The sequence below is a fragment of the Lacerta agilis genome, chromosome 4 (assembly GCF_009819535.1).
Source record: "Lacerta agilis isolate rLacAgi1 chromosome 4, rLacAgi1.pri, whole genome shotgun sequence".
Lineage (NCBI taxonomy): Eukaryota > Metazoa > Chordata > Lepidosauria > Squamata > Lacertidae > Lacerta > Lacerta agilis.
Window position 1 is genome coordinate 68,648,016 of NC_046315.1, and position 60,948 is coordinate 68,708,963.

At 43.0% G+C, this 60,948-nt stretch overlaps 1 protein-coding gene across 1 annotated transcript; it reads left to right on the plus strand.

Moving 5' to 3' along the window:
* Nucleotides 1-34,246: 34,246 nt before the first annotated feature.
* On the plus strand, nt 34,247-57,079 carry LOC117045385 (arylsulfatase H-like). The gene is given in 13 exon segments (XM_033146386.1): nt 34,247-34,296; nt 35,549-35,613; nt 45,365-45,399; nt 45,401-45,435; nt 46,170-46,319; nt 48,135-48,256; nt 48,903-49,025; nt 49,755-50,178; nt 51,708-51,844; nt 51,932-52,066; nt 53,099-53,261; nt 53,999-54,120; nt 56,721-57,079. Coding segments are annotated over 13 exon segments (1,920 nt in total).
* The last annotated feature ends 3,869 nt before the right edge of the window (nt 57,080-60,948 follow it).

Here is a 60,948-nt window from a genome sequence, read left to right on the forward strand (position 1 = left end):
AAACTTAGGGATGTTCTCTCTTTTCTGCTGAACTCACTGAGGCTTAACTTTGGCTCTCCGCAGAAGTCATAAAGCATTTGGACATCTGAAAGTACTTTATGTAATATTCATTTAACAATCCTCCTGACTGCTTAATTTTCCTCACGATTGCTTACAGTGAATACAAAGAGGTGGCTAAGCCTCATTATGCATTTGGCTTGGCTCATTAGGTCGGTCCAAAGTTTGCTTTCTCTGGCTCAATTTCCCAAGTCCTGTTTTGCATTAGGCAAAGAATTCCATACTTTGCATCCATCCACTGGTTTGTTTAAGAATTCATTTCAATTGCTTTTCCTTTGTCTGTGGTCATTCTCATGAAGAAAATGGAAATGCCATTCCTTGTCATATCAAGCAAACCAATATCTTACAGTGGCAAGTTGATATTGTCTATTGAAGGCCCTCCCCTTGGGGTGCTTAAATGCTCTGACATGGGGTCCATCAACAGCTGGTTGTGCCAGGTTAAATTCTGTAAACGTGACACAAGAGAAGTGATTGCATGGCATCCTTCTCCCATCTGGGAGGATAGCAGGCATACCCGCCAACAAACTTACCTCTGGATCTGAGACATCAAAATGCTGGGGGTGGAAGCGACAGGAAGAAGGAGTGGCGACGGCAGTGCCACATCTCTCCTCTACAGGTCTATGGTGCACTAGGGAGCTGTGGAGGCTGCTTCCTTGGTGCCAGCCCAGCACCTTCAGGTCTCAGCTCCACTCCCAGGTCAGGCCTGATCTGGAGGTGGAAGCAGTGGAGAGGAGGAGGAGGAGCTGTGGTGGTGGCATCACTACACTTCTCCACTGTTGGGCTCCAGAACACGAGAGAAGTGAGGACAACTCCTACGGGGACATCATCCACACAGGGCCAGCCATGTTGGCAGCTCCTGCAATGGTTGCACCAGAGTTACTGGTTCTGGCACATAACTGGGGGCTGGGTTTCAGTGGTGGCAGCCTCCCCTCTTCTGCCTGCTCTCCAGCAGCCACTATAAGCTGCCAAAGGGAGAAGGCCAGCAGCAGTGGCTATTGGAGAGGCTCATTTGGTTCATCCTCCTCCCTAAGCTTGGTGGTAGTGATTGGAGGCAGAGAGAAGCAGCACATTCCGGGATTGAAATGGAAGCTGGGAATGGTTCTGTGGATCCAGGATGTCCCGCTAAAATCGGGGCAGTTGGAGGGCATGAGCAGGTTCAGGAAGGCTATCATGTGGCAAGTTGTGTGCAGGTAATCACATGTGTACAGCACACAGCAAACAGGCTGCAAGTCTGTATCCGATTACCTGGGATCAAGTTCCATTGAACTTCGTGAAACTTACTTTAGAGTAGACATGCACAGGAATGCACTATTAGCAACAAAATGAACGAAATGAATAGGGAAGAAATGTTTTCCTATTCTAGCCGAGAACAGTGTCCTCTAGATTTCTGATATCCGTAGAATGCCTGGCACCTCAATAGTCAACATTTTTGAGAAAACTGTCTGTAGCACTACGACAGCAGTATAATGTAATAGAACAGGAAGTCACACTGTTACAGCTGTTGGCATTTCAGCCCCATCCTGTAACACCCATTTGCAGGGCTGCAAATTTTTGGACTGGGATAATTTACTTTTGTTTCATTTGGACTGGATGTAGGATGATGTCTGATGCAGTTCCAGAAATCCCTGGTTCGTGCTCTATAACTTAAATACCATGCACAAACTGCTTCTGCTTGTTCCCTTCCCGAATGTTTTCATTTTGCATAATTTTAGGAATGCAGTGAAAAATAATAGTCAATATTAATGCTGCCATTGTTATTTCCAATGATTATTAATTTTAAGACTTGCACTTTATAGCAATATTAAAGTGATTATTAAAAAATCATATTATTCAGTCTTATATTTCTGCAGTATATCATTTATATAAGTGATATTGTTGACAGCACGTGTTCTGAATCTTTGTTCATATGGATGTTGGTGCTGGCTGCAACGTTTTGCATAATAACATATTTTCATTCAATCATCTGTTGAGATGCTATTGCTTCCTCTACTCATTTGTGCTGGTTTCTAATTTGACATAAACCATGACCTTGCTAGGTTACCTTAAACAACAGAAATAAGTATTCTTCAGAGAGTGAACATGACTGTTCCCATGTGGACTTGAAGGGGTTGAAGTGATGACAACTCTCGTTCTTTCTTTTGATAAAAAAAAAAGAAAAATGTGAAGGACCTCAGCCATATTATATTTGTTTTCAGGGCTTGATTATGACATGCAGAGTGCCTCAAAGATGTCATATTCAACTTGCCCCAAGGCATTTACCAAAAATGGTGTATTCTTATGTACTTGAATTATTTTTCGTAGCTGACTTGGCTTGTGTATAAATCTGGCACTGCTCATCTTATGTTTTTAGGTAAGATCTCCATTTCCTGAAAAGTCTTAAAAATCTGGCTGTTGACTAAAGATTAATACAAATTTCAGGAAGCCTTTTTGCCCTACATACCCTCCCCCCCCCAACCCCCACCCCACCCCAAAACACCTTACCGAGCATTAGCTGTGATCAAGTCTCATTCAAGGTCACAGCGACCTTGTTATCAAAGCAACATTCTCATCCCCATAATGTAAAACATATAGACTGCATTCTGGGCTTAATCTGTCATGGGTTTTTTTTTTAAACTGAAGTTTGAGAGCTATTGGAAGCCATGAATAAATTGTGAACATTACCTCAGATATGGCTCATGGTCCTGGAGTGAAAGGCTCATTTTTTCGGAGAATGAAAACTTGTGAAAGGCAAAGTGAAGGGGTCTTCCAACCACCTGTTTGCAGCACATTCATCAAGTTATAATATACACTGTTTTGAGGTGGGGGGAAGCTGACCATATGAAGCATAAGTCAATATCCCGACTAGACTTTGTCTCATTTGGGTAGGACAAAGAGAATACGCTCAACTCTTGGCAAGTAGCAACTGCCTTTACAACCTACATATATAAATATTGCCTAGCCATGCATGGGCCTAAAGTTAACTGGATCCACGAAACAGTTTACATATTTTCCTTGGCATTAAATATCTTGTTCCACACTTCCATGTATAATCAAATGCAGTATTCACATTTAGAAAAACACATGCTCACTCCTGTCCAGATCCAATCTTTTAAGTTTTATATAAATAAAGCCTGGTGTTTAGTTTGAAATCGAAATCAGAATTCCTGTTAATATTAATCCAAAGTGTGTTCTTGGAGCAACAGAATGGAAAACTGCTGGAATAAAATCTTCATAATTCAGAATTGGGGATCTTTGGCTGTGATCTGCATCAAAATGGCTTTGGGGTGTGTTTACATATTAAGATCTGGATGTGCCTTTTTCTAAACAATCATTTGCTATTCTGAATATCACCAGTAATGAAATAATGTTCAAATGACAACCATACATAACTTTTCTTTTGGCACACACAGATGTGGTTATAGGCAAGTGTTAGTTCTGCAAATATACCTTTTGAGGGCACCATGAGTATCTGATATGAAAAACGGAATAGAGCAACTGATTTAGGAATGCAGCCATTGACAATTTTTTTAAAAAAAATGTGTTTGGGACTCTAGTGCCTGCAGTTCAAAATTATTTAAACATTTATTAGCTATTATTCTCAAGTAAAATATACAGTCTGTCATTTTGTGGGGGGAAATCATACATAAGGGTTTTGTTGTCATTGGTGCAGGCCATTCAGCTGCTCTCAAGACTAGCAATAGAAAAGTCAGGATAAGATTACAGTCTTGGTTTTCAGAGTAGGTGGGTGGGTAGACTCCGTATACAAACCTTGGTTCCCGAACAGCTTAGTTGCTGAAAAAATTGGCCCACAAACACCACAAACCCAGAAGTAAGTGTTCTTGTCAGTGCCAGATTTACATATAAGCTAAACAAGCTATAGCTTAGGGACGCACTCTCTTGGGCGGCCCAAAAAAATTTAAAGGAAGGAGAAAAAACTGGATGTACATTTCCAAAATATAAGATAAAAAACAAATAAAATAAAACCTACACACAGCAACAGTGGCTTGTGTTGTGTAGGCTCCTATTTGTTATGTGCAAATGGCTTTAGATACAGTGGTGCCTCGCAAGATGAAATTAATTCGTTCCGCGAGTCGTTTCGTATTGCGAAAATTTCGTCTAGCGAAGCACGGTTTCCCATAGGAATGCATTGAAATTTAATTCCCATAGGAATGCATTGAAATTTTCGTCTTGTGAAGCACGACCATAGAAAAATTTGTCTTGCGAGTCACCTAAAAAATCGCAAAACCCTTTCGTCTAGCGAGTTTTTTGTTGCGCGAGGCATTCGTCTTGCGAGGTACCACTGTACCTATTAGGTCCATAATAGGTATAGGTATAATTAGGTCCTATTAGGGTTGCGGGTGGTGTTGTGGTCTAAACCACTGAGCCTTGGGCTTGCTGATCAGAAGGTCAGCGGTTTGAATCCCCACGACGGGGTGAGCTCCCATTGCTCGGTCCCAGCTCCTGCCCATCTAGCAGTTTGAAAGCACGTCAAAGTGCAAGTAGATAAATAGGTACCACTCCAGCGGGAAGGTAAACAGCATTTTCGTGCACTGCTCTGGTTTTGCCTGAAGCAGCTTAGTCATGCTGGCCACATGACCCGGAAAAACTATCTGTGTACAAACGCTGACTCCCTTGGCCAGCAAAGCAAGATGAGTGTTGCAACCCCAGAGTCATTTGCAACTGGATTTAACTGTCAGGGGTCCTTTACCTTTACCTTTAGGACCATAAATTACCATATAGCCTATATTCAACACAAAAAACAGCGACAATTTGTTGTTGGCAAAGGAGAGCTGGACATCTAAAGGGCCCCATTACCTTCAGTAGCTTAGGGCCTCATCAAACCTAAATCCAGCCCTGGTTCCGGTTTTTGAACATTTTTTGGAAGCCGAACATCCGACACAGCTTCCACTAGAGTGCAGGAAGCTCATGCAGCCAATCAGAAGCTGCACCTTGGTTTTCGAATGGTTTCAGGAGTTGAACGGACTCCCGGAACAGATTAAAATTCGAGAACCAAGGTACGACTGTAGTTACCCCAGTTTCATGGTATAATTTTGAGAGATAGAAACATATTGCAGCTTTTGAGTAATATGATTATACCATGGTAGCATAAGGAAATAACATAATGTCCTATCTGGGCAGAGCAACTACACAAAAATGATGGTTGTGCTTTTTGCTGAGAAGTAGTATAATGACCCCCAAATGAAGAATAAACTCACCGTTAAATACCTGCTGCTGGGTTTTGGAATCATTTTAGCATTCAAATGTTGGTGCCAGTATGTCCTAAAGTATTTGACTTCTTCTTTTTTTAAACCGTAGCAAGTGAGCAAACAAAAAGGAAAATTCTGACAATGGGAGTTGGATGAAAACAGCAGCTTCTTTGTCAATCTTAAATGAGGTATTTCTAGGCTGGATCTGCATGGCGTTGCAACAGCCAAGTTTAGAAACCAGTAGGTCAAAACATAGGCATAAAGGAAAATGAAAAGTAGGATAAACCTAAAACCCTCCAACTCCAAATACCATTTGAAACCCAGGTTTAATTCACACAGACCTACCTTTTTAAAACAAAACAAAAAACAAAAAAACCAATTTCCTATGCATTGCAGATATAACTTGTTAAGCCTAACTGGCATCTCAACAAAATGTGAACAGATGGTCCTAGTTTTAGGAGTGCCTGGAGGCTCAAAGTTGATACAAGAGTATTTCTTTCACCATAGAAGAGGCAGCAAATGAGGGTCTATTACCAGTCTCCTTTTTGCTCCTGTGACTTTACTTTGGGAGGTTTTTTTTTTTTAGAACCTCACGTATTAAGCACATTGAGATGTGGAAGCCAAGCAAAGTCATATCTTTGTATAAAAGAAACCCTTCTACCAGCACATTGTGGGACTTTCATTGCATGGACAGGCGGAGTCCCCCCCCAACCCCAGGCAACCCCCCCCCCAAGCGGAATAATGACTCAAGACAACTTGCTATGAGATTAAAATTGGCCACAACTTTATTAAGATTCAGATGTAGGGAGACCTTGGCTCAGGCACTGGGCATTTATCCTTCCCAGTCCCCAGCAGGGGATCTGGGGAACTTCAGGGTTATCCAGAATGTGTGGGGATTGGGGTGGCTCTGGAGAACATATGTTCAAGCAGAGAGCCCGCCCTCGTTTCACTGCCATTGGAGGGGAGAGCAATGACAACCTCTCGGTGTATGGCCAATGCCGCCCCCCAAGACCCTTTTAACGGGGAACCCTGGTATCACCGCTGCAAAGGGGGCGTGGGTCACTGCTTCATGCCCCCCTCCCCATTTAGGAAGATAGACTAAAGGATTCCGCCCAAGGCCTGTAACCGCCAAAGTTGTGACGTATTGCTACGGGAAAGGCGAAACCTGCCAATGCAGGGAAATTCCTTTCCAGCCCTTCAACAGTGACCCTGACGTAGCAGCGCCTGTGTACCTGTGCAAAAGAGGTTAACCTGCAAAAGAAGAATTAACTGGGGGAGGGGAGGTTGGGAGAAGCTCTGGAGCTGACTGCTGCTTCCCAGGTAAGCTTCACCTTCTGTTGTGTGGGCTGGGCGGTCCCTCCCTTACCTGGCCAATCCCTGGCAACGCCTCCCCAGACAGGATTGGGTGGTTGACTGAGGTAGGCGGAGTCCCCAGGTATCTAGCCTGGGGAGGATGAAGCCATCCCGAACTACCAGGAGCCACACTGGGATCCAGGGGGCTGCGCATGACAATGCAAAAGTCACCCCCCATTTAATGTGGGGAGCGGTCATTGGTTGAAAAGTGTCTCTGGAATTGAAATAGTGCAGAAAATCCACATACACACAGTTTTGTATTTAACACAGTCCAAGATTATTGTACTTTTGGACAATGTATTATTTTGCTGAATAATCATTTTGAATTCCTCCCCCCAATATTTAGTTCCTTTGGTAGATTTGTGTTCAAACCTGCCACTGAGTTATGGCCCTTCAACAGAAAAACTAAGACTACATTATGTTATATTGTCACATAAAATGAGTTATATAAATCACACATGTTTGTTTAGAGGGTATTTTAACAATCAACATTCAGCTTAATTACTGAATTCAGTGGTTACAGCTTAGTATAGTAATCACAGAAGTTGAGGGCAAAAAATACACAGCCTCTTCAGAGAATAGTATTCTCCAAAAATGACAAACCCTGGTATACTGGATCTTCAAAAGATTTTTTTCAAAGAGCTGCTTCCAACAATATGACTTTCTTACGCAGGGCTGTTCCCACAAACCATTCATGTGAAGGAAAAAATTCAGAATGTTCCAAGGATATAGATGTCAAATCAAAAAGAAATACATTGTGAACCTAGGGGTGGCTTGGCATAACCCCTGTCTGACTTGAGAAGAAGCAGGTGTGTATTTTTCCCCCTACATGTAAATTGTACTAATGGGAATATTTTGCAATAGCACTCAACTGAATGAAAATCATGTGTGATGTAAACTTAAGGAAGCAAGACTTTTAAATCACAAATGGGCATGATCCAAAATCCAGGGAAGTCAACCGAAAAACTACACTTTGACTTGCTCTGCTCTGGGCTTTGGATCAAACCCAAAAGTGAATTATTGTAAATTTCAATTGTGCTTTGCATATGAAGGCTATTGTCAAACCAGCTTTTGTCGAGCTATGAAAAGAAATCCCACAAAGGCCATTGGGAGAGTTGTGTGGGATTTGTGGCTTCCACATCTGAAGCTGGAGACTGAGATTGCTGTAACAGATGAACGAAATCTCCAGAGCAGAGCCAAAATGGAAATTTCAATAAACTGCTCTTGGAGAATATAAGTTAATGGAATCCTTGTAAAACTGAATCAACTGAAGGGCATGTGCACTGTGTATTCAACAGCAGATATAGCTTTAATTTTAATTTTGTGCCTTGACTCTATTTCTCGCCTATATTGCTGCTGCTGCTGCTGCTGTTCAAAGCTTGCATAAATGTAACACCACGGGTTGTGCTGACAATAACATGGGTATTTACAAATAGCAGAAACTGGATAAAACATGGCATAATTGTTATGCTCACATACCTTCAGCCCAAATCTGATCAAATACGCACAACAATTATACAGTTATAAAGTATTTTCATTCATCTTTTTCACATAAAAATTCTGTGCTGCCATGTGATATTACCTCCATGACACAACCAGCTTTGCCTGGCAAGTTCTGCATTATTTTTCTGCATTTTTTTTTACCACTTATTTATTTAAAAAAAATATATTTATTTACCACTATTCCTTTAAAAAATCACAGCAGTTTACAACAATCATACCTAAAACCATATCCTAAAAACCATATTAAAATAATTAAGACCAGAGATCAACTACCACAGAAGGATATAAAGCCAAGATATTTTTGACCAGTTGGCAACTCATATCATGACATTTCTGTTCTCATGACCCTTTCTTCTCCAGCTCCTTCATTCAAAGCCACCCAAAGATCTTATCAAACTTCCCCTATCTTTAATATCCCTTACATCGGGAACTGCCCCTCAGAAATACAGTACCTTTATGGTGCCAAAACTCTTACTTTCTTCAAAACCCATCATTTTCTTGAAGTCTTTACCAGCAAAACCTCTTAAATCCTACTGGGGATGGATAGATAAGCTTATTTTCATTCTATTTCAATCATAAAACCACCCCATTCCATTCTCAGGGGGTGCTTTTTGAAACATGGGAATCAGTATTTTAAATACACACATTCTTGCATATGCTTTCCGTAAAATACACATTGCGTGGCAATGTCCCTCCCTCCCCGTGGGAAATAATGACATATGAGACGTAATATAGGTTTAATAGGCAGAAAGGCCACAACTTTATTGGTTACGGATGTTGAGCAGTATTGGCTTAGGCATTGGACCCTAACTGACTATATCAGACCCCAACCCGTGTGTTGGAAGTCTGGGAAGGGTTAACCACCAGGAAGGAGCCCAGTGATGCATATCTACTGGAACTCCCCCTGTGATCACCATTGGGGCGTGCCTTGGGCCCTAACCTCCCTAGGCTTCGGACAGGGCCACGCCCCCATAATCCTTTAACGGAATATCCTTCGAATGAGTGGCAGGTGATGGTGCTACCTCCCCTTCTCAGCTCTATTGATGTTTTCCAATGCCTAACCACCAAACCAAAGTTGTGACGAGTTGCTATGAGGTAGGCAAAAGAACCGCCTTGGCTAGTCCATGTGGAAAAAATCCTACCAGGCCCCTCGGCCAACCGAGACGACCAACCGAAGTCCATAGCAAGGTCAAGAGCTAACCTAAAGGGCGGGTGGGCGGGAGAATCTATACAGCTGGGGGCCAGAGCGAAAGAGAGAGGATTCCCGCCGTTTCCTGCTTAAAGGGAAGCAGGACACGCCCCCTGGCCAACCAGGTTGGTCGGCCTTTGGGCGATGCGGCGGGGATCCTTCCAATCGCATAGGGGCTGAGCTCTCAGCCTCTGTGCATGTGATCGGGTCGTGAATGCCCGCAATGCCACCTCCTGCGCATGCACGGAGGTGGTCTTTTGTATGCATTTCCCCTATGAAATATTCATTTTTATGTGTACAGGTGGGTAGCCGTGTTGGTCTGCCATAGTCGAAACAAAATAGGAAACAAAATAGGAAATTCTTTCCAGTAGCACCTTAGAGACCAACTGAGTTTGTTCTTGGTATGAGCTTTTCGTGGTATCTGAAGAAGTGTGCATGCACACGAAAGCTCATACCAAGAACAAACTCAGTTGGTCTCTAAGGTGCTACTGGAAAGAATTTCCTATTTTGTTTCATTTTTATGTGCTTCATGTGCAGAGACTGCACCACAAAATTCAGAGAAGGTCACAATCAATTGGTAACCATGTTCTGATTTACATATAAATCCAGGAACTACAAATTCACAACAGTTCACTTTAAAATGTTAAGTGAACAAAACTCCCCTCTGACCCTAGTCCTTACACCAGGGCTGGGAATCCTGTAGTCCTCTGGAGTACAGTCCCCACTACCTTTGACCATTGTTCATACTGGTTGGGGTTGATGAAACCTGAATTCCATCAACATGTGGAGGACCACAGGTTCCCCAACCCTGCCCTGCTTCCTACAGTAACTAACTCTAAGCACAGGAAAATGAAATACGTGTGTATGCTTCCCCTTCTTACTCCTACCTCTAGCCCCATCCTCCTTCTGTGCCACTCCACTGTGCCAAATTTTAGATTGTTATCCTCTTAAGGTAAGAACCTGTCCTCTAAGCCTGCTTAGAAGCCTTGGAGGACCTGTTAAAAGTCTGTAGTGGCTGTTCGTTGCCTGCCTGCCTCACCTAGTATCTGGGGTAAACACCACATAGGTGAGACCACCACAGTCTTCCAGAAGGGACAGGAATGTTTCATCTGTTCCTCTCAGCCTTAAAGCACTTGGAATAGAAGTGTGGGGCTGGTTGGGAGGTGGCTGCCCTAGTAATACATACTCTGACTATAAACCATTTGTTCCAGAATCACAGAGCCAGGAGGTCTGCATATGTTGGAATTTTTATAAGGGATGTGTTCTTATGGTGGGATATTTCTAGACGCACATGGCAATTTAACAGATAAAGCATAAATTGGGATACATGTGTCATTTTAAATAAACTAAGTACTGTGGTAGGGATAAATCTACCAAGTGTTGGTTTCTTTGTAAATTCTGTTGAGTTTCTTTAAACACCTGAACAGAAATAGACTTCCTTGCTGATGAATGAGGCTATTGTATATGTTAATCCCCTGTAGTTTTCTTAAAATAATCTAAATGTCTATTAGCCTTGGCTGTAAAATGACGTGTGAATCCAATAGTAACCTCATGCAGATAATTCTTTTTCCATGAGAAAATGATTCACTGTGGCTTTTAACTGCTTGTGCTGTATGTAGTTCCACAAACATGTAGAAGTACTTATTCCAAAAAAACATGCCCATGCTTAAATGGTTTGCTCTGGGTTAAGTTATGCAAAAGAGGCACATTGTTTTGTCACCACTAAAAAAGAATTAGGCACTGCAGGCTTTGAATAACCCTGTCACATTTCTTGCTATATCATTTGCCCGATGTTTACATACCCGCATTTCAAAGTTACCCTTCAAAATAGAGCTCCATCTTTAAATACTTTATGGCTTGCATTTCATTTCTCAGCGAATATTTAGAATACACACACACACACACACACGGCCTCAAGATGCTCTTCCTCAGAGCCTGCAAACTCCAAGAATGGTCTTGATGGAGCAGAACAGACTCCATCTAATCTGTTTGCAGCAAGTGCATCTAAGACGCTCACCAGAACCCAACAAAGCTGATGCCTTTCTCTGGCATTTGTCCCTATAGTTGGATATTCAAAGCTATAATTCAGCAATGGAGAACCTCTGGTCTACAGGCCTACTGAGGCCCAGCATATCGTGCACATTAAATCCTTCAGCAAGCATCCTGTTTTTCTATTTGCATTTCTGGCTAAGGCTGCAGAGACTGGGCAGAACCTTTCCTTTTGCATGTAGCCAGTCTCATTTGCAGCATAGTTTCCCACCTAGAGAAGCTGGACATTCTGCCCATGGCTGTATACTGGCAAAACATTTCCCTTTCCCTTTGGGTGCGAGCTTTTTGGAGCTCTGTGAGTTACTGCTGTGCAGCAGAAAGTTGTCCAATTTAGTTTCATTTGACACACGAAATGCCCGTGTGTGTTCCAGTTTGGTTATTCTGAAGTTGGAGTCTATCCTTGACATTAATTTGTGTAAACACGTCTGTCAGGGGGCAAAAGTATTGGGCTGGTTTTGTTTTTTCCAGAAGAGGTTTGTTCTAGAAGAGCAAACATTGGAGGGAATTGCCTTTACACCTGCCTATCAACTGGGTGTGCTTACGTAACTATGGCCTACCCATTGCATTTGATTGGGCTAGATACATGATGGCAGAGCAGGCACATTTCAGAACACACAATTACACGCACACACACACACCGCCCATCTGGCTGGGTTTCCCCAACCACTCTGAGTGGCTCCCAAGAGAATATTAATAATAAAGAAGCGATGAAACATCAAACATTAAAAAACTTCCCTAAACAGGGCAACCTTCAGGTGTCTTCTAAAAGTCAGATACTTTTTTATTTCCATGACTTCTGATGGGAGGGCATTCCACAAGGCGGGCACCACTACCAAGAAGGCCCACTGCCTGGTTCCCTGTAACTTCATTTCTTGCAGTGAGGGAACTGCCAGAAAGCCCTCAGAGCTGGACCTCAGTGTCTGGGCTGAATGATGGGGGTGGAGATGCTGCTTCAGGTATACTGGGCCAAGGCCATTTAGGGCTTTAAAGGTCAGCACCAACACTTTGAACTGGGCTCAGAAATGTGCATTAAGGGACTCTGAAGACCTATAATCAGAAAACTGGTTAGGCAGCATGGACAATATCCAACTACCTTAACTTTTCCCCTCACATCTCTCTGCACACACCCTCCCCAAATCTCTCTGCACACACCCTCCCCAAATCTGTTCCAGAGGGTTAAGGGAAACCCCAGAACAGATTTAGGCAGGTGCAGGAAAGGAGATTGGAGAAACCCACATGTTCAAGCCGGACTTAAGCTTAAAAAAAAAATAAAAAAAAAATGCTTTTTGAGATGTTCAGTTCCAATAGTCAAGATCTTATTTCAGCAGTCAGGTTTCTAATCCCAGTATACTACATCACAGATACAACTCTACTGTCTAGAATTTGATCTTAATTCTGCTGGATCCAGTTTTAACAATGTTTCATTAACAATGTGTGTAACGCTTTTTGAAGCAAAGTGGGGATGGATATGCCATTGAATTTTCTGCCCTTCTGCTATTTCACAATTACCTTGCTCCAAAACACTGACTGTAATCCATCATGTTTGTTGATTTTAAATCAAGCTACACCTGGTAAAATTTCCCCTTCTCTAAAACACATGAAGGTAGTGAAGCTGTGCCTGAGTCTATAGCCTGCACGCAACTAGTTATATTGTCATTCCATACCAGAGGTCACTCAAAGGCTAAAATGATCTCTTGGAACCAACGTCTCAACACACTCCTAAATCCCATCCCACACACATTCCTTTCATTAGTATGGCAGAGATCCTAAGTGCATGTGTTTGTGCCATTGCATTTACTAGTATTTACTTCCAAGAAGATGGGGTTAGGTTTATGGTTTAAACTTTAGACTATAAAGTTCTACTATAAGTGTATTCTTTACATGCTTACTGAGGACTTTACGTTATTCCAGCAGGCTTTTTAACGGAACTCTGATTTTATAGTTTTAACTCATTTCTAGCCTTTCTAAAAACTCATTTTTAGTCTTATTGTATTGGGTCTCCTGCATATTGCTTAGAGACGACTGTGATTAAGCCCTATACAAAGTGTTAAAATAAAGTGAAGCCTGCAAGCAGAGAAAAGTTCCCCTTCCATGCCCCCTCCCTTCTAAAACTGTGCTTTGACCTATGTCAAATCTACCCTAGCTAATGGTTAAATGAAATGCTCAGCTACTGCATTCTTGCCAGCAATTCCTATCTTACAGAAGCCTTCCTGAGATAGTAGAGCTTTATGCCTCCTAGCCATACCTCTTTACTCATTCGACTTTTGTTGAATTTCATAACTATTTTTATAGATCTCCCCAGCTCGCCCCCCTCGAATATATATCTGTGGGAACTCTTTATTTGTTATGCTAAAGCAAAATCAGCTTTCCTCTGAACCGAACACCCATCTAGCCGGAAAGCTGGGATGTTGTTGAGACAGTCATAAATGTGCTGGAGCTTATTTTTGCAAGACTTCTGCATGTTTAAAATTCCCTTCCTGGGCGACTAGGATAACAATTAACACAGTCAAGAAGGGACACTAAATCATTTGCCTCGATATAATCTGCCAGAGAGCTTCTGGTTTCTGACACAAAGGATTCTATTTTTCATTGTATTCCTTGTAACGCGAATAATAACTTGTAACAGCAAGAAGCTATTTCACTGTAGTCCCTGCGTTATCCAGGGGCTTTCACTGAAATAGTGGATTATGTTAGGAGAATAACGACAGTGGGGCTAAGAACATTTACTAATATGTAAACTTCATGCGGCTTACTTCTGAGTAAGAAAAGACAGAGAATGATTTTGTAATGCCCTTTCTACAAAGCAGCTCATTTTTCTTTTGGCAAAATTGTGGCTTTTTCTTCTTCTTCGCGGTTCAACATAAAGCAGCCCTGCATTTTTTCAGTACAGCAATTGACAGATATTACACATTAACAATGAAGTTTGTGAACTTTTTTTTATCACTGACATTTCTTATCCGCCATCCTAAAACCAGAGTGGGATGCAGGTTCTGGACTGCTTCCCACCCCCTGGTCCATTTTGACTGTTGGGTGATAGAGGTTATAAAACTCTTCATGTTATAGAGAAAAGGAACATGCAGTGGAACCGCGGTTCTCGAACATCTCTGTTGGTGAACAATTCAGAACACGAACGCCAAAAACTCGGAAGGAATTGCTTCTGTTTTCCAAAGCACCTCAGAAGTCCAACGGCTTCCGAGGTGTGTTTCTCCATTTTTTCAATGGATTTTGCCATCAGCCCATTGATCCTCAGTTTTCAAATGTTACGGAAGTCGAACGGTCTTCCGAAATGGATTACATTCGAAAACCGAGGTTCCACTGTAGTTGAACTGTAGAATCTGATACCACAATACATCATAATTGACACCAGCTTGATATCAGGAATCACAAGACAGAGAAACCAGTAGGAGAACACTTCAATCTCCCAGGACATTCTATACAAGATCTCAAAGTAGCTGTCTTAACACAAAAGAATTTCAGAAATAGACTGGAAAGAGAAGTGGCTGAATTGCAACTCATTACCAAACTTAAAACCATGGAGAGACCTGATCTGAACAAAGACATTGGATCCTTATCTCATTATACATGACAAAGCTATCTTTAGCCATCTCACCCCTTGCTTTTTCCTTTAAGACTAATTGCAGTCGTTAACAGTCATCAACAGGTTTTCCACACCCATCAGCCAATCACCCATTCCCACCACCCTTCTGAGTAATACCCCTCCCCACTCTCTCACTATATATAAGGGTCTGGTGACTTCTGTTTCAGTGTATCTGAAGAAGTGTGCATGCACACGAAAGCTCATACCAAGAACAAACTTAGTTGGTCTCTAAGGTGCTACTGGAAGGATTTTATTTTTTTTTGACACCAGCTTGGACAGTGTTAAATTAGATAAATTAAGACTATCGATTACTGCTAGTCATGATCGCCATATTGTCCCCAATAGCAGAGGCAGTATGCCTCTGAATACCATTTGCTAGCGATCATGGGAATAAATTGCTATTGCTTTCATGCCATTCATATGGGCTTACCACAAGAACTGAATGCTGGACTAGATCAGCCTTTGGTCTGATCCAGGATGGCTCTTACAAAAATCCCCAGAAAACATTAGAGCAGGCTTCCTCAAACCCGTCCACCAAATGTTTTGAGACTACAATTCCCATCATGCCTGACCACTGGTCCTGCTAGCTAGGGATCATGGGAGTTGTAGGCCAAAAACATCTGCAGGGCCAAGTTTGAGGAAGCTTGCATTAGAGGTTGTTTGGAGGTTTACAATTGCAGTAGATCCTCCAGTAAGTAGACAAGGCGCTAACCACTGGGGCTTTGAGGGCAACACCAACACCTTGAAACCAATGAAGTTCTTTCAAAACTGGGGGCATGTGCTCTCTGCAGATAATAGTAAGTCTTCAGGTTGCAGAGTGCAGACATTCAAAATTTGCCTTTAGGTATGAAATAGCATGCAAGAAAAACCTTTTCCATCCCTTTATCTCCAATATCTTGCCTGCTATATTTCTGTGCCAGGGGGATCTTAAGGGCATGGGAAGGGGACAAGAACTGGAGATCCTAAACTGGTGTTTAACAATATAGAGATAGAAATCTATAGTAAAAATATAAATCAGTGGATGTAGAAATTCTGGGAGTCCTACATAGGCTTTTTGTTTGGTATAGTGTAGCAGCCAAAGTTGCATTTGGCATTAGAGAAATGAAGCCTCTACTGAGAAGGCCTAGTAGCCTAGAGAAGGACCCTAGTTGTCCCCTATTTCACTTCCCTTGAACCATATGAGCCATTAATATTCAAAATTATTATGTTATGTTGTAAAATGTGCCATTTAAAAATTCTTCAAGGCTGTGGATTCTGTCCTGTTAATGTCAGAGAAGCAAATCTCTATATTCATAAAGGAAATAGGAAATGGGGAGAGCCAGCATCATCCATACTAATGCTTATAATAAAAAGTGTATTTGACTCCGTTAAAATGGCCAGAGCACTCTTCTTTTCCACTGAGACAAGTTTCCAGTAAATATTAAAAGAATCCACATGTCTGCATGTGCCCTTCCATCTCTTTTTCATTACTATTATTTTTGACAAATGCTATTTATAAACAGAGGTCCTATAATAGTTACCAGAAAATTAAAGGAAAACATCTGACACACAAGTCTAACCTCTTCCATTTCTGGTCAAGTGCTATATATTTCAAAGCTCCTTCATCTTAATAATTATCAAACTAGGTTACAGTGATCATTAACTACATATTTCCAAAGCTATATCCAGTCACTGGCCATGTGAGGGGAAACAGTTTAAGGCAGCTGTTGTGTATGCTCTGGGGAGATGTGCTTCGAAGTTGGTGCTTTGGGTGTGTTGCTTCAGTGGTTCATAGGTATACTTTTTCCGGACATGTTTATAGCAATGAAGTACAGTTGGGTTAGAATGGATTGCTTGATCCTGACCTGTTTTTCTGCTATCCTGACACTACAGGTGCAACCTAAGATGGACTTGCTTGGAAGCACATGAAGTCAATAGGGCTTACTTCTGGGTAAACATTGGTAGAATTTTATTATAAGCCATTTAAAAAAATAACTTGACTTTGCTACGTGTGTGTGTGTGTGTGTTCTTACTATCAGTGCAGTACCCAGATATTACAGATAACGACTATCACTAGTTCATCCAGTTCTAAAGTCTGGGTTCCTTTATTGAGAGATCAACACCTCTGTTTACAACACCCCAAAAATGTGTCTGCCAGTGTTTCATCCAACCCTCTTCCTAAAGATGTTGGCTTATTCACAGATGACTAACATTAATGGTGGGATAGGAAGCGCCCTTAGATTTGTACTGAAACGGGGCTGAATTGAGCTAGGTAATTTGGCATACTGAAGGAATAAAGAGATTGGATAGGGGTATCATTCTCCCAGTACGAAGCTGCCTCCCACCAAACATATGGATGGACAGAAGTGTTGCTGGTGGGATCTCTAACATACAGAATGCATTCTGTTAGGGGAAACTGCCTGCATAAATGTGTAAACTAGAAGAAGTGCACACTAAAATGCTGGTTAGTTTTCATGTGAACTCTGTGTGTGTCTGTGCATACGTATATCAAACTAATGTCGAAATGTGGCAAACTGAACTTTAGAATGGAAAATTGAGGCGCTGTGTCCAACCAAAATTGACAGATTTGCCAGTACCTAGCTGTGTCCTCCCTGATTATTTACAGCTGACTCTATAGCCATCGTTCTGCTTGCAGAGGCATCTTTGATCAGTATAGTAGCTGATCTGCTGACTGTGATCAAAAGAATGTCCGAAAGATACAGCAGTCTAATGGCCATGAGAGATAACTTTGGCCCATCTGTTCTAAATGTGAAAAACCAAGGAGGGAAATATAGCTGTTGTCACCTGTGCATAAATTTAGCCACAACGGCTTATGATTTATCATCAGCGTCAACCGCTAGCTGCGCCTCTTGACTTCTCAATTTCTGTTTCCAGTTATTAAGGTTCTGAAGATTGGTAACTGCCGTCTAATGTTGCACTGGCAGTACTTCAGTTCAGCTAGAGTTTTATCAGGTTTTCCGTTATTAAGAGCTATTTTCAGAAGCCTACACCGTCGCTAAAATGGAAATAAGAGCCTTGTGGGGAACGAGAGTTGGAATCCAGGTTGTTAAATGCAGAACATCACAAATGAGCATGGGTTGTGGGTCTTGGATATATGAGGAATATATGTTTGAATCCCTGTGATTAAAGGTTCCAGAAAATGGGACACTTTTTCTAGGGTAAAAGAAGTACTTTAAGGTAAAATTGACTACCATTAGAAACAGAACTTTGTTGGCAGAGTCCCCTTGGTTCTGGAACTCCTTCCCATTGGAGCCTCTCTGTTGACCCATTTAAGAGGGCATTGAAAAAGCTTCCTGTTTTGACCAGGCTGCTGGGATCAATATTGTTTTAAGTAGTAGGTCTATGTCAAATGTTCTCCCCCCCCCCAAAAAAAAGGCTGAGCAAACCAATTATATGCAGGCAGTAGGTACAGGGCAGAAGATGGGAGGGTGGCTTGTTGTATTTTTTCCTCGCTATCCATTGCCTCCTTATTATTTTATAATATTTATTTGTATTTTGTTACAATGGGAGGGGTGGCACACTCCCCACACAACATAAAGGGGGCGTCCCAAGTGAAGGAGAAGGCTTAAGATGCATTGAATCTGAAGCCTATCCCCATATGCTTGCAGAATGCTCCCTGGTGTGGACCTGGGAGAGTAAGCTCTGATATATCCTATGGCTCCTAGGACACTCTCTCAGTGTCCAAGGGTCTTAATTTTCAAAACATCGACCTGTTCAGAGCCCTGTTCACTGCTATTATTTCCCCCATCTGCTGCTATTTCTGCACTTTTTAATAATAATAATAATAATAATAATACAGTAATTACCACTTCTTCCTGGATTAGTTGCATTGGTATTTCCAGGCCATCAGTAATCACATAATGGTGAGGATGGTGTCACGATTCTGCACATACCCAATCAGATTTGGTGTGTGATGACAACACTGTATGTAAATGAAGTGGTCATGGAGTTAGGACAATGCTACCTGCATAGGTGAACACTACTGAATCAGTCGCACACAACCTCCCTGCCCTGCCCCACCCCAAAAGACATTGAAAAGGTGCATTTTTCATTGCTACCAAAAATGTTCACCCCCCCCTTTCTGCTTTATTTATGTGGAAAAATTGGAAAGCGAGGGGATGTTATGAATGCTGCTTGGGGTCAAAGGAGGAGTGCATAGAGGCAGTCATCTCAGGTGACACCAGCAGCAGTTTCCAGAGATCTCATAAGAGCTCCACAAGATGTCACTGGAACCCACCATTGCCACTTTGCAAGCACTGGCAAACAACCCAGCTAAGGGAGGCTTCATCAGGGTTGGGGAGGCAGCAAGCTGAGGAGACACCTTCCCATTTTGCCCCAAGTAGTGAAAGGGGAAATGCCAACGCTGGTTTAGAGTCAAAGGCAGGGGTACTATTTTGCAATGGCGATTTATTAATTTCATCTATTCAAGAATGATGCATTCATCTCACATGCTGTGCAGTGATGTACTTTGTATTGATCTTACTGACATTTTTGTACTTTATTGATCTTCATGTCATATTGTGTTGATCTTCTCGTCATTTCTGTTAAGTTGTGTTGCTGTATTTTTGCTGATGAAGAGTGTTCTATAAATATTGCTCTGTCCCAGCTTCTGCCAACATAGCAGTTCGAAAGCACACCAGTGCAAGTAAATAAATCGGTACTGCTGCAGCGGGAAGGTAAACGGCATTTCTGTGCACTCTGGTTTCCATCACGGTGTTCCGTTGCACCAGAAGCGATTTAGTCGTACTGGCCACATGACCCAGAAAGCTGTCTGTGGACAAATGCCGGCTCCCTCGGCCTGAAAAGCAAGATGAGTGCCGCAACCCCATAGCATAGTTGCCTTTGACTGAACTCAACCATCCAGGGGTCCTTTACCTTAAAAAAAAAAACTATAAATATTTAAATAAATAAATATTTACCAAAGTTATAACTAGAAGGCCAGTCGAGTAGCACAGAAGAATGGTGAAGTGGGATGATGATGGAAGTGTCCTGCTGCTCCTTGTAGTGTTGCAGAGGCCATTGCCCCAAAATAGGTCTGTCGCCAGGGTTCTTATACTCTCTTATTACATGACAAGTAGACTGATGTGTTGACTATAGGTCTTCTGGACTCCATGCCTCTTTTCTGGCTATTTAATTCAAAGGTCATCATCTCATGTCATTATCACTAGGTGTCACTAGGCAAACGGACACAACTGTCTCATACTGCAGCATTTCTTCTTCCCATGAATATTGTTTTTTTTTTAAGTCCTGTTTAAATGAGATAGCTATCATCCAAAGGACCCTGCTTCTCTTCTTGCAGAGGCTTTCCTTTCAGTCCAAATATCTGTTCCGCCTTTTCAAGCATTGCATTTTGAACTGATTCTATTATAAAGGTCAGTGAATACAGGGATGCCATTTTTGGCCCAGGCAGCCAAATGTCCTAGGAGAACCCTCTTTTAAAAGTCCATCATTCACACACCAATTGCTGCCATCATCAGCCCACATCCATGGTGCCAGCTGAGGCAGTTCCCTTCATCCTTCTGTAAGGACTTGTCCCTGCTATCAAGAAGCTTCATCCACTTGGCTACAGAGCACAGGGGAAACCATCAATTTATCAACCAGAATAAATACATTTTACTCTGATGTGGTGTGCTCGCTAATTACAATCCCTTTGCTGTATTTGAGGTAATGGAATTTGTATTTCCCAGAAGTTTCAGTGGGATATGACCCAAGACATGCAGATTCATTAATGGTGACTATAACCCAAAGTAACTTTGGATACAACAAATACATCTGGATTTCACATAGCTTTCAGCTTAAGGCAGCAAAAAAGAAATACATAGTTGACTTCCTCGCAGCCACATTTTTGTGTCTTTCAAAGCCCTATAGAGTGCAATACAACTTGGAGAAAGTAAGGTAGTGCTACACCATAACATAAGCAGAAAATCACTTAATATTATTCTTAATAAAGCCCATCTGGTTGTGATCTAATGAGAACCACATTTAAGTCACTTTTTTCGCCTTCAAGAATGTCATACAGTCACAAGCAAGCAACACTTTCAAGATTATTTATGCTGCTCCATTACAGACGGGAATCCCCAAGCCATTTACTTTTATTTGGCGTGGTTCTAGTATAGTCCCACCAAAGTCACAATCAGGGCTTCAGCGAGTCAAATAAAGAGGGTCTGAAGCAGTACATACATACATTCTTTTATTCGACCGTCAGTCAGAAAAGAATACATTTGTACAGAATTTAAAAAACCTCTGAAGGAACTTTGAAGAAAAAAAGGAAAACATAACCCACAATGGAATGGAGCTAAACAGATAGCCCCATGTCGATAGTCTGACACAGTATAAGCTTCCTATGTTATCGTGTGCCTTGCGAAGATGCAAGGGGTTCTTGTTTGTTTGTTTGTTTCAGGCAGACAATAAAAAACACCAAGGTGGTTACTTTAACAAGTTAATTGCTGGCAAAGAATACAAAGTAAAGCATTTAAAAATCAGATTTCTCATGGCTGGGAAAGCGCCTCCAGAGCAACAGCTATTCCTCTCACTCCTTCAGTCTAAGGCAATGTCTTCAGTGTCTTCAATCTTTAATCTTAGCAGCACTCCAGTCTCCAGTATTTATATTATTTGGGTGTGGGAGCCATATCCCTGTGTTCAGCCAGGGGTAGTACCAATGGCATCATCTCAGGTACATCAAAGGGTTGGCAAGCTGCCCTCTTCTACTGTTCATGTGAGAAGCACTAGTCCCTGTCATTCTCATGACTTTGATCCTGCAAACACATGAATCAATCCTCAATCTTGGCATTCAGTATCCAGATTGACCTCATGTCCTGATAAGGCTCTATCTCTGTCCTGTCTCTGTAGTCTAGAAATCAGCACCCAAGTCTATTTATTTGTATCATTTAATATTCCAGTGAACTGTGTTTATAAAACACAATAAAGAGTTATTTTTATAATAATAAAAAATTAGCTCACATTGCATTAATCTATCCTCACCTGATGCATCTCTAAACACAATTAAATTCTTAAAGGACACAGCCTAGAAGGATATTAACTAAGCAAGTTCAGGCTTCTATAAAGGCCCTGCATAAACCATCAGAGAATGTCACCCTCTCCTTGAAACATATCTCCTGCGTATCTTCCCTAACACTATGTTCCTAACCAATCCTAAAGCAATTGCCTAGGCGTTCAAAAGAATCTCATGTACAACCAGTGTGGTGTAGTGGTTAAGAGCGGCAGACTCGTAATCTGGGGAACCGGGTTCGTGTCTCCGCTCCTCCACATGCAGCTGCTGGGTGGCCTTGGGCTAGTCACACTTCTTTGAAGTCTCTCAGCCCCACTCACCTCACAGAGTGTTTGTTGTGGGGGAGGAAGGTTAGCCACTTTGAGACTCCTTCGGGTAGTGAAAAGCAGGATATCAATTCCAAACTCTTCTTCTTCTTCTACAACGTATTGGAAGTAAATGTAGGGTTTGCAAAGCCTCTGCTTCTGACTCTGTGTAATGGATGCTAATGGAATGTGTTTTTTGTGTTTTTTTTAGGAATGCTGGAGACTTGGGGAAATGATCTCTCTCAGCGGGCCAGCTCCTGATGCTGAGGCAGTAAGCAAACCCAGCAGCTTCTCAAAGCTTTCCTTCAGGCAGAAAAAGAATCCACGTTTTTAAAATATAAAACCACATGTTACTTATGAAGGTCTCAAGTAGATGTATTTTAGTGCTGAAGCCCACCCCCTCCCCTCTTCCAACAAGACTGGAAGTGCAATTTGAAACATTTCTTACCATCATTTTGTTCATGTCTCTTACAAAGAAACATGTTGGGTGGAAAGGGAAAAAATGTTTTTAAGTTTTGGAGCAATTTAATTGTGGTTTCCTTTTAATGCTGGAGCAATTATGCATGTCACTAGCTGAAAAGCGGAATTACTTATTATGAAACACTAGCAATAGCTGACACCTTGATCCCAGTGCTATTAACCATTCCTGAAGTGCTCATGGCAAGACCATTTTTCAAAATAAAGAAACACTAATTCAGAGGAAAGTATCATTTTCTCCTACTTATTTCCATGTGCTGATGGTCTCAGGTTACAGCCAACTAATTTAAACCTGCTTACACCAATTATTTCACACCATGGTCCTCTTTTTTTTTCCTCTGGGCATATCAATCATCCAAATTAGTTCAGTTTTGTAATAAGAGTATAATTAAATTTTCCTTTTAAAAGAGCATAAGCAAATTTCACCTGAGTGTAATGACACCCTCATATCCGTTTCTTTCCTCAAGGTCCTCAGAAGTTATTTAATATACCAAACATGCATCAGAGGCCCAGTGTTTACCCTTTGGGAAATATATTGGAACAGATGGTACATCTCCCTTAACTTGTCCCAACATGTGAATGTAGCTCACCACTCACCCACTCAGTGTTCCAGCCCACAAGCACATGCAGGGACAAGACATGTGAATGCCATCTGCATGTGTCCAGTTCAACATACGAAGCTGAAAACTACGTGGATGATTTTCCAAATTATATCATATAAGCAATTTGTACCTTGGTACTTGGAACTGCTGTGGTCTAAACCACTGAGCCTCTTGGGCTTGCTGATCTGAAGGTTGGCGGCTCAGATCTCCACGACAGGGTGAGCTCCCATTGCTCTGTCCCAGCTCCCGCTAACCTAGCAGTTCAAAAGCAAACCAGTGCAAGTAGATAAATAGTTACCACTGTGGCAGGAAGGTAAACAGCGTTTTTGTGCACTCTGGTTTCCGTCACAGTTTTCCGTTGTGCCAGAAGTGGTTTAGTCATGCAGGCCCCATGACCCGAAAAGCTGTCTGCGGACAATCGCCGGCTCCCTTGGCCTGAAAGCAAGATGAGTGCCACAACCCCATAGTCGTCTTTGACTGAACTTAACCATCCAGGGGTCATTTACTTTTACTTTTTCTTTTTACTTGGAACTGCATTCATATAAGTAGAATTCACACAACCTACCCCAATGTGTATATGTGGAGCCAGTGCTAATGCACGGGGTGAGCAAGAGTTTACATTGGACCTCAGTGAGGGATATTGTTCAATATTATCCAGTCTGGCCCATGGATAATACAGAACAAATGATGACCTGGTTTGAACCAAATGCTGCAAGATTAGAGCACACTTTGGGGAATAGACACTGCTCATACATTTTTCCTCCTGTAAAAAAAATGAGAAAAGTGCCACTCAGCTTTTGATGCTCAAAAGGAAGGTGCACACAGAAAAAATATGGATGAATGTTTAGGTGTTCATGCGTTATGATAAGCTTTCTTTTTGCATTGTATTGTATATTAAGAGTCTTTATTACATTTTATGCTTCAGCGTGGGAGTGTTGTTTATTTCTCATCTAGGGCCTTTGTGATGTTCCCCAACTACCTTGAAGACAGACGTCTGGATCCCACGCAGCAAATGAGTAACACAACTGGACATTTATTTCCTACAAAATATGATAATCTGGAAATGCCCTTTAAATGCTCCTAAGTATCAGAATGTTTTTGTCTGTTTCAACACTTGCATTCTTTCCAGAATTAACGGGGAGCGAATTATCAAGTGACTAGTTATATTTGGTCCCACAACCTTTGTATGAGGTGACTTAGTGCTGGACAGCTCAGTTTCAACCCACCTTCTGCAGGAAGTGAACAGAGCCATTTGGCACATAAATTAGCTGAGCTGGGAATTTTCTATCCCTTAATGAACTTTTCCATTTAACATTACCAGAAAAATACACCAAGGAATCTTAAGAGCTTCATCATCCTTGGAGCTGCGAAGTATGGTATGTGCATTAGTGAAGGTCACTGATTAATTCCGTCTCCATCTAAATAAAACTGGTTGCAGTAGTCTGATCCAAGGATAGCTGCAACATCAGCTGTTGTGTGCTAATACCATAGAAATTTTTAAATGCTAGGCAGAGCAATCCTAATTCTGGTAGCAGGGGGAGCCTGAACAGCTGCCATGTTCTAGATTTTCCCAGTCTACAAGGGCAGGGTGGGAAACATGCAACCAGAAAATAAGCTAATGGCATAAAAATGAGAGGCGCATCACAGTGACCCAGGAAACACCACCAGTGGCAATCGGGGACTCTACCAACAATGATGTCTACATTCTGTTGTGATATCAGAACAAGCCGAGCTGCGAAGAGCCTCGTCAGCGAGGCACCTGACTTAAGAGTCATGTTTCACACTGTGGGAAATCCAACAATCATTCCACACATGTGATGTCATTGTAATCCTGTTGTATTCTTTACTTTCAGTTCTGCATCAGGAGGTGCAGACGCTTTACAGACAGCTCTGAAATAATGAGCTGCTGCGCAGAGGCATACTCTGCTCTTTATCTACAATAAAGTAGGTTTTAGCCAAAAGGCTTGTGTGTGTTGTTTTCAAGCAGGGAACAACCGCATATTACATTGTGCCCCTGGACTCCAGTAGCCAGAGGGCACAGAAGCTTCGTCCGCCTTGGGGTCAGTCTCTCAACTTGCCCCCACGGGAAGTTTTCATAACAATTCAGAGGGAACTAATGATAGGGCCATGCCTACTGCACACTTTCTGAATCATCACACACACACCAAGTACAATGATGTCATAGCAACCCTATTTCTTCAGCCTCAGTGTCTGAACCAGCAATAGGGACCCCTACAGGCACACTTGGTATCCTATGACGCTCTTCACAACCACTGCCTGGATTTTCTCTATATTGCTGCATATAGAGGGTGGCTACTGGTGGCATGGAAGAAACTGCCCACATATCTGGAAAGTGATAGATATGCTATTATTTGCCAGCAATGCCCTTCCACAGTCTACATGGAACAAACAGGGCAACCCCTACACAAAACTGGTGTAATTCTGACCTCAGAAGTGGCAACAGTCAGAAACAGTCAGGACACCCTGTTTCTGAACGTAACTCCTTACATGTCAGCGCCTTCTTTTTATGAGTGGAATGCAAGACAGAAAAGTTGACTGGAAGTCTGGAAGTTAATTTGAAGTTGGATTGAATTGTGCTTAGTAATTACTCATGGTTCTTCAGTCTGCTTATTTCAGACTTGACCAATGTGTTCTTCTGAAGATCTTGTGGCAAAAAGAAAGTCACATCATTACAGAATTGAGGCAAAATCTACAACAGTGAGAACAAATTTGATACTGCGGTTAAGTCCCTGAGTCAGCTGGAGAAACATCTGCACTGGTTCTTAGGGTAGCAGCTGCCTCCGATCATGGTGTAGAGTGGGATGTGTGGGGTGCAATTTAAACCACAAGAGGCATGTAGATGGGAGTGTTGCATCCTTCCCCACCTACTTCTCTCCCTCTTCCCCATTCTCTCTTATATGGGCATAAGAAACTGCCTTCACCAAGTCATACCATTGAACTAACTAGCTCAATATTGTCAACACTGGCTGACAGTGCTTCAAGCAGGAGTCTTTCTTGACCCTACCTGAAGATGCATGAGATGACCTGCATTTACTACGCTTTGGTTCTTCACCACCACCACCACCACCACCACCACCAACACCAACACCAACACCAACACCAACACCAACACCAACACCAACACCTAAAGTGCCTCACCAGGGAGAGACATGTTAACATGACAAAAAGTTGTCAATGGCCCAACTAAGAGGAATATTGGGCCTAGGCAGACAGAGGCTGCCAAGGTGATGGGGTGAGAGAGAGAGGTGACAGGAGGATAGTGTCTTTAGCAAGGTGTGCTGGGAAGAAGAAGGGAGAACAGAGGGAGAGATCCATACGAGGCCGAGGCAGGCTGACTGGAGGCTGGCTGGGAGAGATGCCTTGGGCTCCAGTGCCACACTGCTGTGGGGAACAATCCCCTTGAGATGACCATGCTGTAACTCCTTCCCTCCAAACCATATTTCTTAAAGCTATTACAGTCTCTGCCACATCTTGATTCTCAAATGAACATAGACCCTGTCTGAGCACCTGAACCCCCCTGGAATCTTGCTATCACTCAGCAGAAAGTGGGAGTTTTGCCCAACTTTTGTAACCCCCTCACCTTCCCTTTATACTTGATTGGGGCAGTGCTGCATTTAAATATACATGAGAACATAAAAGAGCCCTGGTGGATTAGGACAGAGGCTCATCTCGTTCAGCATCTTGTTCTCACAGTGGTCATCTTGTCCAAAAGCAGCACCTGAGCACAGCAGCAATCTTTCCACTTGGGATTCGCAGCAATAAGCATCCAATATGTCTGGGAGCTACCTCTAACTGGAATCCAACACTTCGGCCCATCTCATGTGTTGTTGTTTCTTAGAGACACATCCATTTATATCGTGAGAATATAGGTCTACAGATAAGACATGGCTTTATCCAACCTGTTTTTTATTGAATGTTGGGAAACTACTCAGATCTCTGGAAAATGTTTTGCTTAGACACACAGCTAGCGGAATTCTCTGCTCTCAGGTTCCATCTTTTTGCTAGATTTTCCTAACTGCTCCATAAAGAATAGCTCTGGGGCCAAATATATCAATTCAGAATTCTGCTTTGAAAAGGTAATCTTAGACATCTGGGAACTACTATTAAGCTTTTTGGGGTTTTTTTGGTTTTTATTCAATCTTCTGCCAAATGTCTTCTCAGTTAAATGCTGGAAGATAAAGTTTTCGTGCTAGTTCCCCTTCCACATTTCTTCTAGAGCAGGGATAGGAGGACTTTGTCCTACCAGATCTTCTTGGACTCCAACTGCCAACAGCCCCAACCAGTACGATCCATGGTTAGGGATGGTGGGAGATGGAGCTCTGCAACATCTGGAGGTTCACAAGCTTCCCATCCCTGTTCAAGAGTTTTATGTCACAATGTTGTACTTCAGTTCTTCTAGCTATAGGATTTGGTGAAAGCCCTGTTATGTCAGCTAGACATGCTGTTTCCATGAAATATATGCTAGTGGAATACCCCAGATATGTCAGCATAATGGCTAAAATGGGAATAAAGTCATGGGTGGAATGGAACAGCAAATGGAAGGAGCAGACTTAGGACTGTATCCAACTAAGTTTTGTTCAGATTAAAGGTAAAGGGACCCCTGACCATTAGGTCCAGTCGTGTCCAACTCTGGGGTTGTGGCGCTCTTCTCACATTACTGGCTGAGGGAGCCGGCGTACAGCTTCTGGGTCATGACAAAGCAACTTCTGGCAAACCAGAGCAGCACACGGAAACGCCATTTACCTTCCCGCCGGAGTGGTACCTATTTATCTACTTGCACTTGGACGTGCTTTCGAACTGCTAGGTGGGCAGGAGCTGGGACCGAGCAACAGGAGCTCACCCCGTCGCGAGGATTCGAACCACCAACCTTCTGATCAGCAAGCCCTAGGCTCTGTGGTTTAACCCACAGCGCCATCCACGCCCCTTTTGTTCAGATTAGAGCCACTGAAATTAACCTAAGTTAATTTTTATTAATTTCAGTGGGTTTACCCTGAGTAGGACTAGCATTGGATACAACTGTATCCTACACACCTCCAGACCATGGCCCAGTTCTCCAATATGTTAAGGTATTCTTGAATCCCGATTCTGTCTTCTGCATCATTGGCCACCTCTCCCAGTTTGGCGAGAGCACACAAAGGAAGCATTTCCACAAAGAGCCCTCCTCCAGAACACTCCTGGGGACTTGAGCCCATTGCTAAGTCTTCTCTGGTCTGAATCCTAACAGGTGCCTGTTTGGGGTCTCCAACAAACAATAATGCAGGCTGGATACACACCATACAGTTAAAGTACAATTATTGCTAATTATCTCTATTACTTAAAGCACATGACTACCACCAAAGAATCCCGTTAACTAGTTTATTAAGTGTGCTGGGAATCCGTTGCTCTGTAAAGGGTAAACTACAGTTCCCAGGATTCTTTGCAGGAAGCCACGTGCTTTAAATACACTTTAAATGTATGGTGTGCACACTTAGACTCCACTCCAACAACTGGCATTGTCAAAACAACCATTCCACCTACACAGAAAGGAGGAATCACTTAATGCAAACCGTAACTTCTGTTGTGTGTCTTCCATGTCTACCTCACTCACCCACTCCCTTTCTTGTATAGGATTCTTGTTCATTTCAAATAGTAAGGTAAAAGTAAAGGCAAAGAACCCCTGGACAGTTAAGTCCAGTTGAATTCGACTTTGGGGTGCGGCGCTCATTTCCACTAGTGCTAAACTGAAGACTGGCCACGGTTTCCCCTGCACATATTACTAAAATGCATCTTTTCTTGTTGTGATTTTTCTGCTCATTTGGGGGGGGGGGACACTATTAGCCCCTCTTCCCTTAATTGTGTGTGAGTGAGTGGGCATGCATGTAATTGTGGCCTAGGCATAATTTATTAATTACATAGCTATCTGAGATTGAAAACTTGTGCCATAAAGTTAATAGAAGCAGCATGTGCTCAACTCAGGCCTTTTATTAAGCTGCCTTGAAAACAGTTTAAAATGTAGTGCTTTGAGCATCCAAGTCCTCTGATGTTACGATGCATAAAGAGGGAATTAGTGGAGGATATATAGCTATCAAGTTGCCAGAGGATTTTGCAAATATTACTGATGCATACAGAGCTTTAAACTGCCGTGCTAATGATCTACTCTATTCCCTACTGTGTCGTTAATTTCCAACATGATCAAGCGACTTGGTAAGGACCCATGTAAAAATAAAGTGGTAGAAGAGTTTGAACCTTTTCACATAGCACGATTCAACCAAGGATCAACATTAGACTGAGATTCCTGCGCCTGATTTCATCATGAGTTCAGCATCGTACAGTATTTAAAGATAACAGTGAGACAAAGATCCTGGTTCCAGTAGCCTTTTGTAATATGGTGTTAATCGTACTATCCTGCTTTGAGAGCCAGTTTGGTGTAGTGGTTAAGAGCGGCAGACTCGTAATCTGGGGAACCGGGTTCGTGTCTGCACTCCTCCACATGCAGCTGCTGGGTGACCTTGGGCTAGTCACACTTCTCTGAAGTCTCTCAGCCCCACTCACCTCACAGAGTGTTTGTTGTGGGGGAGGAAGGGAAAGGAGAATGTTAGCCGCTTTGAGACTCCTTCGGGTAGTGAAAAGCGGGATATCAAATCCAAACTCTTCTTCTTCTTCTTCTTCTTCTTCTTCTTCTTCTTCTTCTTCTTCTTCTTCTTCTTCTTCTTCTTCTTTACAGGGCTGCTGCAGTTATTACTGAGGTATTGTTACCCACATGCACATATTATCTGTGTGCAAGGCATTGATGGGGAGAGCAAAGGGGCAGTCTGCGTTTTTCATCCCACTCCAACGTCATGCCTTTTCCATTCACAAACCATGAGCTGTGTGTGGCTATGTGAGCAGAAAACCAAACGCACAAGCTCCTAGTCAGGGGAATCTTTAGCCTATGTGCTGCCGGGGTGAAAAGATCCGCCCAGCGCCCCCAAGTCTGACAAGCGCCACTGTTGTGAATGACAAGGGCCGCTGCTGGTGCGCCACATCTTTGGTAAATGAGCGCACAAAGTTGAAAGTCCTTTAGTGAAACTGAAATATACTCGGAGTCAAGTGTGAATTTCATGCTCTTTATTCAGCTCATAGTAGTGAGGAATGCAGTTTCCCCAAAACATTTGCTTTATATACACTATTTACACAATGGGCCCCACGTGATTGGCTAATTCCGGGATACTCCTGTATGCCAATCGGAATGCGGATTCACTTCCACCTGGAGCTGGATTGGGTGGCTCCTGCGGACCAATCAGACTGCTGAAATCTCAATCCTATTGTTCTGGGACCAATCAGACTGCTGCAATCTCAATCCTATTGTTCTGGGACCAATCAGACTGCTGCATTTTGGATCCTATTCAACTCAGTATATAACAGAAACAGTAGGTATACTTTTTGGTAATACCTAGGTATATATGTATTTTGTTTTTCTAGCTTGATCAAAATTATTTTTTATTTCATAACAGGTAGATAGTTAAGAGCTTAGGCGGCTTCAGCGGCGGGTGCCTGATGCCCCCCAGAATTTGGCACCCCGGGTAAAGATGGCCCTGCTCCTGGTATTAAGCAGAGGCTCTGTGTGGATTGGGACTTGCAAACAATCCTACTAAGGGCTTTTTGTTTCAGCTGGAACTTGTGGGTATTCAGTTCCAGCACCTCTCAGGTGGGCGCCATTGCCATTATAAGAGAACAAGGGTTCTTGTGAGTTCTGGCACCTCCTCTTCTAGAAAAATAGCACTGGAACCCTAATTTTTCCAGAGTTCTAAAATGCACTCAGAGCCTCTATTAGTACAGGAGTCCCCTGCCCCAATTGCCAGAGTGGTTTAACAATAAATCTCTTTTGACAGAGAGATCTTCTAACAACTATCAGCACCCTTAACAAACTACAACTCCCAGAAATCTTCGGATGAAGCCATAACTGTTTAAAGTGGCATGATAATGCCTTAAATCTATGTGGCTGCAGAGTGCCCGAAGAGTGGAGAAAAACTGGGCTCTGGTTCCACATCATTTTGATTTGGTTTTACCTCAAGATTTTCCCTTCCCAGTCACCTCCACTTTTCCATCTGCAGTAATTAATTACAGAATCCCAAAAAGGGTAAATATAACTCTCTTGATATATGGAACAAATCAGCCATGGGAAGGCACTGGAGATGAAAGAGGGGAAACAGCGTGGTGTATACTAAAATTTGAGATCACATTTTCCACTTCATATTGAACAGGCCCCTGTAGCTCTCCATTTAAGAGCAGTTTGATCTGTAGCCATTAGAGAAGGTGATAATGTTTAACTCCAGGCCAGATGCAGTGCATATCAAAACTCTGCAAAAGAAATGGGGGGTGGGGGTGGGGGAGAGAGTCAAACAAGCAAATTAGGCCGCCATTTGTCCTGGGCAGTTGGCAAGTTGACAATGTCAGTTCCCAGAATGTGTATGCTCGTTTTCTTTTTCCTGCTGACATCATAGATACAGATTACTGAAGTGCTACAACACCCTCTAAAACTGGGGACTAAAAATGATAGCAGGCACCATGGACAACAGCTACTCTCTAAGAACAGCACCCTCGGGTGTCTACAAAGAATTATTACCCTGCTCCATTCTGAGGTCACAGAACAAAAGAGCACCAATACCATCCCACCAGCCAGTCATGAATAAGAAATGAAAGATTATGTGGGAACGAACCCGAGATTGCTAGCAACACATGAGGGCTCTTTCTGCCAGGGAACTGAAGCTTTCTCTGTACAGCAGCTCAAAGAAAGTGTCAAGCTATGACATTGTGCTTAGTGGAATAATTTTGCAGTTGCTATCCATGCTGCAGAAACAATTTGTCTGGTTAGAATCTTAGGCTGGGAAGGGATATCCGGCTCAACCTGCTACTCAGGGTAGGGTCTCCAACACAGGACACAACCACAGCATTGCTGGCAGATGGCTGCCCAGTCTCTGCTTAAATACTTCCAGCATAGGAGATCACACAGCTTCCCAAGGCAGACTGCTCTGTAGTAGAACAGCTCTTCGTCTCAGAAAGTGTCCGCTCATGGTTAGGCAAAATCTTTCCTTGTATGAACATTGGATCAACATAGATTCCGATGAAATCTAAGTACTTTCTGCGCCTCCACTTGAAACCTAGATGGTGTCTTGAGCAATGTATGCAAAAGTAAGCTCAACTAAGATAATGGATTGTGCAAAAGGCCCACAATAAAATTAGGTGTTCGCTCTATGCAACTTCTCTTGTTCTTACATTACAGTATCTCTCCACCCTCTAGTGGCTAAAGCATATTGTTGCGAGCCATTCCAATCTCCGAATGGTTCGAGATTCCAAGAGTTCCAGGAGCTTACCCAAGATTTGTGCTTCCTTTTGGAAATGAGGCATAGCAGAAGCTGTGGTGTCTTTATGATATGTGGTTTATTGACACCTGACTACAACCTGAGCCTATGATGGAGGCTGGATCCAGGGGTTAGAAGGATCTTAAATCCAGCCTACTTCCTCCTGCCACCCCAAACTCATAACAATATTATAAAGAAATGTATGGTTTTGGGTGCTATATTTAATTATGTTATATTTAATTTATCAGTGTTTCTTCTCTTCTTTAAAAGACTTTGACAATTGTGGTCAGAATGGACATTTCTCTTTTTTAAAAAAATTAAAAGTTGAAGCATATTTGCTGTGCCCCAATTAATTTCCAGTTAGCAAAGTTTAGGGGGCCAGCCTCCAAAATATAGTGTTGGTGGGTAATTTTATTAACACCAGCTCTACAGTCGGGAAGGGAAATAGTACCAGTCAAGCAAGTTGCAAGCAGAGGTGTGTCTCCTCAGGCAGCAAGAGGTTGCCACCTGGCAATTCTGGTATATACACGTATAGACTTATTCAGGTGTTTGAGGGAAAACTTGTCGTCTCTCATATGAAAAGATCCTGTTTGGCTGCATGTTTATGCACTTGAAGACTATATAGGGTGGATATTACTGCATGTATTTGACTTCCTCTTTTCCCCCCTGAACAATTCATACCACAGTTAGGAAGGGTTATTTGCAGTGGGGAACTGTAGTAATACTAGCAGAGGAAAGGGTTCGTGTCTCCTCCCCCAGGGCCTTGGAGTTTACCCTTAAGCAGCAAATGCTACCATTGTTGAAATGAGTAATGGGTTTCCAAGCACTTTGTGTTCCTTTTAAGGAAGCAGCTCTCTTCTCCCTAATCCACGCCACCAAAAGCCAAAGGCAAGAGAGGAAAACTGTCCACAGGGATGAACTCTTAAAGCAGTAACTTAAAGAAACTGACAGGTAATTGGCTACGAGAGGTAAGTTGAGACACATTGAAAAAGACCATTTTTAAAATACTGGAAATACTATACTGGATTTTTATGAGAATATAGGCTTCAGAGCATCCCACAGTTCAGCATGATACATAGGTGAGGGGAAAATGTAGAAGGAGTCACTGATATATATTTTCTTCGAATGCAGCAAAGGGTTGTCTCCATCGATTGCCAAAAACACAAAATACTTGACTGGCGTCCTTGGCTGTGAAACAGCATTTTCTATCCCACAAAGTCCCCTTCACAAAATCGGAACAAGCTGTGGAAGAGATGCGCAGTCACACTCAAGTAACAGTCGCAGAAACACTCAGCGATGAAGTCCCAGACAAATGAGCACCATCCTGACACTTTCCCTCAACATTCAACAACAGAGCCAATTTTCTGTCAAGAGCTTTCTCACACTGGAGCACAGAGGAGGAGCACTTTATTGAGTATTGTTCTCCACCATAAACTCTTGACAGGAACTTTTGCATTCTTTCCGAGCTTCCCTCGTAGATCAAGGCCTTTGGCACAGATGTCAAGCCATATGCACCTGACACAAGAAGAAAACTTGGAATGGGGAATCCAGCCAGGAAATTCACTGCTGGTGCAACTATGGCAATAAAAGCAACAGAGGAGATGCAGCTGGAGCACCTGGAATTCCTGTATTAATTCCAGTGGTGGTTGGTGTCCATTTGGCCTGATAGGGCAGAACGCAGGGAGGTCAACAGTAGGTGGCGCCAGAGCTAATGACAAGCAGAGCCAACTCATTCCAGTTTTGTCCCCATCCTCTTCCCTACTGAGTGGTACAAAAGGAAATACTGAGTCTGAGGAGGAGAAAGCTGACAAGCTGTGCTGCCCTCTGAACTGGTTCTAAGTAAGAAGGCAGGGCAGGTGAAGGCTGGCTGAGGGCAGACCGAGATTAGTGGGCAGTGCTGCATTTGCCCTAATGGACCAGCCAGCACTGGTTAATTCTCTGCAAATTGCTCCTGTTCAATAGGTTATGGGACAGTATGGGGAGAATGGAGGGATGTGATTGGAAGATGTGGGGTCCTGATGGCTCTGATCCTCCATCCATCTTACAAGTACTTGGTGGCCAGACTACTGAGTCAAATCTCAACTCTTCCAAAGTTTTCAAAGTGAGCTTCTATATTGGGTTGTTGTTGGTTTTTTGGCAGGGGGTGTTATTGTTTCATCTAGTATTGTAGTATTTGAGTTTCATGGTTTGTTATTTAGAGCCAGTGTGGTGTAGTGGTTAAGAGCGGCAGACTCGTAATCTGGGGAACCGGGTTCGTGTCTCCACTCCTCCACATGCAGCTGCTGGGTGACCTTGGGCCAGTCACACTTCTTTGAAGTCTCTCAGCCCCACTCACCTCACAGAGTGTTTGTTGTGGGGGAGGAAGGGAAAGGAGAATGTTAGCCGCTTTGAGACTCCTTTGGGTAGTGAAAAGCAGGATATCAAATCCAAACTCCTTCTCCTCTTCTTCTTTGTTCTATTTATGAAGTATGTTATCTTTTTGTAAACTGCTTACTATCCTGATATGTGAGCTGCTTTGAAGAACGGTTCTGGGGGAAAGGTAGGATATTAATTGTTGTTGGCATACATCTGTTTGAAGAGAGAATGGAAAGCACCGCCAGGGGTGAAGTCAAACTGCTATGTTAGTAGCACCAAATTGACCTCCCCCAGGCACAAGCCTGGGCAATGTGTATGAAGGTCCTGAGCTGCACAGACAGCATGACCCCCTCTTGGCCTCGCTGATGTGGTCCAAAGGAAAGCAGATCAATATGTTTGTCACCAGCTTGGCTGCAGGAGATGCCAGAAGGAGGTGTACAAGGCACCACCCAACTGTCTTAGCGACTCCACTCCAGATTTGTGTAGGGTTTATTTACTCCTTAGTCTTTTTTTCTCTCCTGAAGATATCCCTCAAGGCAGTGGAATAATGATGACGGTGGTGGTGATGATGATAATGAAGATGATAAGAGTAAGTATATGCAATACATGATTTGCTCCTGTCTTATATATTCCTTTAATTTATGGCAGTATATTCAAAATTTCAATAGGAGCTTCTCTATCCTTTTGCGTGAGCCAGGGGTGCGAACCTGACTGTGGGTGCCCGGGACCATGGGTGCTATGCAGTGTGCATAGCCCTGGCACCAAAATTTGTGGGTATCTGGCCCTTTCATGGGGAATTTTGTGGGTGCTTGGGCATCCAGGGCCCCAGGGAGTTGGCACCTATGGCGTGATCTGCAATGAACAGGCTGAGGTTGGACGCAAAGCCGGATTCAAGACTGCCCCCTTACTAGGGATGAGTGAGCTAGCCAATTTCTACTTTTAAAAAAAAAACTGCACTAACATTTATTTATTTTTTTAGTGTCATTATGCTTCTCTTAAAATATGCAGTTCAAAATATATTCTGAGCTGGGAATTGTCTTGGAATATTTGGGACATGAGAAAGGCAGTGGATATATCGATAAGTCCCAAATAGCTGGAAGGTATGGATAAGGTTACTTTATCTTGGAATACACAAATAACAAATTCCTCCAGCATCTCTTCCCCCTCATCTATATTTATGCACCACTTTTTCTTTCTTCTTTAAAAAAGAGATACTTGCACCCTCTAGTGGTTATTTTGATCTTTTCACAGTTCCTTTAGTAATAAAAGATCAAGTCTTGTTTTCTCAGGTAATTTATTAGAGGATAGAGAGTGAGCTAGGTTAGGATATTAGAGCTCTTATTTTAGTATTCTGTATGAAGTGGCAAATGGTTATGGGCGTTATTCTCTATAATTAAATATACGGTGACTGTTTTAACTATCTGTGGAATTTCTGGGTGGAATTTATGAGGTTAGCGTGTCTCAGCCCACAGGCCTTGTGTTGCTAAACTCATTTAAGCATCTAGAGGGAGAGCTCTGCTGTTCCATGCATCTCAGGTCCTATCTGCACTATACATTTAAATCAGGATCATACCACTTTAAACAGTCATTGCTTTCCCTCAAAGAAGAAGAAGAAGAAGAGTTTGGATTTGATATCCCACTTTTCAAAGCGGCTAACATTCTCCTTTCCCTTCCTCCCCCACAACAAAAAGTCTGTGAGATGAGTGAGGCTGAGAGACTTCAGAGAAGTGTGACTAGCCCAAGGTCACCCAGCAGCTGCATGTGGAGGAGTGGAGACGCGAACCTGGTTCACTAGATTATGAGTCTACCACTCTTAACCACTACACCACACTGGCTCTGTAGTTCTTTGAGGGTGCTGAGAGTTGTTAGGAGACCCCCCTTTTTCAGTGTTGCAGTTCCCAGAGTTCACTGGGAAGAGGGGTTGGCTGTTAAACCACTCTGAGAACCACTCAAAGGTATATACCACAAAGAGGCCATATTTTGAAACATTGAAGGCAATGGAGTTGTCTCATTACTTTACAGTTTATAAGTCTATTGCTCTAGTGAAAGGCCATGGCAAACTTGTAGCAATAGTATTAATAAAATAGCACAGAACATACATCCATAACGTCAGCCGACACCCATGATATGAGAGAGAGAAGATATCAGAGGCATCAACTTGATCTACAGTGAACAAATCTGGTTGCGCTTCAAGACCCCCAAGCCACCCCCAGGGGAATAAAGACACAAGGACACAGAATTTAGGTTAATGTTAATGGGCAAAATCTAGGCCACAACATTACAGAATGTGAGAGGTATTGGTTTAGGCATTGGCATCAACAGACTATATCTGACTCCTGCCCACCTTGCAAGAAGTCTGGAAGGGTAAACCACCCCACCGATGCGGATCAACTCAAGCTGGTGTTGTGGCATGGCCCCAGCCCCTCCCTTATGACAATTGCTACGAGGTAGGCGAAAACCTTGTGGCTGGTGCCAATTTGCCAAGTGGAAAAAGTCCTACCAGGACCCTCAACAGTGACCAACCAAAGTCCATAGCAAGGCCAGCGACCCTACCTAGAAGAGGGCAGGAGGGCGGGAGATCCACGGCGCGAGGCTGAAAGAGGAGTTCCCAGAGTCGCACCGCATTTAAATTGGCCTCTGCCACGCACCCCACAGTGCCCTGATTGGTCGCCTGGCAAATGGCATAGCCGGGGCACCCTCAGCGTGACGCAGGGTGCTACCCCGCCCCATGCTGAAGCAGGGGTGGAACCTGGTGGCTGGAGCGCAACCCAGTCCCACTCGGAAGTGGAACTGATTTCACCCGCTGAAGTATATTTTTCGCTCCATATGACACACTTTTTTCCTCCAAAAAAGTAAGGGGAAATACCTGTGTGTCTTATGGAGCGAATGGTGATCCCTGGAGCCGAATTGCCCAGGGGCCAAAAGCAGATCGTGCTTTTTTTTTTTTTTACAAAGAGAAAAGGGAGTGTTGAAAGGACCCACTCAGCAGCTGATCAGCAAGAGATCGGGAGAGAGATAAGAGTCCCGGCTCCCTTTCGCCCTGCCCCCTTGCCCAGGCCTCCATAGTTGAATGTGCTGCAGAGGGAGGTTGTTTGTTTCCCCAGTGACATGTGACTGGCTGATTAGATTATCTGTCTGGAAACTGTAGAAACGGCTCCCTTTCCTTAAGATTTTTCAGAAATGTGAGTTGAACCCCATAAAACAGGGCTTTTCCTCTTTGCTTTTCCCCCTTTGCAAAAGGAGCTTTGCTTTTCCCTTTGCAAAAAAGGTGCAAAACTTTTAGCTGATCCACAAAAAACAGGGCTTTTCCCTTTGCAAAAAAAGCTGCAAAACTTTTAGCTGATCCTCAAAAAAACAGGGCTTTTAGAGGAGGAAAAGCAGAAAAATATTTTTTTTCTTGTTTCCTCCTGTAAAAACGAGGTGCGCCCTATGGTCCAGTGCGCCCTATGGAGCGAAAAATACAGTATGTTGACTTTGGAGTATCTTCTCTCTCACACACATCATGGTAAGTAGCGGCACCTATTTTCTAGGGGGGGGGAAGCACTGATAACCTCAATCACTGCTACTCAGCAAAATTGGCATGTTGCACCATGTCCTAGACAGTCACAACAAGGCATATTGCCCCTCATCGTTTCCACAGCTTGCATCTCCTACGAAAACATCAGGGATTGTTCTTTGTCTTATTCAAAGGAACTTGCACCACCATCAAAGAAAACCATTGGAAAGAAATTCATGACACCACAGTCATAGGCTGCAAGGATCGTTCAAAAGTTCTTTTCAAAAATTCACTGCCTGACATTTGTAACAGGTCCTCCTTTATGCAACCCCTGCAGGGGTTTGTCACTTTCTCCAGATTGCTTACTTTAGATTCCTATAGAGTAGCTTTGGGGGGCTCTTCTAGGAATGGGGATTGGTCTGTTTCAGTAAGAATTTAGAGTGGGAGCATTCCACAACCATTTCCCAGAAACCAGGGAGTCCCTCTCCAATCATCTGAGCCAGGTCTCTCCTGAAAGGCCCTACTGTTCTCTGATCAGTCCCACATGTGCAGTTGAATGTTAACACTGTGCTGATATCATAGAGGGGTAGTCTGGGGAGAGCTGCAGAGTGCGGCTGGCAGGGAGAGAGCAGCCTGAGAAGTTTTCAGGTTAGTTGTCGATCTAGAAAGCGGCGTTTCTTCCAGTGGGAACTGTTCAGCGAGTGCGCATGAGCAGATGGGACAGATATGATGACTTCCTTTGTAGCCTCCGGCAGAGACTGTTGAAAGATGTGCCACTTTTGGCTGGGGCTAAGCCTTGATGAAAAGCCTGGGAATGAAACCTGCCCTGAATCTAAACTCCCCACAACTGCTGCTGCTGCTGCTGCTGCTGCTGCTGCTGCTGCTGTAGCCTCTCTGGCTTCCTGGAGACTTCACCAGGTACTGTATAAGACATTTTGATGTGATCAAATACAAGAAATCTTTTTCTTTTTTGCTGTTGGAAAGTATACAACTGCTACGGCTGGCGCACAGGAGCACGTCGGCACACTGAGTTCAAAAACAGCTTCTTTTCGATAACATCTCTCAGGAGGTCGGCTTCCTCTCTGCATGAAGAGCTTGTACACAGCAAACTACATTTAAAGCTCCCAAGCAACACAAAGCTATTTTAGATGTCCTCTTGCTATTCTGGTACTATGCACCAACCTGTAATTTTGAAATTAGTAGGCGTAGCCCTGCTGATCCTGTGAATAAGGCAGTTGTGAAAGGCTCTATCATGCAAAGCATGATGGCTTGGAACATATCCATAAACACTGCCTAGAACAACATGATTCTCTTTGACAAGTCTGGGGAGCTGGAAAAAGAAATTACGACTTCAGCCATATACACAATCACCTGGGAATAAGACCCATTGAACACAATAGATCTTACATCTTACAGGGCAAGACTGGGCTGTAGATGTCTCAAATCATAGGGGGTCATAGTGAGAACCTCATAGCTAGCAATACAACTGTTGCACAATTGGTATGTATAATTCAATATACTATGCATTAAAGCGGGGGCGAAAGCAAACACTGCATTGAGCTATTGCTATGTCCAGGAATCCCATTAAATTTGTGAATTTAGCTTGTTTTCTTTTTGCACTGCCCTATGTTGTGGACGACACTCAGTAAAGTGGGTGGCATTTCAGTGTTTTGACTTACTTTGAGTGGGCAGCATTCTCTTCTGTGTGCTTTTTTGTTGTTGTGGAAAAACACCTAAGGCGTGCATGCACTTTCTGCTGGCCTATCTATTGTTCGTCAAGTTCCTGAACACCAGAGACAAATCATAGAACTGTCAGGAGCTGCTGGGGTCTGTGGACAGCCTCTAGTGGTGGCTCAGTAAAATTCCATCAGGACCAAAACCAGGGGTGGGAAACGTCAGGCACACAAGCAAAACGTGGTCCTTCATGTGTTTTGCCAACCTAGAATGTGCCGTTCAAATCTGCAAGTGCCTTCTTCTTTCATGGAGAGAGGGCAGAGAGTGACAGTGAGTCAGTGTAGATATTACCAGACCCTCCAATGTCCCTATTTTCCAGGGACAGTCCTGGTTTCCCCAGCCACTCTGGGTGGCTTCCAACAGAATATTAAAATACAATAGTCTATTAAACATTAAAAGCTTCCCTAAACAGGGCTGACTTCAGATGTCTTCTAAAAGTCTGGTAGTTGTTTTCCTCTTTGACATCTGGTGGGAGGGTGTTCCACAGGGTGGGTGCCACTACCGAGAAGGCCCTCTGCCTGGTTCCTTGTAACTTGGCTTCTCACTGTGAGGGAACTGCCAGAAGGCCCTCAGCGCTGGACCTCAGTGTCTGGGCAGAACGATGGGTGTGGAGACGCTCCTTCAGGTATACTGGACCGAGGCCGTTAAGGGCTTTAAAGGTCAGCACCAACACTTTGAATTGTGCTCAGAATTCTGCTTAAGCATGTGCAGCTTCACTAAAGGTCAGCTCAATCTTACTTTGTGTGTGAATGGTACATGGCAGGGGGAAAGAACCTGCCCCTCCAGAGGTTATTAGAATACAATTCCCATCATCCATTGATAATGCTGGCTGGAGATGAGGAGAGATGAAGTCCAACAGCAGACACACATTTCTCATCCCTGCCCTAAAAGGACTTGGCAAACATTCGAATCAGGTGAATTCAGCTTTTTATGAGCATTCCTTGCTAATGCTGCCCACAAGTACTTAGAGTGTGCTTTCAGTGTGATTTCTGGAACTCTGCACATACCCTGGGACTATGTGACTACTTTAGCTTCACTTTGTGTGCAAGGAATGCACGACCATTGCCAACGTGACTGACGGAAGCAAGCACTGACTGTCCTCCCTTGACAAGGGACTGAGAAAGAACCCTGATTGTGTACAAATGCCAAATTAACAAATGGAAACATTGCCACATTAAACACAAGTAAATTGTTCTATTTGGTCATTAATTAACCTCAAGTTTGTCAATCTTTCTCCCCGAGAGATTACACCAAGATTCGTGTATTGTTTGGTTTGAGGGTATGGAAGAGATTCTGAACATTCCTTGCTTTCAAGCCTTCTTGACCCCATAGATGCCTTTGAGAGCAGACCTCCCTCAACTTGGCAAGTCAGATCACATCCCGTTCACTAACCGTCCCCCATTTCCCCACATCTTCCCTATGTTTGGTTAGGAACCTTAAGGGAATCCAAGCCTGGTGTGCTCTTCTGAGGAGAACTTTTCTAGTTTAAGCTGCATCCAAGGGCCCCAGGTTGCTTGCTTGGAACCACACGAAAGCCGCTACTTCTTCTTTTCTCTGGAAAAGGTAATTGTTGGTGTTTTATTCTTTCTGTTTATCTTTGGGTGCATGCACACCATGCATTTAAATCACTTGTAAATGTTTTGTTGCTTCCAGAAAGTACAGATAGAAATGTGCTGTCAAATGCTGTTCCACCAAAAAAGGGGCAGCCCAGCAGCAGAACAAGCCGATTGGGCGCTTGGGGCAGCATGATTGCCCTGTGCCTAGGGGGGTGGGGCCAGCCACCCGTGGGGACGGGGCCAGCCGGGCCAGGATGCTCCACCTGGACTCTAGAGTCTGCCTGCCTCTTCCTACTCAGCCACCCTACAGCTGAGTGGAAGGCAGTGGGCAGACCGTTTGGGGCAGCGTGGAGCCTGCGGGTGCCCAAGCTACTGCATCACGCATAGCTTGGGTGCACTGCAGGCCTCGTGGGGAGTGTCCCCCGGCATTTTGTCACACACACCCCCTTGGTGGAGACACCCAGGGCAACCCGCCACCACTGCACCCCTCCTTCCTCCGCACCTGGGGCAGCCTTACTGAAAGTTCCTGGAGAGTGGGCTCCTGATATTTTAAGGACTTGGATGAGAAACTGCAGTGACCTATGGGGTATATAAGGGATAGGCAGTCTTATACTGAGATGCATACTAGGGTCTTATTGTTTGTGTATTTAGCAGATTAATTGCACTGCAGGAAGCATGCTGGGGGGACCACACATTCAGGAAACAATGAAGAAACACAAAAATATCTTTTGCTTGGCTTTAATTACAAAAACAAAAACTCCTCTTACATTAAATCTATAAGTATGACCCATCCATCAACCCTTTCACCAGGGTACTGAGAGAGGTACACAGTGCCCTTTATATACTATACCCAATTGCTGACACAGCTTAATTAAAATAATAATAATAATAATAATAATAATAATAATAATAATAATAATAATATTTAGTATTTGTACCCCACCCATCTGGCTGGATTTCCCCAGCCACTCTGGGCGGCTTCCAACAAAAATCAGATCCAAAAATATCACACATTAACAACTTCCCTAAAAAGGGCTGCCTTCAGGTATTTTCTGAATGTCAGGTAGTTGTTTATCTCCTTGACCTGTAATGGGAGGGCGTTCCACAGGGCGGGCGCCACTACCGAGAAGGCCCTCTGCCTGGTTCCCTGTAGCTTTGCTTCTCGCAGTGAGGGAACCGCCAGAAGGCCCTCGGCACTGGATCTCAGTGTCCAGGCTGAATGATGGGGGTGGAGACGATCCTTCAGGTATACAGGACTGAGGCCATTTAGGGCTTTAAAGGTCAGCACCAACACTTTGAATTGTGCTTGGAAACGTACTGGGAGCCAATGTAGACCTCTCAGGACCGGTGTTATGTGAAGAAGAAAAAGAGTTTGGATTTGATATCCTGCTTTATCACTACGGTCCCGGCGGCCACTCCTAGTCACCAGTCTAGCTGCCACATTCTGGATTAATTGCAGTTTCCAGGTCACCTTCAAAGGTAGCCCCACATGGAGCGCATTGCAGTAGTCCAAGCGGGAGATAACCAGAGCATGCACCACTCTGGTGAGACAGTCCGCGGGCAGGTAGGGTCTCAGCCTGCGTACCAGATGGAGCTGGTACGCACAACTTAACAGCACCTGCTATACTGCTTCACAGCTGTAAAACTAGGTCATGATATTTACCGGTACTCTGGCTTTTAAAGAGTTGCACATCTTGTGAAACAATAATGAACCTTAATATTTAAATAAACCATTGAACACTTATATGTTAGAACCACTATACTGAACTTGGTCCAGATGAAAGCCAGTGCATATCAGCCACAAGCCCACAGGTAGTTTGACTGAGATCTGTCAGTCAAGACTACTATTCAGATTACTATTCCCAAATAGTAAGAAACCTATTGTGATGGCCTGGGAGTCAGACTCTGATGCTGAACCTGAGGGATCCCAGCCTGCACAGGATTCCCTGCCTCCAGAACCAGCTGAGCTTGAGCCTGAAGAATCCCCACCTGTGCTGGATCCCCAGGTGCAGGCATCAGCAGAGTCTGCTCTGGCTCCTGATGGGAGGGAGGACCCATTGCCTGCAGGTGCTCCACTCCCAGCCTCTTCAGAGGAAGCTGAGGCAGCCCCTGGGTCCAGTAACCCACCAGCCTCTCCTGAGCTGCAGAGGCTCAGGACAGAGAGGCGAAGAGAGCTAAGTGCCTACAGGAGGAGTGCTCGCCTCCAGGCCCAGAGGAGAGGCGAATCTCCAGAGGATCGGGGCCGCCCTAAGCATAGGGCCAGATAAAAGCCAGCCAGACCCAGCCCAAGTTGTGTGAGCAACTTAGTTGCAAGCGTATGCTCAACCTGCAACCTCGTGCCTGTACCTGCCTTGGACCTTGACCTGCTCCCTGCCTCGCTCCCCGCTGGACTGACCTCCTTTGGACCCCTAGACCCAGGACTGGACTTGGACCTCGCTTCACGGACAAACCCCTGGGGCCAGCACACCTATGGACACTTTTCTGTCCACAAGTGTGGTGACTACTTGTGTGACTGCCATAGAAAGGGAGAGCTGCTTCCCATCCATAGCTGTCTAGGGAGACTCCATGTCTGTACAACTGAAAAAGGCAGCTTTTCATGTACTAGCCATAAAATAAGAAAAGGCAGTGGCTCCCAGTGTTAAAGTGAACCAGGGCAGTGTTTCACAGTACAATGTTTAAGATTCACAGCAACATGAGACATCAGGTGCCAGTGAAGTATATTTGTTAGAAATAATGTATACTGCTGCACTGTTCTGAACTGCATTAAGAAACTAATTGCAGAGAGAGGATGCTTGCACTCTTGAAACAAGTCATAGAATCGTAGAATTGTAGAGTTGAAAGGACACTTAAGGGACAGGAATCTCAGCATAGAAGCAAAGATTCAAGCAGACTCCAGTGCTTACCAGTGCAATTCTAGGCATGCTTATTTGGAAATCTCACTGAGTTCATTGGGTGTGTGTGTTTGTGTGTTTTGTTTAAGATAAACTGCCTCAGCAAGAGATGCAGTTTTGCAACAGCAAAAAAATCTGGTAGAACCACCAATTATTTTCTACATGAAAGGCCCTATGTCTATGGTATTTGGTTTACAGAACAAGAAACTTATCTTCCTTTGGAGGCTTGCAAAAGTTGAGTAAACCTTTGCCTGCCCTTAAAATTTACTGGCTGAGAGCACTGTAAGTGTCTCCCCTCAGGAAAGAACATTCTTTGCAGCATAACACTGAGCTGCATGTACTTAAAAAAAGAAACGAAAAGGGCAAGTCCCTAATCATGTCACTGAAAGAAATGTTGTTTTACCACAACAAAAATGAAGTGGAACAATACAGCACAGCAATCAATCCATCCCCTTGTGCCTATAAGAAGGTAGCTAGCTATAAAAAAGGCGTAAAGAAGGAGAACTCAGCTCCCCATCAGACTGCATTGAACAGAAGTTTGCATGCCTCCTTCAACATGCTGTTTTCTTTCTTTTAAATGAATATAGAAAGATTTAACATCTATATATTGTCATTATCCAAAATCTTCTCTAGTATTGGTGTTGTGGTCTCTTTTCTTTTTAGATTCTTCATTGCAGTATATCTACAACGTGGCAATCCCTGAAAGAGGTCATGTGGTATGTAGCACATTATTGGTAAAGGTGTTCACTAGAATTAGATGGTGTTTCCTTATATGATTTTTTTTTAAAAAAAAAAAACACACATTCCAATAGCTTGTTAATGCAATGGGAAAACAGTGTTCTTCTGCAAAATTGCTGCATTTTGTTGCATGACTTGAACGTTGCTTAAACAAACTTTCATTCATAACAATCCACCTGTTGATTAATAAGGAAACCAGTACAAAAAATAATAATATTGTATTAGAAAGCAAAGCATATGGAAACTACAACAATATGCTTTATGGTGTGTCAAATGGATATTCTTGAGTAATATTAAACAAAAAAAACCAATTTGGCAGTTTTTAACGGGAGCTGCTTGAAGGCAGTAACTTGTCTGTTGGTCATGCACCCATAGGAGCAAGATGCTACACATGTGTACATCACATGTAATAAAACTGGGGGTCAGCATTCAGAGGAACATTATTGTTTGCATTTTAGTTCAGGTTCATGCCCTTGCAGGGCTGCATGGTGACATTTCTCTCAGGCAGCTACTTATTGCGCAGCTAATCATTTTGCTGCCCTCTGTGGTTTCACGCTGCTTAATGGTGAAATTAGCTAATAGATAACATCTATTAACATATTTTCAGTCTCTTAGAAACTACATGTTCCTTTGTAGCCTTTCGTGAGGAAAGTTACTATGGGGTGTGAATAGGATGAATTAGGATATTACAACACACCCATAACAGTTCAATCATCTTTCATCTTTCCAGGAGACATCTGTACTCACTTCTAGCTTTGGTGTTATTGCTAAATCCACTGGAATTGCAAGCTTCAATCAACTATAAGCCCAACTTTGTAATCTTCCTGGCTGATGACTTTGGCATTGGGGATCTCGGCTGCTATGGAAATGATACAATCAGGTAAAGGCTTCTGCAGAGCTGTGATAGCCTTCCATAACGCATTCTGTAAATATGCATTATATTAAATGTCAGGTGCTAGTGCTAGGCACTAATTTTATGTATCTATTTCTCATTGTATTTGATAATTTAATAAATAATAATAAATCTATTGCCTTTTAAACTGTGGGGGGTATTTTTATTTGTTATAATGGTATGTGGTTTTGTGTATTTATATTGTAAACAACCCTGTGATCTTCAGATGAAGAGCAATATAGAAATTTGATTCATTCATTCATTCATTACATCCTACCTTTATTCTAAGAAGCTCAAGGTGACATGCATGGCTCCCTACACCAATCCATATTATCCTAACAATCTTATGTGGTAAATTAGGCTGAGAGTTAGTAGCCAACCCATGGTCACCTAGTGAAATTCAAGTCATGACTGAATGTGGATTTGAACCCAGGTCAACCAGGTCCTCATCCAACCACTACACCACATTGACTTATATAAACTGTGGGGAAATCGCCTTTTAAAATGTGCATAATACAACAATGCTTGATGATATTATTATTATTATTATTATTATTATTATTATTATTATTATTATTTCAGTTTATTACATGCCCTTCACCCTAAGGTCCCAGAGCAGGTTGCAACAGTTAAAACACAATGTGGATATTAAAATACAATATTGCAGAATATTAAAAACAGTTTAAAACAACTTAAGATGCAATGTAAGCATAGGTGGAGGTAAAGTCAAGGGTTACATTTGACCTGTGCTAGTTGGCTGTTATTTAGTTACCTAAGGTTGGTCTAGGAAAATCTTTTATTCATACAGTCATACCTTGGGCTACAGACGCTTCGGGTTGTGTGTTTTCGGGTTGCGCACCGCACCAAACCCGGAAGTACCGGAACGGGTTACTTTTGGGTTTCTGTACTCACGCATGCACAGAAGCACTAAATCGCTCTTTGCGCATGCGCAGAAGCCCCAAATCGTGACACGCGCATGCGCAGACGCGGTGCTGCAGGTTGCAAATGTGCCTCCCACATGGATCACATTCGCAACCCGAGAGTCCACTGTATACGTAAATATATATATTTATATTATTATATTATATTATATTATATTATATTATATTATATTATATTATATTATATTATATTATATTATATTATATTATATTATATGCTATAATAACATTGTGTGTGTGTGTGTGTGTGTGTGTGTGTTTTAAGGCTGCTACAATGACACTTTTAATTGGCTTACTAGGTAGAAAGTTTACCCAGAGGTTAGACTATCTTTGGTCTTTATTGTGCATTCAATCTGACTTGTTTGTGGAGAGGTTATACATCCATTAGCATCCAACCTGAATTGTTAATATATATTGTATACGCTGACATAGCTCAGCTGGTATAGCATAAGACTCTTAATCTCAGGGTCATGGGTTTGAGCCCCACACTGTGTGAAATATTCCTGCATTGTAGGGGGCAGACTAGATGGTCCTTGGGGTCCCTTCAATTGTATGATCCTATTATTTCCATTAACAGTTACTTCATTCCACACCTTTCTGTGCATTTTCCCATTTATGTGCTAATCACCAAGTCATGTTGTTGTTTAAATGCATTTGTTGTGGTAGGTTGACAGGACTTCGACCCATTTTAATTGCACAAACCTAAATTTCCAGTGCGCACTTGAATCCTTCTCACAAAAACACGACAATCTGGAGGTGCCTTTAGTTAACTTAGACTTTGTCAAGGCAATCAGTTACTAGACATTCTGTGTTTGCTTTACTCAGCTGAAATATACTGCCCTGTTATTGCTGTTTCCCTTAGGACTCCCAATATCGATCGGCTAGCAGAAGAAGGTGTGAAACTCACTCAGCACATATCAGCAGCCCCCGTTTGCTCCCCAAGCAGAGCCGCTTTCCTGACTGGCCGATACCCCATCAGATCAGGTGTGCGGTGTTGTTGAAAGGCACCATCTAATCTTAAGTAGAAACAATTGCCCTTGGGGACAATTGTGGAAATATTCTTCACGGTTGTACCGAGGTATTGGATCTCAATGGGAAGGCTAAGAGAGGGAGGGCTTCACTATGCAGGCTTCGCAAAGATCTGGTTTGTTTTTAATCTGATGTCCATTGATTAAGATAAGGAGGTAAAGGTAAAGGGACCCCTGACCATTAGGTCCAGTCGCGAACAACTCTGGGGTTGCGGCGCTCATCTCGCTTTACTGGCCAAGGGAGCCAGCGTACAGCTTCCGGATCATGTGGCCAGCATGACTAAGCCACTTCTGGCAAACCAGAGCAGTGCATGGAAACGCTGTTTACCTTCCCGCCGGAGCGGTACCTATTTATCTACTTGCACTGGTGTGCTTTCGAACCGCTAGGTTGGCAGGAGCTGGGACCGAGCAACGGGAGCTTACCCCGTTGCGGGGATTTGAACCGCCGACCTTCTGATCAGCAGGCCCTAGGCTCTGTGGTTTAACCCACAGCGCCACCCACGTCCTAAGATCTTAATCTGCCATTAGAACTGTATGTGAACAACCGACTGAAGTTCACAGCCATATTACTGGCTATGTTATATATGATCACTTTATCTCAGGTTTCGATGAAAGGGATCGTTTCCGTGTCCTTAGCTGGCTTGCTGGTTCTGGTGGGCTTCCTCAGAATGAAACTACTTTTGCCAAGATATTGCAGAACAAAGGCTACACCACTGGCATAATAGGTAAGAAAACTTGTGCACAGCATTTAGGTGATAGAATGTGCAAATGTCATAGAAGGCCATGGGGTACAACAGTAGTCCCCATCACTACGTCCTTCTGGGAAGGACCTTTTTGTTTATTGTTGTTGTTGTTGTTGTTGTTGTTGTTAATTGAATTTCTATACTGCCCTATACCAGGGGGTCTTAGGGTGGTTCACAGAATAAAATCAAGATATAAAACCACAAAATGCATAATAAATATAATGGATAATTTTTTGTACCCACTGAATAATGGCTGCTGTTATTATTTCTTGATTTTATTATCAATTATCAATTATATTATTTTATTCTATATTCCTGCTGTTTTATTATCTTTATAACTGAAGACCCTGCTGGAAGCCAGCCTGTAAATAAATAACAACACATGTGTAATAAAATGCAAAAGGGAATCTTGAACATTTTTCACCAGGATATATGCCACTAATTCTCCCGAGGAAAAGCATTTTAATGCAATCTTTCTCAACCTTGGGTCCCTTGATGTTGTTGTACTACAACTCCCATCATTCCTAGCCAGCATGACCGGTGGTCATGGATGGTGGGAGTTGTTGTAGTTCAAGAACGTTTCGAGGGGGACGACTGTTTTAATGTATGAAATAAGTTGGACCATTTGGAAGCCAACTTGTCCATACACTTCTGCTTTGTACGCATTGGTTGGCAAAAATGGAACTTTCCCTCCCGAATTCTGTTTTTCAGGAAAGTGGCATCTAGGTATGAACTGTCGAACCCGTGATGACTTCTGCCATTACCCCTTAAATCATGGATTTGACTATTTTTATGGAATGCCATTTTCACTGATGGGTGATTGTCAAATTACATCCCCTCCAGAGAAGGACATGGACCAACGAAACAAGCTTTGGTCTTATACTCTGATGATTGCCCTCGCTGTACTTACACTTATGGCAGCAAAGCTCACTCATCTGCTGCCTCTCAGTTGGAAAACAATTTTCTCCCTAGCTTTGTTTGGTTTCGCCTTCTTCATTTCCTGGTACTCAAGCTTTGGATTCATGAGATACTGGGACTGCATTGTAATGAGAAACTATGAAATTACAGAGCAACCAGCGAAGGTAGAGAGAGCTGCATCTCTGGTGCTGAGGGAAGCCATTTCCTTTATTGAAAGGTAAAACAAGATTCCTTGTATGAATTACATGGAATTACAAATGTGTGAGAGGAAATGAAGCATCCACTTCGTTTGTTTGTTTTTAAAAAGTCCAATTGCAATGAATGTAATGATATTCAATAGAGGCAGGAGCAACAAGGACTTCAGAAGCTGTCTCTTAATATTTTTCAGTCAGCAAAATGCCTACTTTACCTCACATCTCCAGTTGTGGGATTCTTGAGGCATTTCGGTTACACAAAAGACTTAGAAGTCTTATAGAAGTTGTAGAAGTAAAAGCTACACGATCAATTGCTTCATCAGTCAGAAAGATGTTTCACTGTAATTGTCTGCTCTGATGAAAAGCATTTCCCTCACATCTGCAAAGAGAATTATCTTCCCACAATTTTATAGAAACCAATGAGCCTTATTGGGGTATTTCATGCCATCAGTTATAGTTTAATGCAGAAGTGAGGGAACTTTTTACAGCCTGTAGACCTCATTCCCTTGTAGACAACATAGGTGCCAACTCCCTGGGGCCCTGGGTGCCCAAGCACCAACAAAATTCTCCGTGAAGGGGCTAGGCACCCACAAATTTCAGGGCCAGGGCCATGCAAGCTGCATGGCACCCACGGCCCTGGACATTCACAGTCACAGGGCCAAGTTGGCACTCCTGGTAGAAAACCTTCCAGCAACCACATTCTATGGGTGGGCAGAACCAGAAGCAAAAGTCGGTAAAGCAACAAATGCACTTTGTACAGTAGGCATGTTTCTATACACAGAGAGAGACACCACCCTCTATCCTCCATTGGGGCAAGCAAGAAGCATTATGAGAGTTCAAATTCTAGCCAAGTATAAATACACAGGTGGGTGAAAAGCTTTGCTGATGAAAGGTGTGGTCTGCAATTGTCCCTATCCTGGCTCCCACTCTCAGACTCATAAAGCCAATTCTTTGCTTGGTGGAAACCAAAGGTTTCAAGGAATCAGCCCATAATTGATGCTTTAGCTTGGTCTACAGGTTATAGGGTGTGTAGACCATACCGGTAGGTGTGTAAGCATAATTCTAGGATTGTGCTTGCAAATGAGTGCTTCTCTGAAGGATCTCAGTCTGTTCCCGTTGGCACAGTTGACACCAAAGGTTCAGCTCCTCCAACTTCCTCTTTGCCTGAGGCTTAGTTAGCCCTGCTAATTGGAAATGTCAAGCAGAGGAGGAGGGGTCAGGGGTGGCTCTGGCTTGTGGGATATCTGGCAGTGGGGCAAGGTCCTCTCCCAGCACACTGCTCAAGCCCACCACATCCCTCTCATCAGACTCCCCCTCCCCCTCTGACAGATCTTGACAGCCCCTCCTGGTTGGTATTATGGGACTCATGACATCTCCAGGAGGCAGACAGAAAGGTTTAGAGGGTCACACACACCGCAGCTTCCCTATCCCTTACTTAATTACTCCCTCAGTATAGATTATTCACCAGGCACTGACAGAAGTATCAGAAAATTATATATAAATTTGTTTATCTAATTATTCTAAACAATAATTGTTGTTGTCGTTTCTGTAGGAACAAGCAAGGGCCATTCTTCCTCTTTGTTTCTTTCTTACATGTTCACACACCACTGGTAACAACAGAAAGGTTCAAGGGGAAAAGCAGGCATGGATTGTATGGTGACAATGTCGAAGAGATGGACTGGATGGTAGGTAAGTCAACCTTTTTTTAAGAATATAAAATGGATGGGCAGAGCAATCCAAACCATGATCCTCTATGTCACTGTTTATTCTTTATAGGAAGGATTTTGGATAAGCTTGACAAGGAAAATTTGAAAAACAGCACACTGACCCATTTTACTTCTGACCATGGTGGCCACTTGGAGGCCAAAGAAGGAAATGCTCCGCGAGGTGGTTGGAATGGCATCTACAAAGGTGAGAATTCTGAGTCCAATGGAACAGCAGCGGAGCAAGCCAATCAGGTGCCTGGGGGCAGCGACACACAGGGGTGGGAGCCAGCCACCCACAGGGGCACCGTGGGGCCTCTGAGGTGTCTGCCTGTCTCCTCCCACTCAGCTGCCCTACAGCTGAGGAGGAGGTGGCGGGTGTAGCGTTTGGGGCAGCACAGACCCTGTGGGCAATCAAGCCACTGCGTCACTCCCAGGAGAGACATGTGGCTTGGGCAAGCTGCAGGCCCCGCGGCGAGTGCCACCCACCATTTTGTCACCCCCCCTCAGTGGTGACACCCAGGGTGCACCGCACCCCCTTGCTACGTCCCTGCAATGGAACATCACTTCCCTTCTCCTGTGAATCTGCTCTGGGGGTATACCCAACCCTCTGGAACAGATTTGGGGGAGACCATTGAGGGAAGGAAAGGTACACTGCGCACGTGGAATTCATTCTGCTCATGATTCAATCTTGGGACTGGACAATGGGAACATATCTCAGCCCTGATTCCAGCCCCATTTTGAGGCACAAGTAAAAAAATGCCGGTACTTAGATTTTAAAACCCTCCATGTCTTGGGTCCTGAAAGATTGCCTTATCAAACACAAAGCATCCCTTGAGCAAATGCCAATTAGTGGCAGTACAGTTTTTCTCATAGATTCATAGAATTGTAGAGTTGGAAGGGATCCCCTGCAATGGAGGAATATGCAGCTGTCCCATACAGGGATTGAACCTGCAACCTTGGCATTACCAGCACTACACTTTAACCAACTGAGCTAACCGTGCTTAACTGAGCAATCTAGGCATGTTACATTTTTTTGGTGGTCATGTTTTGGTGGCTTTATCTTTTTCTTTGCTTGATAAATTTGTGAGTGTATTTCTCCCTTGAAGGGTGAAGTATTAAGTAAACAGCATCAAACAATGAAGTGCAGTTTATTCAGTTTTCTATATGAACAACATAATTAAGTGCATGGCAGGGAGTTCAATTTTAAATATGAGGTGTTGTTCTATGGTAATTCCAGGTGGAAAAGCCATGGCAGGCTGGGAAGGAGGAATACGTGTCCCTGGATTATTTAGATGGACAGGAATGCTACCCAAGGGCAAGATTATTCATGAACCAACCAGTCTAATGGACATTTTCCCTACATTGGTTCATCTGGCTGGCGGGACACTACCACAGGACAGGTATGGATTATGTCAACGTAGACACTTTCCTACATTTACCAGTGTCTCAAAATGGCTTACGGTTTTATTGTATACAGGTGGCCAACTTCCCTTGATAAGTAGATATACACAGTGGGTGGCACTGTGGTCTAAACCACTGAGCCTCTTGGGCTTGCTGATCAGGAGGTCAGCTGTTCAAATGCCCACAACGGGGTGAGCTCCCATTGCTCTGTCCCTGCTCTAGCCAACCTAGCAGTTTGAAATTATGCCAGTGCAAGTAAATTAATAGGTACCACTGCAGCGGGAAGGTAAACGCTGTTTCCGTGCACTCTGGTTTCCATCACGGCGCCCTGTTGCACGAGAAGCAGTTTAGTCATGCTGGCCACATGACCCGGAAAGTTGTCTGTGGACAAACGCTGGCTCCCTCAGCCTGAAAGCAAGATGAGCGCCGCAACCCTATAGTCGCCTTTGACTGGACTTAACCATCCAGGGGTCCTTTACCTTTACCCTTCTCACATAAATATGCATATATACACATATGCACACTCGCGCGCGCGCACACACACACTTGGCATCTCAAATTCTCAGCTCCCAAGGACTCACATAGTGGTTACAAATAGGAAATAATATTGCTTTAGATATAAACCAGCAGATATCACCCACATTCATTTAGCAAGTTCTGAATGCAAAACTAATGTGGAACCAATCCAAGGGCAATTTGTTGAAAGCAATCTAAGTCATTTCCTTTGTCCCTTCAGGATAATTGATGGTCGTGATTTGATGCCTTTGCTGCTGGGATCAGTTCAGCACTCAGAGCATGAATTCCTGTTTCACTACTGTGGGATGCATTTACATGCAGCGCGGTGGCACCAGAAGGACAGTAAGTGCAGCAAATTCCTCCAAACAAAAATCTATTCAATTTCTGGTAAAATAATCATTTACGAAACAATGGCAAAATAATTATGTTATTTTATTATTGTTAAGATGTCTTAACAATAATAGAGCCGGACTAAGGAAATTAGTAAAGATCAACAATGAAGAGCGAGCGACTCCAGGTCCCTCTTCATTTTCAGTGTATTTGTGAGGATAGTGTAGGATGGCCACAGATTAGGTATAGGAGGAAAGATTTGATTAAGTTTGCATTTAAAGGTGAACCTACCTTATTTGCACTTTCTGAAACAATGTGCAACCCAAAACACAACCACCACTGGAAATTCACAGTTAACCTACTTTTGCAATTTAGTTCTCTAACCAAGTAATATGTAAAGGTAAAGGGACCCCTGACCATCAGGTCCAGTCGTGTCCGACTCTGGGGTTGCGGCGCTCATCTCGCTCTATAGGCCGAGGGAGCCGGCGTTTGTCCACAGACAGCTTCCGGGTCATGTGGCCAGCATGACAAAGCCGCTTTCTGGCGAACCAGAGCAGCGCACGGAAACGCCGTTTACCTTCCCGCTGGAGCGGTCCCTATTTATCTACTTGCACTTTGACGTGCTTTCGAACTGCTAGGTGGGCAGGAGCTGGGACCAAGCAATGGGAGCTCACCCCATGGCAGGGATTCGAACCACCGACCTTCCACCATGGTTATATCAGGGGAAAGTGTTTGTTAAAAAAAAAGGTGTATATTTGACAAAAGTGTATATGAGGAGAAATACCCACCCAAGTTTCAATGAATTTTCATGCAGGCTTTAATTTTTTTTTTTTAATCAAACTGATGGGGAACTGAATTTAAGTTTGGGAAGGTGAAAAACCAGAGAGAATCTGAAATTGACAGATTTGCCAATTGCAACAAGCTTTGTTCCTTGGAAGATACTGATCTCACAATAGAAAGAAATGGGTCCCTATTTTACTATTCCACAATCTATTAAGTCCCTTGTCAAATTGGTGAAGGAGCAGTCGCTTCTGGGTGCTGTATTACCATGTGCCTAACATGAATTAATGGATTTCTTGTTTAGCATGGTACTTGGTCTTAAGAATACTTCCGCATTTCAAATGGTGACTTCTTTTCTCGGTCTACTTGCATCCTCTGTTTGGCCCCCACATTTCGCTTATTTCCCATTGTGTCCTTGTATAACAAAAGGACAGGTGCGTAAGGCATACATCAAGATAATGCATAGTGATTAAGAGCAGATCTTTTGGCAGCAAAGGGCTCTAGACTGTCAGTTATTATGGTGGCCTGGACTATGTACCCAGGAGCAGCTCATTTTGCAAGTAAACATGCTGACCTGCCATTTAAAACTACACACACTGTTCATCACACTGTCTGATATTGTAGGGCGCTTACAGCACAAGCATAACCATGTCTGTTGAAAAATTTGTTCTGTTTAATTCAGCGGGGCTTCCTTCCAGATAAATGGGGTTAGGATTGCGGCCTTAGTGCTGCTTCAATAAGGCACTGTCATGAGATGTGGCAACAGATCCCTCATCTTGAAAACGGTGCACGTAGGACAATCTGTTTCTGGGTTGATCTGAGATATATCATTCTACAAAAAAAGTCATCTGGCTGTGACGCTGGAGGAACAATCTCAGTGTTGAAACCATTGACTTGGGGTGCTTGGGCTGGCTCACTAATAAGTAAAAATTCTTTCGTAAGAATTAACATAGAGGCAGCATATGTGGCACTTCTAATAAGGAGAAATTTGGGGACCATAAAGAAAATGAGGGCTCGGCATGATCCAAGACCCCATTGAGAAAGAGAAGAAAGGGGCAGAAAGGGGCAGCTATTCTATGGACAGTCACTTTTTCTTTTCTTACAATTATATTCTGCCTTTCTTCCATCATGGAAACTTGGGGAGCATGCATGAGGTTCCAAGTGGTCTCCCATCCAGATATTAGCTTCAGCAAGGTATTAGTCCCAGCCTCCAGACCATATCATGGGATCCACCATGCCCTTTGGTCATTCATATTATACTAACCTAGAGCAAAGGTACATAACCAGGAATCTGGCACATAATGGTATTTTATTTAAGGACTGCAATTGACCAGAAGCTTTACAAATCTGCCCGCCTCACAAGGTACTGTATGCATGTGTGTTTGTTTGTTTGTTTGTTTGTGTGGTGCAGCCAGTATAAAAGACTGAGGAAATTGTGTGTGTTAATTATATGGCTTATAAAAATGATGTAGCATGCAGAAATGGCAAGGCTAACAGGCAAAATTAGAGATAAGAATGAAGAAACTTTGTTAGAGGAAAGGAAGTATTTCACAGAATATTTAAAGAAATATTATAGTATTATGAAAATGCAAGCAGGATTTGAAACATGTGCAACAGCTTAGAAATATCAGGATAAATAACTCAGGACTGTTAAATGTAGAGATTAAGAATAAAAAATGCAGCATTTAAGGGAAAACATAGGACATCATGGAAGGGTGGATGTGGGGTCACAAGGGAGTTCATTGTGTCTCTGGAAAAACGTGTAAAATTTGAAAGTTCAATAAATAGTTTTTTTTAATGTATATATAATCATGTGGATTCTTTCCCACCAGGTGGAAATGTGTGGAAAGTTCATTATATGACACCAGTCTTTCACCCAGAGGGAGCTGGAGGTTGTTACAATATAAGATTTTGCCAATGTTCTGGGAAATATGTAAGACAACACGATCCTCCTCTGCTGTTTGATCTCTCGAGAGACCCATCAGAGGCTGTGCCTCTTTCACCAGACACAGAACCCCTGTTCCATGAAGTTCTAAAGCGCATAGGCAGAGCTGTGGAAGAGCATCGCAGGACCCTCACTCCTGTCCCACCGCAGCTCTCTTTTGGCCACAATATCTGGAAACCATGGCTGCAGCCATGCTGTGGGACATTCCCATTCTGCTGGTGTGACAAAGAAAATGAAAACCTATAGAACCTGAAAGCAGTGTCCCCAAAGCCTTAGAAATAATTGAACTTTTTGGACGCGTAGCTGGCTTTAAATTAAATAAGGTGAAGACCAAAGTATTGACTAAGAATCTGAATCCTGTGCAGACACAGAAATTACAGGACTGTACTGGCCTTAATTTCGTTAAAAAAGTAAAATATCTAGGAGTCAATTTAACTGCAAAAAATCTAAACCTGTTCAAGGATAATTATGAAAAAGTGTGGGCCGAGATAAAAAGAGACTTAGAGACATGGACAAGATTGAAACTTTCATTGATGGGCAGAATAGCTGCCGTTAAGATGAATGTATTACCAAGGATGCTGTTTTTATTCCAAGTGATTCCAATCTTAGATAAACTAGACTGTTTTAAGATATGGCAAAAGTACTTGACGAAGTTTATCTGGCAGGGGAAGAAGCCAAGAATTAAATTTAAGATATTAACGGACTCTAAGGAGAGAGGAGGTTTCGCCCTGCCAGATTTAAGGATTTATTTCGAAGCGGCGGCCTTTTGCTGGTTGAAGGACTGGTTTAAACTAGACAATACTGAGGTGTTAGACTTGGAAGGTTTTGATAATGTGTTTGGATGGCATGCGTATCTTTGGTATGATAAGGTAAAGGCCCACAAAGCTTTTAAGAACCATATAGTTAGAAAAGCCCTTTATCAGGTTTGGATGAGAAACAAAGATTTACTGGAGAAAAAAACCCCTAGATGGATCTCACCTGTAGAGGCCAAGGCGTATAAAAGACCCAATATGTCTGCGAGATGGCCAAGGTATGTGGATATACTGCAGCAAGAAGGTGAGACTTTTAAGCTGAAAAGTTACGAACAAATGAAAGAAGAGGTTACCGACTGGCTGCAGTATCATCAAATTTATGAAACTTTTAGATTAGATAAAAAAATTGGTTTTCAAACAGAAAAATCAAAGCTGGAAACAGAGTTAATTGAACCGAACTCTAAAAACCTTTCCAGGATGTATAATTTGTTGCTAGAGTGGCATACAAAAGATGAATTGGTTAAATCTGCAATGATAGATTGGGCAAAAGATGTTGGACATAATATTATGATGAATGACTAGGAGAAGTTGTGGAAGGAAGGTATCAAATTTACTGCTTGTAATGCAGTAGAAAAGAGAAAATATTATGAAAATGATATACAGATGGTATTTGACACCAGTGAAGTTAGCTAAGATATATCATGTCCCAAGTAATATGTGTTGGAAATGTAAAACTGTGGAAGGTACCTTTTATCATATGTGGTGGACATGCCCAAGGGTTAAGGCTTTCTGGGAAAAGATTTATAACGAACTCAAGAAAGTAATGAAAATTACCTTTAGCAAGAAACCAGAGGCCTTCCTTTTGAGCATGACCAATTGTGAGATACCCAGTCAGGATAGAGTGTTTTTTTATGTATGCCACAACAGCTGCTAGAATTTTACTTGCAAGAAACTGGAAAGGTGAAGAGATCCCGATAGTGGAAGAATGGCAGATGAAGTTGATGGACTTTATGGAACTTGCTGAACTGACCGCGAGACTCCGAGACCAGAGGGAGGAGAAGGTGCAACAGGAATGGAAGAAGTTTAAGGACTATTAAAAAAATCGTGAAAAGTTAGATATTTGAAGCAGAATTGGCTTGTTTAAATGGCTTTTGCTAGCTGATGTTAGAGGAAAATAGTATACGAGAAGTAATGTTTTGAATGGATTAGAATATTAAAAAATGCTTAAGGATATGTTTTTAAGTAATGAATTATATATGAATAGTTAGTATTTTAAAGATTATTAAGAATAATGGTGAATGTTAAGAAAATAGTTACAAAGTTACCAAAGTATATTAATTTTGAACGCAGTGGAGAGATCGGGGGAAGTCCCCTTAAAGAAGATTGAAACTAGAATTAAACTATGACAATTTATTGTTCCAGTGTTGGTGTGTAGGTATGTATAAGTTTTCTTTTATTTTTTGTTGTTTTTAATGTTTTTATTATGTTTTTCTTTTTTAAATTGTATTTGTGTGATGTATTGTGTATTTGTTGTTTAATGTGGAAATTAATAAAATATTTTTAAAAAAGAAAAGAAAATGAAAACCTATAAAATGGACATAATTTTAAAGTTTCCTGTGTTACATGCCCTAAGAAGTTGCAGTGGAGACAAATAGGTGGTCCATTTCCCAGCCTGCTCACCCGGCTGGATGCAAAGCTGCCATAGCATGCGGAATAACAGGTCAAGTTATTTTTGTGTGATGGTTGAAGCCAGAGACAGAGACATGTCTTGCTCTGTGCTAGACCCAAGAGCTCTGGCCTGGGGCTTCCCTGGAAGCCTAATGAGAAAGAAAGATCTGTTGGGGAGTTAATGCTGTGAGCCCCTCCATCCTTTGATCACATTGTGTGTATATGTTTGCGTGTGTGTAAATAAAACCATATATCCTTAAAAACACCACACCTTTGACCTTCATTCCAAGGAAACAGAATCCCGGGTAAGCATTGGAGTCCCTGGAGTCTTTTGCTGTGTGCAGATGGGTGCAGCAATATTGTATTTCATTGTGATGCTGACATTATGTATTTCCTCTCACTTGTATTTTAGCTTTGTGATGTTACCATTTTTTATTTGTAAACTACTAAGTGATTTGTTATTGTGGGATATATTATTACTAGAGCAGTCAAGTACAATTTCCTGTTGCCTAGAATGGACACATGGGAATGTGGCTCCAGACAGGGAGGACTTTCTGTCATACCTGCTCTGGAGCTTCCTCCCCCTGTGTGTGACAAGGTAGTTGGTCGTGGACCTAGCTGACCGGGTAAAAGGGCTGGCCATGCAACCATCTCTCAATCTCTTGGTCTCTTAGTCTTACTCATGGACTCTCACTCTCCTGGCTCTTAGCCAACGCATGGCTCAACCTTCACATAGGATGCAGCCCACAAGCAGAAAGTCTGAGATATAATTCAGACTTTTCACTGTAACCACAAGATAAAGCCTACCTTCAGATTACAGCTGTGAACTGAATGTGAGTAAAACTTTAGGCTTACTTTTAAAGAATACTGTGTTTTGTTATTATTTTAATAGGGAAATAAAGGGGGAAACTTGGCAGGAACAATCCAGAGTGGAAAGCCAAACTCAATTGCTTAATTAAAGGATTCTAATGAATCATCAACTAGCTTCCAATAAGTTGGAAGTGAATGTGCTCTGCTGTTTACTTACACACTGGTGTGAGTGAGGAGGGATAATATCAAAACAATATATCCTCTCTTACCTTCCTTAACATTCCCCAGTTACATGAAGTTGTCTATAAATTGGTTTATTAAATAGGTGGTAACTGTCTGTGATGCCCTTCTTTCTATAAAGGGCAATTGAATCAAACCTACAGATGAACACAAACATTCAGGTATTGTCACCTGGGTCCTCCAAGCCATAAATCATTTTGGACAGACCTATTTACCTTCTAAAGTTTCTTTTATCTTCCTAGAGGGCTGACAATGAAAGACAATGAAATGCAGTCCAAAGGAAAGCAAAGCAATATGTTTGCCACCGGCTTGGTTGCAGGAAGGAGGTGCACAAGGCGCCCTTAGGAACTCTGGATTTCTGTAGGGTTTACTCCTAGCCTTTTCTCCCCCCCCCCAAAGAAATCCCTCAAGGCAGTGGAGGTTTAAGCAGGGGCGTTCTTAGCCCCTTGGCTGCCCGGGGCAGGAAGCCAAGAGACACCACTGGGGGCGGGGCATCGCGGTGCGTGCATGCGTCATGAAGTCATGCATGTCACATGCGACGCCCCCTGGGTAACTGGGAAACTCCCGAAGCCGCCACCCAGCGGCGGCACCCCTTCGTGCCGCGGCTGCTTGTGCCTGCGCGAGCAGCCACTGCACGAAGGGGTG